The 67,940-nt window shown below is 41.1% G+C and overlaps 2 protein-coding genes across 6 annotated transcripts; both read right to left on the bottom strand.

The window, feature by feature from the left end:
- Positions 1-17,761: 17,761 nt before the first annotated feature.
- Positions 17,762-28,392, bottom strand: scn3b (sodium channel, voltage-gated, type III, beta). 5 transcript variants are annotated; one of them, XM_063016566.1, is made up of 7 exons: positions 28,151-28,392; positions 27,605-27,681; positions 25,130-25,293; positions 23,937-24,165; positions 21,141-21,279; positions 20,176-20,262; positions 17,762-18,771 (listed from the first exon to the last, which is right to left on the bottom strand). In XM_063016566.1, exons 2-6 carry the CDS (start codon positions 27,654-27,656, stop codon positions 20,199-20,201), a joined length of 648 nt encoding a protein of 215 aa, XP_062872636.1. In that variant the 5' UTR covers positions 27,657-27,681; positions 28,151-28,392; the 3' UTR covers positions 17,762-18,771; positions 20,176-20,198. The 5 variants fall into 5 exon arrangements, with proteins under 5 accessions (XP_062872636.1, XP_062872637.1, XP_062872639.1 ...); XM_063016567.1 differs by lacking the exon at positions 20,176-20,262; XM_063016569.1 differs by lacking the exon at positions 28,151-28,392 and having other exon boundaries at positions 25,130-25,288; positions 27,605-27,680.
- Positions 28,393-37,097: 8,705 nt separating this feature from the next.
- Positions 37,098-38,969, bottom strand: si:ch211-286b4.4 (uncharacterized). Its single transcript, XM_063017237.1, has 5 exons — positions 38,908-38,969; positions 38,718-38,824; positions 38,547-38,626; positions 38,399-38,433; positions 37,098-37,417 (listed from the first exon to the last, which is right to left on the bottom strand). Exons 1-5 carry the CDS (start codon positions 38,953-38,955, stop codon positions 37,172-37,174), a joined length of 516 nt encoding a protein of 171 aa, XP_062873307.1. The 5' UTR covers positions 38,956-38,969; the 3' UTR covers positions 37,098-37,171.
- Positions 38,970-67,940: the final 28,971 nt, after the last annotated feature.

A 67,940-nucleotide genomic window follows, 5' to 3' on the forward strand; every position in this document is an offset into this window, starting at 1 on the left:
CTGCTGCCCACCCAAGTGTTTTCGTACATAAATAAAAAAAATTTAAACCCTGGTTACAATAGATTCCTGTTTATATGATTATCCACCCCCCTGGATTGGTCCCTCCACTGTTCACTTCATGATTACTGCCTTGATGCACACTACAAAAGTATTTACCTTATATAACTTATACACCTTAAATGCTGGCAAAAACTGCTTTTTTTCCCCCTAAAATGCCCTAGGTGGATGAATTGCAGTTAAACCACTTTAATGTCTGCTTTAAAGTCAGCATGTCTATTCAAATCACTGCCGCTGGGCTTCAACATATGCCATATCAAAGGGTGGCACATAATAGCAGAGGACTATTATTGAAAAAAACCCTGGTACAATGGCCTCTATTAACTTTAGCTGATGAGCAAGCTTGTGTAAAAATGCAAAACAATTCCCATTCAACACAGTAAAAGCCACGGTGAAATTCAATCTCTGAACTCACATTCATTTCAGTGTTTTATAGCAGTTGCTGCAGGATAAAGAGTACATCGATACACCACATTTTTTCCCATTTGTGCTATTTTAACATTTTACTTTACAACCATCAGATCTAATATAAACCCGGTAGCTACAGCAGACTCAGGAAGTCAGGCACTGATGTTAAGTGATAAACTAGGGCTTGAGATTGTAATTTATTTCAAAGGTGTTGAGTGGATCTTCAGCTCAGAGCTCTGAGCAAGCCAGCAAACAGAAATTCTGCAACCTGTTTCAATATGGAATGCATGAAAGCATTACGATTTCTCTTTAGTGAAACTAAGGGGTTTGTCAAGCTCAGCACATCAACAGAATCAAGACAAGATGTCTTTACCCTTGGCACGACTGATGCTTGTGTTAACATTACTGTTACTAAATTCTGTGATATAGGCCATTTTAGCTGAGGCCTGGAATTGGATTCATGAAAATCCAGTCTATAAAGCTCCTGATGAACAGTTCTTGTGCTGACATTGCAACTTGGATCTCGGTATTAAGATCAGGTGCAGGTGATTTTACTGGATATGGTCCATTTATTGTTAAGAGGAAATAATACCAACTGTTGATGCTCTGAGATATTTCCTCTTAACAATAAATAAACTTTAAATTGACTGGGCCAACTTTAGAAGGGCAAAAACGGACACACTGTCAACAAACTCAAATATTCAGTGTGACCCATTCTATTTACAATGTCTGCCCATAGAGATTCCTTATGCCAGCAAGAGGTGGCCAAAATAGGTACACGCAAATTAAAATGCATGTCTATATAGGGTGGCAAATTTATCAAAAAGACAAGTTTCACTGATAATCAGGACTGATTCTGTCATGAACACACTTTGCAAGGAGAACTGCTGTTTTTCGGCTCAAAGGTGAATAAACAATGTGGTATAATAGGACATCTGGTATATAAGGGCAGAGTGGTGACAAGCTTTTAAAGCTGGCTTCATCAAAAGAGCTCAAAAGTGAAAAAACACAATGGCACAAAAGCCAGTTAATGCTTAATTGTATCCCCACAGAGTGCATTTCTGCACCTTTTATTTGTTTTGTGGAAGAAAAATCTTTCACAGAATAAATAAACCACGCAGCTGAATCTCATAACAGATTGCTATTGATCAGAGTAAACAATTACTTTTGTCTGCGTGGAGCATACACGTTTTCTGCTGTTCGGTTTTTGTGCTCAACATAATGAAGAAAAAAATGAAAATGTATTTTAAAAGTTAATTAGGGGTTAGAAAATTCTCATGGGTATTCCAGGGTGTAGGAATACAATGTTCAGACAAAGGTTCATCTTTGAATGTAGGTTTTGAATATTAGGTGGCACTGTGGCACAGCTGGTAAAGTGGTTGCTCCACAACAATGTGGGTGTATGGGGCCTCTTTTCAGGTCTCTTTTTTAAAAGATTATATATCTTCTTATATATATATATATATATACTGTATATATATAAGAGTACTTTGGGTATTATTTGGGTACTCATTTAATGTTTCTTTCATCTGTTAAAAGAAGATTTTACAGAAATTGTGTTGGGATTCTATGGGCCAAGTGGCAGCAAGTGGTCTTGGTGGCCCACAGCTCCAGTGAGCCAGGTTCTGTCCTTGAGTTACCTCTATAGCTGTGAGAGATGTATCATGCTGTGGTGTTTTGAGTAAGCAGAGAGTAGAGAGCTTTTAAAAGCTGTACCTGATGTAACTATTGACTTCTTTCATTTAGAACAGGATCTGCCTGGTCGTCTTGTACACAAAGAGCTTAACATTTCTTTGTTGAGATACTTAAGGATTTAAGCTCAGGAAGCGAGAATATGAATCTCAAAAAGCCTTAGAAATACTGGACTACATTTGCTCTAATAAACTATGCTTTGGGGCAGCTAGCATGGTAAGTATTTTTTGCTTTTGTCACAGGTACAAACAAGGGATTTTAGTATCAATGGTTTATTTGTTATATGCTCATTGATTTATTTATGCATTAGTTGGCAAATGTAGAAATATCGCAGGCATATTGCTCTGACCTCAACTCTACTAAACACTACTGGTACGAATTGGAATGTTGACTGAGAGCCAAACCTTCTCGGCCAGCATCAGTGTCTGAATTCGCAAATGCTTTAAAAAAACCAAGTGAAAAGTCTGTGAAGTGGACATCATAATATCCATGATATCAATATATAAACCCACATGTTTATTTCAAGGTCAGCTGCTGATGACTTTGCTGTAATGACCACCAGATTGAATCTCAGAATGCTGTTTAGATTAGTGCCCTAATTCTCCATTATACCAGAAGTTAATTCGAATATCAATAACCGCAATAGGATCTAATGAATAATATACGATTTAAATTTGCAAATATGTGGCATCCATTATTTAAGTTGCAGTAAAAATAGATTTATGCAAATAGAAAATAATCATAATACCCAGTACCATTACCATCTAGGACATACAGAATAAAGAACGATCTAATATTAATAAGTTATGTATTTTTTGTGTCTTACGGGCATCAAGGTCATTAAACCAAGCCTGTTTGTGGTTGGGTAGGATAGCAGGTAGGTAAATGTACACCTGATATACATTAATCATAGTAATAATGACAGGAGAAAATTGAATTCAATCAAGAAAAGCCGGACAAGTAAGAATCAGAAGACAGTGCACATATTGATTTGTGCCTTGATAGATGGCATGTTTCTGGCTTTTCTGCTTTCCCCTCATTTGGAATGATGGTAGACAGTGTGTTTTACATTTCCACTCACAAGTCGATTCCGTGACTGCTATGATATATGATACTGCTTTGAAAATCACTATGACGCTATAAAACGGCTATTAGCTCTAGAGGCTACAGATGAAAATCCAGAATTGCACATGTTCACATATCAGTCATTTTATGGTATTGTCTGTTTGCACATTAAACTGAACAATTGAAATTATTTATACAAGCAGGATTTCTACAATACCATAAATAAATAAATATGCTGAAGTTAGTGCCCCGTTTCCAAAATAACTGCATTTGTTTTTTAAAGACTGTAATCTGAGAGAAACTTCAGGCAAACTTTTAATAAGAACGCTGCTGCTCGGCCGTGCAGATCTTTCTGATCATATTTTTAACACAGAAGCTTTGGAAATCAGGCAGCCTGCACAAGTGTCAATTTATTTGCAGCTGCTTTAATGAACTGTGTTATGGAGGAGCGAATTTTCTGCTTTAAAACTATAAATTATAGTGGCAGCCCAGTGGATGCCCTCATATGCCCTTAGCTTCATCCTCTCATAACATTTTGATTAAGTATACCTGCTTCTCACAGTCTAAACTTTACATTTAGTTAAAGGTTAGAGGAAACGGGTATTTACTTGTGTGTATTTTTATTATATTTTATTCAATTTTACGCACAGTGTATTAAAAAGTATTAACGTTTGTATCAGCCAGAGTGCTGCAAAGCTGTTACAGCTTTAAGACTTCAGCTTTTTACAGCAGTATGGTTCACTTGTGACCCGTTCCTTCTGGCAAATTGTTTTTAATTCCCCAAGGTTACAAGAGTCCATTTTTTAAATTTAAAACCCATACATGTTTAATGGGATTCAAGTCAGGCAAGGGCATGCCAGCACCTTCACCTTCATTTAAGGAAATGAGTCTTGAGGTTGAGGTTGTGCTTATGATTGTTTTCTAGTTAAAATGTCCAGATTTAGTCTCCTGGCTAATAAAATTACATTTTCTAATATGTTCCAGCATATTTGCACCATTTATGTTTGTGTACTATGGATGTGTAATATCCCAATACTGTTTGAAGAGAAGGAGCACCATATCATGATGCTTCCAAATCCACAGCCCTTCGTTCTCCAAACATTATTTAGTTATGTTTTATCCGATCATTTTTCTGATTTGTCTGGGATGTAGAAACTGAGATGATTGTACTGATTAATTGCTGTTTGTTTAATGTGTGACCACTGGCTTAACAGTAGTCTCCCCATGTGAGCACTGGTTTTCTCCAGGTACAGTATAACCAAATTGTGCACATCACTATGTATAGTACAATTTTAAATTAAGCACTGCTTGGACAGTTTGGTGTACATGTTGCTTGCATGAGGCAGGTGTGTTTTTCATTTGAACCATTTGCAATATTTACTATAGAAGAATCTGTTAGTCCTGTATAACTGTCTGACATTATGGGGCATTCACAGCATTGCATCATTAAACTTAAGTTCTCTAGACTTTCACGCTCTCTGTGCTGACATTCTGTGTTACATTTCTGTTTACATTAATTCATACATATTAAATATCCACCAAAGATGTAGATGTTCAGATTGACAGCTCAAAAAAGTACTACCTAGTAACCATGGTAGTGGTTGAGGTACTGGACCTAAAAGTTGCTGGTTCAAGCACCACCACCAGCATGTTGCCACTGTTGGGCCTCTGAGCAAGGTTCTTAAATCTCAATAGCTTAACCTTAAAACCCTCGAATAATAAGACATCAGTAGCTTAGTGGGTTGAGGTGTGAGTTACCAACTAGAAGGTTGTGTACTAGAATCCCGGCTCTGCCATGCAGCCACTGTTGGGTCCTTGAGCAAGGCACTTAAGCTTATGGGCTCCAGGGGGGCAGTACAGTGGCTGATTCTGTGCTCTGATATGAGAATAAAGAATTTTATTGTACTGTACAAATGTAGATGATTATCTTTATCCCTTTACTGTATTCACTTTGGATAGGAATGTCTGCTACATGTAATAAATGTCATAGTGATATTTTATTAATATCACCCATAGTAAGTATAAATACCTTTGTTTTCCTAGTGATCCTAGATAGTTATCTACTTCTCTTGGAGACAAGAAATGCTTGCTGAGGAAGTAATTCTCTCATTAATTCTGGCTCTAGAAAAGAGTATCTGCTAAATGCTGGAAATCTAACAGATTTAAGTAACACAATCAGCATATATTTCTGTAATAATAATGTGCTATCTTGTTAATTAATTACTGCAGCTGTATATTGCAGGTTTAAATATGGATGACTATCTGTGCTCATCTTTTGACATTATTTTAAGTCGCTGACATAAGCTGCCATATTTATTATGCACTCAGGTGGCGCAGCTGTCTGTTACGCTAGTCCACCGACGCCGAGATTCGGGTTCATGTCCAGGCTGTAATCTCACCATGTGCTTAATGTTTCTGCTTCTACAGCTGATAGGACACGAGCCTTCACAAGGACAGCCACGGGTGACAGGCAAGTGTCTCCCACATGCCATATTCTTCTCATTAAATCTGACTGAATGTTCAAAAAGTGTGCCAGCTGATAACCTGGTATGGCCCTTCAACAGAGCTTTAAATGGATGGTGTCTGCCAAGAACGGCAATGATATGTCTATTAAATCTGTCCTTATGTGTACAGACCTACCCTTTTGTAATTTCTTCTACGAGCAAAACATCAGAGGGAGCCGTTAATGAAGTCTGGGTAATAATCGGAATAATAATTTAGAAGAAGGTATCTAGCCCCAGGCTCACCTGAAATACTCACATCTGCTGATGTTTCGGGCTAAAGAAGTCTAACAGGTACGTGATACGTATCAGCTGGATCATTTAGATATTAGCAGATGGTGATAATGGGGAACTTGGCACTTGGCACTGTCGCGGTGTCACACTGGCCCTATAATTGGAAGACCGATAAAGAACTGCATGCTGGGCTGACTTGTCGATTATGTGACAGTAAAGGTGAATCTAAGTTTAATGTGAACCCAGCAGATAAATGCTCAGCGGAGGGATATAGAGAGTAAAGGGCAAAGCAGTGCTTCAAGCAGTACGGTCGAGCCAAACGAAGCCGTGAAGATCTGGACGGGGTAAAAGTGTCGGATAATAATAGTAATAAAAATATAAAACATTTCAGGGTGTAAAACAGCAAAAATTTATTTAATTGTTTATCTTTATCACACTTCAGTCAGATGAGGGCCATGATGGGGATGCAGTGAAGACTAGACGAGATGCCAGTTCATCACAGGGCAGCACACAATCAGTTCATTTATGTCTAAGTCATTTATGTCTTATTCATACCACAGGTACCACAGAGAAGGATTGAACCCAAAATCTAATGTCTTATTTTGCTGTGCACCACTCACCAGTTGCACCAGTATATACAATATACAAAAAGAGCAACCCATCTGTTTATTATGTGCTCATGCAACTCATGAGAAGTGAAAAACCAGTGTGGGCTCAACAACACCTACTTAGAGATCAAGCACTGGTGCAAAGGGCAGAGCTTTAATTTATATTTAAGAGGAAATCAACACGAGATTATTAAGTCTCAATAAAACAATGCCTCAGGCTTTCGGCTCTCCAGCCATGTTCCTCTCCAGCTCAAGATCCGAAGAGCCTGTTTTAAGGAGCCTCTTACCGCTGCCTTAACAAACCACACTGGGCTCTCTAAAAAGAGGTGGGATAATCGGAATGTGAATGTAGGATGTGTGACAACAGATGTGTCTTTTTATTGTTTACAGCAATTATGTATGAAACATGTCTTAAAGTTTTTATGCACCAGGCACCTAACCATGATGACTTCATTTTACATTTTCGGCATTTAGCAGACACATTTATCTATAGAGACTTACAGTACACAGTCTGAGCAATTGAGGGTTAAGGGCCTTGCTCAAGGGCCCAACAGTGGCAACCTGGCTTCTGATTACTAGTCCAATACCTTAACCACTAGGCTACAACTGCCCTACTTCGAATAATTGCTGTACTTACAAAGCAGTTTTTGTGCTGACTATGTGTCCAGGGGCGGTTTGGAATTCGGTTAGTAGTTTGCCTGAGCTTGTATGGAGATTGTTTGTTTGTTTGTTTATTAGGATTTTAAAATCATGTTTTACACTTTGGTTATGTTCATGACAGAAATGGTAGTTATTCATTACACAAGATTCATCAGTTATCAAGGTTATATCCAACACAGTCATGGACAATTTAGTGTCTCCAATTTACCTCACTTGCATGTCTTTGGACTGTGGGAGGAAACCGGAGCACCCGGAGGAAATCCACGCAGACACGGGGAAACTTGTATGGAGTAAACTTGTACTTGTACACTTAACTGTTTAGTAGAAGCCATTCTAGTCTGTGGAGTCAAAATCTGCATAGTGAGATCCTATGGAATGCTTGATTTTATGAACTGATTAGCAATGACTACAGATTAACTTGTCCATAGTTTCCTAGCCTTTATTTCCTTTTTCTTATTCTTCCCATTCGGCATTATAATTTCCAGCAGGCTCTAAAAATATTTGGTCACCGGGTAACAGATTATACAATAAAAATACTTTCTAAAAGCAATTACAAGAGGTTCAGCCTATAACAAGTGTAACCTTTTCAAACAGTAGTGCTTTTTAAAGGCTTGTCATTTGTCCCGTTGTAGTAATAGAAAATTAGAACCAGATATAATGGTTTATTGATTTAATAAGAGGTGGCACGGTGGGTAGCGCTGTCGCCTCACAGCAAGAAAGGCCTGGGTTCGATTTCCCGGACAAGCGACCGAGGTCCTTTCTGTGTGATGGTGGGTTTCCTCCCAGACCCACCGTGACCCTCACCAGAATAAATCGGTGGTAAACCAGACAATCAATGAATAATTTGATCAGAGCAGAAATGCACATGGTTTAAATATAAACATTTAGATTAAATAACCAGAATAATTAGGTGAAAATATATTTATACAGCCATTTATATGGTAAACAGTCCATCAGTGTAAGTGCTTCGTTACTGTCTGATTGTGACAAATGGCTTTCGCATCATCTTCATTACAGTTATCAATAGAGCATTAAACAAGTATATGATGAAGATAAACATCAGCAAAAAGTTAATTACATAAGATAATTAGGTCCCAAAATATGCTATGCAAACTATTCCTTAAAAAAACCCAAATGGGCTAACAGGACAGGAGGGGGCGGACACACACGCAGAGATGTTTAACAAAACATTTAATAATAACAAAACACAATACAAGGGTACACAAGACAAGACACACAACACATAACCTAAGCTAATGCTAATCTAACCACATGAACAATGCTAAAGCTAAACACAAACCCTAAGCTAAGCTAACAGACTAACACAAAACATAAACACTAACACTAGACAAGACTTCTGAGCACAAACAGGAGCATGGACGAACTAGGCAAGAGTTCCCTAAACAAGGTGCAGCTGTGGATCAATAACCGGAGACCAATCACAAAAGGGTCGTTGGCTTTAGACCTCAAACATGTGCTCTCGGAGTGAGGGGCATGGCATATAGGAGCACTCCAGGAGCACATAGAGGATGGATTTGTGACACCTTTTTTTGGACGTGGTATTTCAGTGCCACAGTGTCCACAAAGCACAAGCTATACCTCACCATGGACTGACTTGGAAAAATAAAAAGCAATCCAAAAAGCAATCCAATCCCAAAACATCAAATGAATGTATGTAAAATTAGGATTGTCGCTGTAACCATAAATGAATCTAAAAAGTCATTAACTCATGATTTTAAACCTATTTATCCTCTTCAGTCGATTGTTGTGCTGTTGTTTTATCTTCCCATTTTAATCTATTGATATTGTTAATGACGACTCAGCAGAAACTATTTGTTACAGACAATAATGAAGTGCCTTTGAAATGTGAAAATGTGAAAACCTGAGATGCTGATTAGAATATTTACTGTCCATGTTAAATAAATACATTTACTTAGCTACAGTTACAGCAGCTCGTAATTTTATTCATGTTTTTTGAAGCTGAAAATGCCATTGTGGTTTAAATAGAAAGGCATAATAATAATAATAATAATAATAATAATAATAATAAAGAAATAGTAAAATTTACTCTTCAAATGGTATTGAGCATATTGTTTGCTCATTAATGTACAATCCAACAGTATTTCACTTCTATATTGGTTTGACATATCAAGTGTATATTAAGCTACTGGCCCCTAATAAAATTCACTCTGACCCTCAGCTTCCACACCTGTATACACAGATGAGGCATAACATTATGACCACTGACAGGTGAAGTGAATAACACTGATTATCTCTTCATCACAGCACCTGTTAGTGGGGGGGGGGGGGGGGGTATATTAGGCAGCAAGTGAACATTTTATCCTCACAGTTGATGTTAGAAGCAGGAAAATTGGGTGAGTGTGAGGATCTGAGCGAGTTTGACGAGGGCCACATTGTGATGGCTAGACGACTGGGTCAGAGCATCTCCAAAACTGCAGCTCCTGTGGGGTGTTCCCGGTGTGCAGTGGTCAGTATCTATCAAAAGTGGTCCAAGGAAGGAACTCTATATATAACAGCGATATGGGTGGCCAAAGCTCATTGATGCATGTGGGGAGCGAAGGCTGGCCCGTGTGGCAGGCTGGTTCTGATAGAAAGGTGTCAGAATACACAGTGCATCACAGTTTGTTGCGTATGGGGCTGCATAGCCGCAGACCAGTCAGTTAGGGAGGTGGTCATAATGTTATGCCTAATCGGTGTATGTTTATATGATTAAAAAATTAGGAATGTTTTTCTTCAGTCTACTAATGTGCTTTTTAGCAGGGCAGAATCTGAAGAACAGCCGTCGTTAGTTGCCAAAAACTGAAAACAGTCAGATTGTTGCCACTGGTCTGGAATATGAAGCAAGATTTGGTCAAACATGTTGTGTTTTACTGCCCGCTAAACCCACAGCAGTACTCCAAAACACTACCTTAACCTTCAGTAACAGTCTTATCTTCTCTTAGAAAAGCTGGGATGAAACAGAAGACCAAGCACTGTGAAGTATAAGAACATCCTCAATCCCAAAATCAGCAACAGTGTTGCCAGCTTTCAGACTAGTGGGTTTCAGGGGATGAATCCAGATGAGATGACTGCCAACTATAAGAAAACAGACCTGAGCTTGCAAACATCACTTGAATTTCTGTCTCTTTGGCTCAGTACGCTGTAAGAATGAAGGCGCATCCAGATGAGGAGAAGAGACAAATCCGGTGAGCCAACACAGCCCAGAAGAGATTTATAATCCCCCACAGTTCAGGCACCCGCTGGTGAAGAATAGAGTTTATAATAAATAGAAAGCTGTCATGTCCAGTCAGTGTATGTGTTAAAGCTTTGGAAAGACAGATGTAGTAATACAGACAGTAAGTATGAAACTTTTTTTCTTCCCTCGTGATATCGACTAGTGATTAATTATAATGGATGGATAAAAATATAGGACACAATATTTGAAATGCATCTCGTACATATGAATTAGATTCAAATCCTAAAATCTGGCTTTGTGCTGTCTGACATATGCAATTATGACTTTGTAATAGAGCAACATTTTTATTTCCAGCATAACGGCTGCTATCTTATTGAACTTTGATCTTACCCACCATGACCAATCAATCACAAAAGTATGCCACTTCAGCCCACAAAGCTTCATTATGGTTTCACTGCAACAACTCTGGCAACACACACTAACTCTCAGCGTTATCTTAAGATGCCACATTTAGTCAGGTTATTATGTTTTCTACCCTGCTACAGCTGTCTTAGTCAATTGGACCTGCTGTTTTATGTGATGGGGAAACATCCAATAGCAGCAGTAGCTCAGTGGTAAAGCAGTAAGCTGCATAAGCTGAAGCCGAAGACCATAAAAACAGCATTGGTTGCACTAGTCATTATAGAGTTCCAGATTGCCTCTTGAAGTAATGTGTAGCCAGACATAAACCTAGGAAAACCAACTGCATTGTCAGCCATTGTCTATTATGGTCTAAAGCACACCACCAGAAACAGTTCAAGCTTAATTATGCTATTGTGAGTGTTTACCATCTCACAATAAATGGATCTGATCTAGGTAGAAAAAAGGTACCAACTGGATATTTTGATGGTTTATGATTGTATTGGTATTGTATTGGTTTATGATATTATGATGCAGTCATCATATTAAATCGACTGTAGCAGCAAACTGGGATCAACTCCATACTGTCAGCAGTTATAAAATTGTATAATATGTACGTGTCTACAAACTTTTGGCCATCTAGTGTAGTCTCCACATGTGCTATTGCCTCATCTTCACATAAGCACATGCACACACACACGTGCGCGTACATGCCGCCGACTAGCCCGATAATTTAAGCCCCCGAATTTCCACTTGTGCTCATTTGCTCATATCGATAATCTCATTCATCTGTATTTAAAATCCAGCCGAGTGTTGATTAGAGTATGCTTTAAACAAAAAGAACATTAACACAACAGGCTTTTCAGCAGCATTGCTAATGAATGTTGAAGGAGCGGCGTGGACTGAAGCACGTGGTGACGTCTTTGCTCCATTGTTAGTGTAATGAACACCTGGGCATCAGTGAAGAGCTAAATCAGTCACAGTACTGCAGCAAGCACATCTGGACACCAGTGTGGTGACTAAACACTCTTATCTTAGATTTGGGGAAACTGGCAAGAGTTTAGTTTATATTTTACTGGAGAAATTATTGCATGAAAAAGAGTCTATGGGAAAGTGAAAAATGAATAATATGCTCATAAAACACTTATTACCATGTATGAGCTAGTGTAAAAATGTCCAAATGCCTGAATAAAGAGTGTTTATTTTTATTAAATATTAAGCTCACAATTTTTTATTCAAATAGAAAATAGAGAGAAAAACATGATTTTTTAAAAGGAAAACGAGGTTACATGTTCTACATATATTAAATTATAACTTTTTTTACACTGCACTTCTTCTTCTTATTATTAACACAGAAAGCCTCTCTTTGACCAGGTGAGTTATATAATATTGCTGATCTTAAAACCTGCTAGTCTGTATGATCTAAAGTTGGGTTACGACATGATTAAACCACTGAGAATCATAACCAGTCATAATCTGCTTCAGCTGTGATGTGATATATAAACACCACCCAGAGATTCAAGCGTTTAAGGTTGACGTTACATGTTCTACATATAATAAATTATTTGGTTTTCACATTGCACTTCTTCTTCTTATTATTATTATTATTATTAACACAGAAAACACACTCTTTGACCAGGTGAGTTACACTTGTATTGCTCTAAATTAAATCAAAATCAGTTGAATAAATACGTCCAGGTTTAAGCAATACTGTTTATTTACCCCTACATATTATTGCTGATCTTAAAACCTGCTAGTCTGTATGATCTAAAGTTGGGTTACAACATGATTAAACCATTGAGAACCATAACTACTTGTAATCTTCCTCCGCTGTGATGTAATATATAAACAACAAGAGATTTAAGCGTTTAAGGTGTGTTGTAACCGTGGTAAAAAAAAACTGATTTTGAGGGAGGAGATTGGCGAGTGGTGCATTGCGAGTGGGCAATGTGTGTAAGAAGATTTCCAAGACCTTGAGCACTCCATAAGACACCACTGGGAGTGAACCTGTCTGGTTGTATTACCCAGAGGCCTTATCAATCTTATCAGGACAGTGAAGAAAAACCTTGTGTTACTGGAAAAGACTGCAGGATGACCTGGTGAAGGCTGGGACAAATGTCAGTGGAAACAATAAGAAGATCACAACCAACCAAAGCTGCACAATAACCACAGTTCGTTGCCTTAGGTTCGAGTCTGCCACCAAATTACAGGCGTGATGTAATTCATAACACACTCCCTCTCAGGTTATATCACACTGTGCACACTAAAGGTTGATTGTATTCACAGATCTGGAACCCTGCAGGCCTACATTATCCTCATATAGTTAATAATAAATTAAATGTGTGTGTGTGTGTGTGTGTGTCTAAACTCCAGCAACAGTGTCTTCTAGTGTGAAAGTAGAATGACACAAGAAAGACTATATTTACTTTGACAGCCAGGTGACAGCGGGAGTGTAATATTCTGTAAAAATGATGTGCAGGAGCTGGTTAACGGAAGCTGTCAGGGACTGGGTGAGTACTGTAAGTGCTGCTGTGTTGTGTTAACATTTAGAGGATGAAATTTTTATTTAGACAAAGCTGTAAAAGAAATGTCTTGGATTTACAACGGCATAAAGAAATGTTTGCGAACTTGGAGATCTGATTTTCTTCTAATCTAAAACGAGACAAACTTTCAGCCTGAACTATTAACAGCCAGTGAATTGTATTTTTCATCTTTTCATTTCATCTCACATTGATTTCTTTCATTCACATTCCAGGTTTGAAGTACCTGCTGTTCTGTATTAATGACTAAAGCAAGTCAGATCTTCAGATGAATAAGCTAAGATGTGGGTTTTAATTAGTCATGCTCTATGGAAAGTCCATTTGAACATTAGTTTAGGGTCTACAAATCATTTCTCTGGAGCTTGATAAGAGCTGGATGCCGAAACATGATAATAAACCACACGAAACGCAGGTAATGCGGCAGTAAATTATGGGATTCAGCACTGAGATCCAGGGTTTGAATCCGCAGTGGTGCTATCAGCCGGTTGGGCATCCACAAACAGACATGATTGGCTTTGTCTTTTTGGGGATGACCGAGGCCCTGTGATGGATTGATGCCCTGTTCGGGGCGCGTTACTTCAGTGCGTCCTGTGATTCCGGTGGAAATCAGACCCAACTCAACCCTGAGCTTTGGTAAAAACATGAAAGTGAAATTTAAAATTTAAAATGAAAGTAGAAAAATGGTGTTCTAGAATAATCAGGTCAGAGTTTAGACCTAACCCAAGTGGAATGTTGTTGTTTGAGCTATGAATGACTGTTCATTCAGTAGAACGGTCTAGAAATTTCCCTTCAGCGTTAAACAGAATGTGTTTTTCTGTACAGAGACTTTAAACTGGTTCTGACCACAATACATGTAGAAATTCAATAAATTCAAAGGGTCTTGCAACTGAATAAATATAAAACACCTTACAGGGGAAAAAGGAAGAAGGAGAAAAAAAGCTACTGGACCAAAGACATTTTACAAACACTTGAAGAGGTTCCTGTTGAGCCAGGTCCTTTTTTATTAAGCCACAAGCTTTCCAGATAAGAGCTGTTTAAAACCACAAGCTGGAGGGAAAAACCCTTTTATATTCAATTTAAATCTCAATCTTCAGGCCACTTTAATGTTCACTATTGCACAGCATTATCCGTTTTATTGATTTTGACAAAACAAATGCTTCAATCGTTGAGAGCATGCTGCAGGCACATATGCAGCCGTCTGCGTTTTAGACCTTTTCAGTGCAAAGGTTACTGGTAATGTCTGATAACTGGAGATTTTCATCCAGCGTGTTGTGCAGTGAAAATAAAACGATACAGTTCACTTATCAGCCGCTTTGCCCCAGCCTTCACTTTCCACTGGATTAACAGGCTTGACTTTAAGAATCAAGCACTACCCAGGAACACTGAGTGCAAGGCAGGAATACAGACAACACAAGTTGAGTAGTGGGAGTGTTCCAACTTTAAGTTAGAATGTAACCACAATGCTGAAAATGTGAATTATTTCTTATCACAGGCGTCTCAAAGCTGTAAATGCAAACAGAAGTTTTCATGCTGTTACAGTGGACCTTGGCAAGCCAACTTTACTTTCTAGTTATTATAACTGTTGTTACTTTCTATTTTTGATATTTTACATTTGTGATGCAATTTAGATTTTTGAAATGGTCTGCACACCAGACTTGGTGCTGTTTCTACAGCGCTTCCTAGCACAACCCTCCAATCTTTACCCGGGTTTGGGCTGGCACTAAGAGTGCATTAACAAGTGCATCTCCCAGTGGCTATACTGTTTCGGTTATCTCCAATCACGTTTATGCAGATGCCCAATAGGCCGATAGCACTGCTGAGATTCGAACCCTGGATCCCCAGATCTCAGCAGTAGTTGGCTAGCATGATTTTGCCACTGTGCCACTTGAGCACCTTTATTAAAATAATAGTCACTCACTCACTGTTCTAACCGCTTATCCAATTAGGGTCGTGGGGGGTGCTGGAGCCTATCCCAGCTTTTTTTTTCAATGGGTGCACGGCACACAGTAACACCCTGGATGGGACGCCAGTCCATCGCAGGGCAGACCCACACACACACATACACACACCCATTCATCTATAGGGCAATTCAGTGTCTCCAATTAACCTGACTGCATGTCTTTGTACTGTGGGAGGAAACCGGAGCTCCCGGAGGAAACCCACGCAGACACGGGAGAACATGCAAACTCCACATAGAAAGGACCCGGACTGCCCCGCCTGGGGATCGAACCCAGGACCTTCTTGCTTTGAGGCGACAGTGCTACCAACTGGCCACCGTGCCGCCCAAAAATAATACTAATGATCATATTTATAAGAAATAATGTTAAAGCCATAATGCAGATTTAAACTTACTACTTAAGTGTTGATTTATACATATTTTGTTAACATTTTCACATTCATTCAACAGTCTGTTTAGCTTTCCAGTAAAGTATTAATGATGATTTGTGGTCTTTTCAGTTTCAGTTTAAAAAGAAAATCTCTTGAAAAAAAGTCAACAACGTCTATTTTAATCAGTAAAGTTTTGGGAACTACATTACTTAGCGTACAAACACTAATCAGCACTTCTTGTGTTCAGCTGTGAGGAGGTTTTAAAGGCGGACTGATACCTGAGCTCCGTGCTGAGTCTCCGTGCATGACGATGCCGTTGGTGAGTCGGCCGGTAAATGGAGATGGTATTTTCATCAATCATCGTCTGTTTTAACTCGGACTTTAGACCTTTAGGCCTTGATGAAGCGATCCCTGTTTTGGTGGATTGAATCTGTATTTATTTTGCCCCGTTATGCAGCCACTAAGTGTTTTTATTTAGTTTAGTTACTGCACCTGGGTCTAGATTACGGGTGATAAGACCACTGACTTGACTTCACACAATCTGCAACTACTGTATGTGCGTGGCACCTTCCATGGCATCCCTGTCTGAAAGAGAATGCTGCCACCCAGAGGGGAATATAGAAGTAATACTATATTTATTTGCAGTACATGTTTAATCCTGATCAAGGTCGTGTAGGGGCGGAGGGCAGGATACTGTCTGGATAGGGTGCTAGCTCGTAATATGGAGTAGCCAGTTTACCTACTGGTAGTTTCTTAGAGGTATCTGAAGGAAAGCCATGTGGGCAGGGAGAAAATATGCCAGACTCTTTACATGCATTGATTAAAATAAACAAACTCCCCAGATTCTACAGTGGCAGTTTAATTACTGCTGAACACGTGTTTACCAGCCATTTAAACGTTACCATTTCATGGGTAAAGGGACCTCAAATAACCTCCAGGATTGCAATCTAATTTGGAAATGAATATTTATTCATTTGGTATTTTTCAGTGTCTCTTCTTTTTAGTGGGCATTGATTAACTTGCCTAAACTTTGATTTGTGACCATTGATTCTCTTTATTGAAGCCATTTGGCACTGACACATCACATCACTCACATCACTTAAGACTTCTCCTCTTGAGGTATTGTGTAACAGGTTCTAATGTAATACTTTTAATATAATATTATATGCGTTTGGACATTGTGTTTTTCCACTTCACAATCAATCTAACCAATTATGAAATCTACCATAATGTTTCTTTAGGGATTTGTGCCCATTTGGTGTTTTAGCCAAAAGGCTGAAACACCTGAACTATATTGTTTGAATTGGTGTCCACATGTAATGTCTGTTTTCTAAAAAATACTAATAAATAAAATAAGCACAGCTTTTCTTGTACTTAACATGTATTGTAACCTTCCGAGCAATAGAGGGAGACAAAGCCCTCAGCATTGTTAATGGAGTTTTATCGATCATGGTGCTCGACATTATTACCTGGCTCATGTTTCCACTGCAGTCTGTTCTTATTTACATTTTCCTATTGAACTGTCTCCCAGTTTAAAAGCTGTCTCACTTTACCCACAACATCCATTATATTAGGTGTTTGACACAATTAAGGCTACATTCCAGATCCTAAAGTACCCTCCTAATAGTATGGGCACTTGGAGTGCTTTCTATTTAAGTGTGCAGTTTGGAATACAGCACCCTCCGGTTCCATGTGCTGCAAAGAAAGTGAGCAGCTTTTTATCTTTTTAAATTTTATTGTCTAAACCGAAGAAAGTACTATCATTAAATTATGCAACTGGTTTTGGAAATGGTTTTAGAAGTGCTGACATACAGCCATTTGTTACAGTATTCAGAACTCAGACTTGTTTCTACAAAAATCATCAACACCATTTTTGCATGAAATTAAATAAAAGTTCATTTTAAAGACTAAAATATATAGAATTACCTGGGACTGGGTTAAGCCACTTTCAGCAGCTCTAAATTGGAGACCAGTCTAATCGTCCTCATTCTTATTAAACAGCGTTTGTAAATGATATAATACAGTTAATGACAATATAAATGATAAACAACGAGATTTTTTATAATACACAATTTTACTTTATTAGTAGTTAATAAGCTTTCACATGAAATATAAAGTTCTTTCTGGACAGGACAGGAAAACAAGCCACTTCTGTCTTTTTCTAACAGTGTCTTATAATACAAAAGGTAATATTAACAGTTCCAGAGGAGGAAAAAGTGCAAACAAAAGTCATTAAGCAGCTGTCTGACATCAGAATAACAGTAAAAGTAGTCTAGGCCACATCCACTAGTATTACACTGTCACCTATTGGGATCCATCCAGCCAGGCTCATCTGTACTCCTGGACAGAGAATATATAAATAGTTTATAGCTTCTGAATCGCTCTGTAAACATACTGAGACTAAACTCAAGATGGAGACATAATACAGACACAACCTGACCACGATAACCAATATCTGTAATGATTTATAGAAGGAAAGGTTCCCAGAGTCGCCACAAGTGACAACATGCTTACTGTACACATCACAGCGAATACAGAGAAACTTCAAAAATCATGTAAATCACTTTTATATCAACTTCAAAAGCTAATAAAAAAGCAAGTTATTTGTAATCAACATGTAGGGAGTAAACACGGGTCGTACCATAGAAATTCATTCACACAGAAGAGCTTTAAGCCAAATGAAGTCTGTCATACTAGCCAAAGTGACTATAACTGATTATCAACATCTTCTCTAACAGCTTTATACTGGCCGCTTGGCTAGAAAGCATCACGTACAATAAATCAAGATGCTCTATCAAAACGGTAAAAAAACAAGTACAAATAATGTGAAAGGCTTTTTGGGTAAATCGAGGACCAGGCAGTCTGTTAGCTTGTTATTTCTCATTGCTGTTCTGCTTGTGTTTTCTTTAAGGCAATAATGGAGAAAACACAAATCCTGGTACAGGAATTACTTAGCGGTGAAAGGTTTGTACGACAGGGATTTCTTTTGGCAAGTTTCCTATGATGTCTCTCAGTGACAGGATCCCAGCAGAGATCGACTCTCGTCCTCGTTCAAGTCGGTCACCAAAAGGAATCATCAGTACCTGAAATAGAGAAGATCAATAATCATTCAGATCCTATGTGAAATTTTAAACTGGGCAGCATAATATGCATGTAGATCCACTTGATCATGTTAAACATACATACACAAATTACAACACTGTTATTATTGTTTAGATCATCAAATCCTGATTCTAGAAACTTGTGCATGTTTTTCATGTGCAGTCGGCTCCAAAATCATTGGCATTATTGGTAAAGACTGATGTCTGTTTTAAAATGTTCTTGTTGGGTACTTGGGTGGCACAGCATTACAGACACAACTGGTCATATCTGAGGGAGGTAGGGTGGAAAGGGACTCCTCAGTGCTGCTGCAAATGTGACCTTTGCTGTGTGTTCGAGTGGTGAAGGATCACATAGGAAATAGTGTGACTTTGAATATGCGGTACAGCTCTCTGGAAGAATCCACTGCTGGCTGGTGTAAAGAATCATCCAGTGGCAGCACACGTTTCTGAGGGGGCTGTGTGAGTCTGCGGCTGTTCTCAGCCAGCATGTGCAGGGGGCAGGGGAAATGGAAATGACTAAATTAGGAGAAAAGGGGGTGCAAATTAACACATATCTGTCCATGTGGCTATTTTACACGATAATTTGTAAATGACCCTTAAAATATGTTGATTGAAAGAAAATATGTTACAATTTATTGTAAAATCACTGTTTAATTTTGTGTTTTGGTCTCAGCCGGTCAAGCGTCTACACAGACATGATTGGCTATATCTGTTCGGGCAAATGGGTATAACAACTGTGCCAAATCAAGAATGCGGACTAGAATGATCTGCTGTCTGTTTTCTGTTCTGATTCCTTTGTCTGCAGGTTACACTGGTAATTAAATACAAAACTGTAAGGGACTGAAAAACCCCCTAATCGTTCCTCTTAGGCCAACAGATTAGCCCACACTGATTAAATGCTTTCCAGTGCTATCTGAATTTCCACTAGAACAAAAAGGAGGTTGTGTAGGCACCTTTCATAGCTGAACTGTTCCAAACATCTTCTGAACAGAACAGCAAACTCATCACGCTCTCAAGCACAAATACAGATCTGATTAAATAATAAATATTTAAAGAAATTCAATCATGCAGATTGATTTTTTAAACAACAGAGCATCACTGCTGGGACTCGTACGTTTCTTTTTCTGGAAAGCAGCTTGTGGTTTCTAGATTCAATGATTCAACTTAACTTATTTATATCCTGTAAGAAAGATTGTTAGTAAGAAGAGCTCTCTGTCAGACAAGGACAGCGGTGGGAAAAGATGGACAGCTTGTAGGTCATCAGCTTGTCAGAACAGAGCATATTAATGGAGGAAGGAAGCAGAGGTGAAGAAGGAAAAGTCAAACACGATGAGGAGGTGAGGATGAGATGAAGACATCACTGAGTGAAAGGTAGATTTAAAATACCGTATCGTGTGAGACATTTTCTTTTATTCCGTTACTGCAGGACCAGGGTTCTCTTTATTTTCAGAGGGAATGGCTAGGTAGTCAGTCCTGTAGACAAATGGGTACAAAAAGAGGCAACATCTAAGAGGGTGCAGCTGGACTGCACTGTAAATCAGACGCTTCTCCTACACAGCATCATGAGAGCAAAATAACGATCACGTCACATCACAAACATTTCATCAATCTACTCTGGGAATCTCTGATTTGTCTGCAGCATTTATGAACACAAGAACCAAAAGAAAACATAGGGCCAAGATATTAAATTTGGAATTAATTCTAGTAAGGCGTTTTTAAGGCATCTTTATTACTACGTGGCTTACAGGCTTACGAGCCTGATTGTGCTAAACTGGGTAGCAAAACTTAATTTTTGACATTTAGTCTAAAGTTGGAAACAAGTAAAGATGATCCCAATCAAGGGACCCAAAAAAAAAGGTTCTGGAACAAGAGAACCTGGTGATGGTTGGTAGGGACATCACACCCCTTTTGCATTGAGTGTTAATAAGAAGTCATTTTCGAGAGGATGGCTGCACCAACCCTTCATTAAATATTTATTTTTCATGTTTGCTCCATCCTGGTTGAAGTTGTGGTGGGTCTGATTTTCCAGAATCACTGGACGTGATGCAGCAACACATCATGGACAGGATGCCAATCCATAACGGGGCATCAGCCACCCCCCAGACACAGTCAATCATGTCTGTATACAGATGCCCGACCCTGTATCCCAGCGGTAGTGGGCTGGTGTAATTTATTGCTATGCCACCCGAGCTCCCTGAATAATCTATTATATTAAAATAATGTAATGGCAGCATCGTGAAATCATGTTACTGTGAGAATGTCGAGGTCCTTGTTGTTGACACAATATGATTATAGCATCCATCACTTAAACTCTGAAACAATGAGAGGAAAAATCTTTCTGATATACTCACGCACTGTCCTGCGCTTGCTCGTCTGACTTGGAGATTTTTCTGTAGCAGTAGATCATCTCGATCAGCAGCCAGAGGGTGAGGAACACCAGTAACAGGTACATCATGATCTCTGAATACAGTGCTGTGGAGTCTTTACTCGCTGACAAACGCACAACATACATTTACAGCCAATGAAGGTTTAAAAAATATATATATACAGTACAACTAATGACAGTGATTTTAAGCTACACTGTGTGGCCAGAATATGGACCCATTAAGCTATTTGTAATATAAGAAAAGGTTGTTTAACTCCAGGTCTTAAAATACATTATTTTTAGTGACATTACTGACTCTTTAACATGTACGTGGTGGCATTTTCTAATAATAAAAAATAGCCTAAAGCCTCTAACACGAATTGTTATCTAAAAAAAACCCAAGCAAAACAGCATCACCAAATTAACTAAACAAACCAAATAAATGGTTTCAAATAGGCTTACTGTTTGATTCAGTTCTTCCTTACATGTTTTAATGCACTGTTCTTTTTGCATTTGCATTCTTTACAAGGCATATATGGGCCCTTTAAAATTCCAACAGAATTTGGCCCCTTTATAGTAGGACTTCATTCCCACCCACATTTAAGCCTCAATTAAAGCCACCTGATTTATAGCTCATGCTCGGTTGGTATAAAGCACACCCCTACACTGATCTTTTGAGGATAAAATATAAATAAGACTTGGTCTGCAAAAAGAACACAATGGACGTGCAAAATCTCAGGTGACTTTCAAGAGTTAAAAAAAGTGTAGAACTGCTTCATCCTGGTCAGGGTTGTGGCAGACCCAGTTCCACCTGGAAACACTGGGCTGTTTCTCAATGGTGGTGGGCTTGTCCTCACTGTGGAACATGCTAATTTAATTAAAAAATAAATGCAATCATTTATACTATATACACTAATTAATCAAATGTATAACTTGCACAATAAATAGCTTATCAGACTTGAATGAAGGCAGTTGGTGAAATCGTACAATTTACGCTTCCGATTTTTAAATCACACACATGGTATTATGTTAAAAACGGATGTCAGCTACATCTCATCTGTCCAGAAGCCAAAGACTATTTCAAATAGCATCAATAAGAACATATAAATACCACTAACCATAATTTGCTTAAATAAAAGCAGTTGTTTGGTCAAAACTGTTGGCTATTGCTAGCCTGATAAGTATTTTCCCATGACATGAATGCAAAGTGTGTGATTCACATGCAAACACACTGACAATCCATGCGCCAAAATGCTTAAGAACCTCTCCAAGTGATCAATGACGTGGCAAACTCAGCTTCGTAAAAAACGGTGAATGAAATATGACACAGAGCTTCCCAGCTTTATCGTCTTCAGCACAACAGCAATGTTGATACACATTAAATTACATCTTTAATAAAGTGCAGGTTTAGCTGGAAGACGGGAAAGTTGAGAAATGCTGTTTTTATGATGCATCACAAGCAGTGCAGCGCATGTAAATATAATCAGATTCACACCGGTGGCCAAAATACTGATCCAATCCTGATTTAGTCACAATGATTCATATCTTGCACTTACTGGCATATCCCACGCATGAAATGTAAAAGCGTTATGTGTTAAGCTTGTGTTTCACTGATGAGTAATTCCAAACAATTCACGGCTTAAATAATCGTGTGTTTCTATCTGTGCATCTTGGGGTGGAGACACAGATAGAGATGATGCACTGTGGTTGTATGAGGAAGTCGGAGCAAATATACAGTACGTTGTGTTCGGTATATTCGAATGCATTCAGCAGTCTCAAGGCAGGCATCCACAGAACAATACACAAGCCGCAGTCTGTACGTTACCCCTCACAATAGAAACAGTTGTAACAGGTTGGTTAGATAAAACTCATCCCCTGAAACCAACTGCCTTCCAATAAGCAGTGAGCAGTAAATAATAATAAAAACAGAACAAGGCATACTATTAATCAAACAAACACTAATAACACAAGGATCCAAAAGGTACAATCATTTATTAAGAAAATGTCTGAACCCATATAGAAACACATCTGACATCATCTATCTGCATTAAAGGACATGTGGGCCTTTATGTGGTGTTAACATCAAACACACACAGTCAAACAAAATATTTCATTTCAATTTTATTCACCGGGTTGTGATAGGTCTGGTTCACCAGGAAACACTGAGCTTAAGACAGGGCGCCAATCTATTTCAGGGCTTCAACCACTTCCCTGATCTCAGATGTAGCCAATCCATGTTTGTTTAGATTCAGAGTCAAACCCGGATCTAAAACATACTGGGTCTGTACTCTTTGTTTTACAAGGGTCTGTGTATCTGTGCTTGTCTTTGTAATGTATTGTCCTGTTCTGGGTCAATTCAAAATGAAGGAACAGAAGACATGATTCGATTCAGTTCATTTTGACCAACCACTTTATCCTGGTCTGGATTGTGGTGGGTTTGGTTCACCGGGGAACTCTGGGCACAAGGCAGGAGCTTTCTGCCAAAAGCAGGGCTTTGTCTGTGTAAATGCCCGGCTAGTTGATGGCGCTGCTGAGATTCAAATCCTGGATTTCAGCAGTGGTGGGCTTGCTTGTTAAACAAACAAACTGAAAAACACAGACAAACTATCAGCAATGTAATAAAATACTATACATAAATAGATTTTTTTGGTATCTACACCACATTAAGGCCTCGATGTCAGGTGGAAATCTAACAATGGCACACAATAGACAGTACAACACAGCCAACACAGTACAGACAGCACATAGTAAGGTCAGCACATGGTTACATGGTTTTTCTTACCTTTTTCCCGAACCACCAGGTCGATAAATGTTGCGTTCTTACTAATAGAAGCGGTGTGTAAGTTGAAGGAAAATTGACGATGTACCACGCATTCATACCGGCCTTTGTCATTCAGCGTGACATTGGTAATGCTGATAGAGAGATCCTGTAAGTCTTTGCTGCCGTTCCACAGAAGGCGGCCCATCCATGGCCCCTCCACCCCCTGTGGTTTGCCATCGTAGATGAAGATCTGTTTGAGAGAACTCACTTAAGTCACGCAAAAAGCTCTAGATTTCATACATCTACTAACTAGGCTCATGTTTTGAATAGTTTTTCTGCTGCAGGACTAAACCCACATTTTGTTTTTCTCAGCTGAAACATATTCTGTAGTTTAATTGTTCAACAGATTCACAATATCCTTTTTACATTGACAAACTACCACTGGGATCCAGGCTTTGAATCTCCACCAGTGCTATATAAAGGATGGCCGTTGTTGCCTGATACTACATACAGAGTAATATTAGTATTTGCACGCTTATCTCTCTCCAGAGAAATCAGCCAATGGATCGCTGTTCCGACGGAGGCTCCACCTGGAGGACAGCGAATAGATCGTAGCGCTTTGGCAGCGGCGTCGTCAATCACTGCGACAAAGCTGGGACTGTCAATCATTTGGCGGGTTCAGCTCATTCTAACAATAGCTCTGCTTTCTGTGTGGTTCCTGTCAGTGATAGTTGTGTTGTGTGTCGGTTGTGCTTGTTGTATTCCTAGTGTTGCTGCTTTTGTTAGTGTGCGAGAGCCTGTCCTGTCATCTGTCTGTTGTTAGTTATATGTTGTATATAGCAAGTGTAAATAGTCATCCTCTATCCCGTCTCTCCACCTGATGTAAATATCTGCACTTATTATTATAAACCTGGTCATACGCATTCGGTGTTGTCCGTCTCATTTTTTACCTTCTGGTAATAGTTCCAACACCCCTCCACATTTAAGTGTTACGGTCTGTTCCCCTAGACTGGGTCGTAACACTGTCGACATAAAGACATGATTAGCTATTTTTGGGAAGGGGGGGTGTACGAATCCCCACAGAGGATTGACATCCTGTCCTCACTGTTATTGCATTGCGCTTGTGGTTCTGGTGAAACCAGAACCTCTGTGACCCTGACCATGTTAAAACGGCGACATTAGAGCTTAGAAATCTTAAATCAGAAGAATCTTACGAGCTGGGGCTCAGCCGTCCGATTGGTCCTGTAATACCAGTTCACTCTGGTCTCGGCATTGATTTCTCTCTTTATGCATGAAACGCAGGTGAGCTTCATGGGGTTCCCCACCACTGCCTCGGTGTCCGGGACTGCGTCCACACACACTGGTTCACATTCCTGTACTGCAAGTGAGACCACAGAGTGAGAAGTACAGGCTTAGTGAGCTAAAAAAAAATCCAGTCAGCTTCATTCTAACAACAGGCCAAAAGTATGTGGACAGCTAATGCTGCTTTTTTGGACATTTACTTGCAAAACAATAGTCATTTATATAGAGTCATTTATATAGAGTCATTTATATAGGTATATCAGAGTCCAGCCATTTATTTCTGAAAATATTGTCTGTATTTAAAAAGTTGCTGTCTTTAGGTTTATTCTATTACATTATTTCTTGCATGTAATCATCTAATTGTCCCCATTTTCATTTTCCTTGTCAAATTTTAAGCCTCAATCTTAATCTCAATCGCTAAGCAGGTCAGTTAAATCTGAATTAGTCAGCTGTCAAGGGAGAAGAGAAGCGTAACATCATTATCCTTTTTTTTTATCCTGGGTCTGTATGAGAGTGAAACCTGTTTTTGCTAATTATCTGACTCCAGTCCAGACACATACATATTTCACACCAGCACTATAGCGCCATGCAAAGCAGGACTTGAAGGGGTGTGGGTGTTGGGGCAGGAAGATAAAAGCTGAAGACATTTTAAAGACACTTGACAGGGGTCTATAATGTTTAGTTTCCTGTTTTAGTTTGCTATTTGTTTTAGTTATTTTATCATAAGTTAAATTCTCTTTGCATTTTGCCAGTGTCCAGTGAGCAGTAATGATTCCCACACTGTGATGTGGAGAATAAAACATACTCTGGTGCATATTGAATTCAGCCGCACAGCACACAGTACACAGCTTGAAATACAGGCCATGTTACATAACCCACAGCTCCAAGCTCATGCTGTCAACACTGCTGATGTCTTTTTAATGTGAAAGGTCAGCCAACCAGATAACAACACCACATATAATGTGGAACACTCTAGCTTAAGTATAGCACAAAGTTAATTTAATTTACAGCAAGAAATATGATATACAATTATAATATACAAACCTTGTAAATGCTATTTGACTAAAGGGACTCAAATTCCCACAGACACAATTCAAAATTGTACGCTTAAACTTAGCAGAAAATTGGGGCTAATATATCCATGAAGGGGGCAGCTCTGTTTAAATGCTCAAGGTTTTGGAGTAGAATGTCCAACTAGCTTAATGCTCAATTGTCCACATATTCTGGCCATATAAAGAATGTTCCATAAGTTTTAAATATAAGGCAGATCATTATTTTATGTTGGTGCTTGGTCATGAATTACATCTGGTCTTCCAGAAAAAACGTCTGGGTTTTCTTACAAAACTTGCCCAAGGGTCAAACTAACCCTGTTCATACGGGCACAGAAAAGTCCCCAACTATACTCAATCAGAATATGAATTAGAATGAGAGGATCATGCAATTAACTACCGTGACCTTATAAACCTTTATATTCCTTTTTAAACCAAACAGTGGGCATACCCAGCAGACCAATCCTCGGTATGCCAAAACATTAGGACCACCCCACAAAAACAGCAACGGATGCTCAGACAGCCACGGTGACAGCAACAAACCACTGACAGGTTGTTGGGCAGCCAAAACTCATTGACCCAGGACATAAAGGCTATGGCATCTGGTATAGACCAAGAGAAGAGCTACTGAGGATAATTTCAATCCCGGTGATGACGTGAATGTATCTCTCAACAGAGTGCATCAAACCCTTCTGTGTAAGGGGCTGCGTACTCGCAGACCAGTCAAACCCCCAAAGCTGTTGAAGCACCACTGTCTAAAGCACCTATGATGGGCACAAAGCATCGGAACCGGAAATTTGAGCAATGGAAGAAGAATCAGTCCTGGTTTTTTTACATTATCATGTGGACGGCCGGACACTTGTGCAAAGAGATGCCACAGAGACGTATGGAAACGTGATCCAGCTCGCAATTGTGAAGCTGAAGGACCGGCTGGTAATATCAGATATCACAGGACTCATTTAAATGGCTTGTGGCGTCCATGTGTCGTTAGGTTAGAGCTGTTTTGCCAGCATATTTGCATTTATATTTTTGACATTTAGCAGACACTTTAATCCAAAGCTACTAACAGTACTGTGACAGTATATTGTCTAAGCAATTAAGGGTTAAGGATCTTGCTTAAGGACCCAACAGTGGCAACCTTTCCATTACGCGTCCAGTACCTTAACCACTAGGCTACAACTGCCCCTATTAGGTGGATGGTCCTAATGTTTAATTGTGAAACACCTGATTACAAGTCATATTTCTTTATGAACTGAAGTCTGGTTATTTTGAGAAAAAGATAGACAGTAAATCCAGGTAGAAAACAAAGTGGATTTTAATCACAGTGCAGTTACTTACCAGCAGATATCAGCAGGAAGAGAAAAGTCCACAGAAGCCTCTGAGTGGTCATGATGTTAATGACAGGGCGGCGTCCACTGTTTACAACAAACAGAAACACAAACAACAAACTGGGATGAAATAAAAGCACTAAAAGGGCAAAAAACAGCTTTTAATGGTTCATTTTTAACATAAATACGGGACGTTTGGTTTGGTCGGAACCACGGACAGCGACTAACGGTCGTTTCCAAATGCGTAAAAGCGCCCGTTAGATACCAGCCGAAACACCGTGATTACTTAATATGCGTTATTTATTAATTTATCTACACATAAAAACTAAATCTGCAGCATAAATATCGACTATTTGTACCATAAAGTCAAACACGAACTCCAGAAAATGGTTTAATGTGACACTTCCTTGAATAAATCCTAAACACACCAACATGTCCCAATGGACTCTAACGCCTATAATAAAGAACAAGTTTTTAAGCTTAACAGATTGAAAATAGCTTGACGTGCTCATTTTAAATAAGTCTATTTAAACTGAAAGTTTAATTTTATATTTACCTCACACATTACATCCACACCCTCCTGACCAGCCCGTTTACTCTACACTGAGAACCGACGCTCCGTCTCTCCGCCGAGCTTCCTCATTGTACCGATTCACAAAAGCAAAACATGACAACAAAGAACCCCGTATTTCAGATAATTCCGCCTAATAAAGACTGCCAAGGCGTCACGAAGAGAAAGCAAACTAATGAGGTTCTCCCAGCGCACCCATTAGTGAAGTACAGCCGAGCTCCTGCCGACCTGAGGCTGTGGAGGAGAAGTGCCGCCTGGCTTTGTTTTTAACCTCGCTGTAGCTCGGTGCGCATGCGCACACTCAGTCACAACCTGACCTTTCCGGTTTCTTTCCTCAAATTTACCTGCACGACGTGTGTTCAATAATCAGCAAAAAGTGAAAATATTGTTTAAAAAAACAAAATGCAAATAGGAAAATAATTCAGCTACTGGTTTAAAAATGCATGTAAATTATATAGCCAAACGTACTATGTGCATAGCCCTTCTAATAATTAGGCCTGAGTGTTTCAGCCACACTCGTTATGTATAATACCAATGATTAAAAATAAGTGGAATGCTTGCAGCTTTGTGTCAGGGCAGTTGTAGCCTGGCAGCTAGGTACTGGACTAGTAATCAAAAGGCTAACGGTCCAAGCCCTACCACTGCCAGGTTGCCACTGTTTGGTCCTTGAGCAAGGCCCTTAACCCTCACTTGTTTAGATTATATACTGTCACCGCTGTAAGTTGCTTTGGATAAAAGCGTCTGCTAAATGCCGAAAATGTAAATGTCAATGATTTCAGTAAGGCTCTTTCCTGTTCCAGCATGACTGCCCCTCCTTGTGTACTAAGCAAGGTCTATAAGGCATGACTTGAGGTTGGTGTGAAGGTCTTTCAATATCTACCCCACAAAAGTTATGTTTCACATTCCCACAGACACACCCCAAAGTCTTGTGAAGGTTGTTGTAGTTCTTATGGGGGTGAGGCACTCCATAGGTATGAAGATGGTTTTTAAATACATCCTGAACACACAGCAGTTCTCCTTCGCAAAAATTATTATTATGAAGTAACTGAAAAAGCTGATCCACCAATTTCCCAATTGTATACTATTAACAGACTAGGCTCGCTCCACATGTGCATCCGGCTCATCCTTGGTGTCTCAATATATGAGAAACATGCAACAGGAAACAGAAGGATTGCTTAGTCAGAGCAGACAGATTTTATAACCACAGGTTTGTTAAGCACATGTGGACGTTCAATCTTTTGCATATTGATTTGCATATTCTGCATCATCACTCCTGCCATTCCTACTGAAAAGAAATAGCACAGACTAGCATTAAATGGTCAAAACTAGTCAAAGCTAGTTTATGCTTAGTAGTGAGCTACTGCTGGTTTAAGCATGCCATGTGCTGGTCAGTTACTAGTAAAATCAGCATGAATGTGCCTAATAGACAACATGCAGGTCAATGGCTGGCAAAAATAAGCATAAATCAGTGTGATTATAATTGACTGGCTGGTGACCAGTTTCTGTCAATCTAAATAGAATTAGTTTGACTGAACACATTACATTTTAAAAGTGAATTAAACAGTGTATTCTGGCCAAGGCCTGAAAGAAAACCCAAGCTGTCACTTATGTTGAGAGGAAATTTGAATGGCTACAAAACAAATGTTTGCCATTTATTAGAAGCTGCTAACAATTTGACCACACTGTCTACAATCAAGGCAATCACACTACTAAAGAGCGTACACACTATTACCAAAGTCTGTTGCTTGTTACATGGACAGAATAAGGACAAAAGAACAAGTTTGTTGCATGGCAGCCTCCAAAACCCAAAACTCCAATGCTGCTCAGCTTTAACCAGCAATAGATTAGCAGTTGGCAGTACAAACCACTCCACTTTCTCTAGAACTAGGCTTTTTTTTTCTACACTACTCAAACCCACACATAAACGCTTTTAGGCCAGTAGAGGCTGAGCAAAGCAGCTTCACTGCAATTACAGCAATTATGAGTCACACTGAGCGCAAACAATGTGTCTGGAATTAGAACCCAGTGCTGCTCAAAAGTGGCAATCATAAAAAGTGCACTTTTGTTCTCTTATGTCTGTACTTATACTTGTAATACTATTATTGATTAATGAGTATTATAATTGTGTGTTGTATTGAAATCCCTATCCTAATAATAATAAAAGGTCAGTATTTTATTATTTAACATGCAGCAAGGTATGCATAAGTCGCCACAGATCTGTCCGCATACCAGACATGGCACAGTTTTTATGTTGGATGCCCTTCCTGATGTATTTTCATCCGGGCTTGGGACTTGTACTGAGATTGCACTGACAAGTGCACCGATGCCTTGAAGTTTGGAGAAAAAAAAGTTGGAGATGAAAGCACCATAATTGAGGCTTCACACTTAATAGAATAAACCATGAATTCAACCTTTTGCATATTGATTTGCATATTCTGCAACATCATTTCTACCGTCCCTACTGAAAAGAAACAGCAGACTAGCATTAAATGGTTGCTAGTCAAAGCTAGTTCATGCGTAGTAGTGAGCTACTGCTGGTTTAAGCTTGCCATTGCCGATTTTGTGTTCAAAACACAACATATGCTGGTCAGTTATTAGTAAAATCAGCATGAATGTACCTACAAGACAGCCATCATAATAGCATAATAGCAAGACAAGCATCATAATATTGGACTGCTTGTAACTGAGGCTTCTATAGAATAAAACATGAATGGAATGACATAATGGGACAGTTTATGGAGCAGAGTGAAATTGAGAGTCTGCCGTGAGGAAACTTGTATCCTCGAGGAGAAAAGTACTGAGTGAACATTGTACCTACATGCTGCAGTGAAGCTTTATTTTTCTAATACTTATCAATTTATGTTTTTAAAGATTTTTCTGTAATGTTATATAAGCCCAAGAGATGTGTGTGTGTGTGAGTTTGAAGTGGATGTGCATATGCACTCAATACTGTATATATTAAATAAAAACAATAGTGGTTGATTATTAATTTTTCTTCATGTTATATGTGTTTTTATTAAAAGTGGCACATACACTCTTACAGATTTGTGAAAGACATTATTGTGTTGTATAATGCAGGCTGTCCTGATGTAAACATTATTAAACTGTGATTGCAGTAGTAGCAGCAGCAGCAGCGATGTACTACTGAGGGAGTGAAACAGCGGCAGCCACCTGAGACTCGGCTCATACTAAAAATGGCAGGCCCAGTGGTTGCCATATCCACGAGACTGGAAAACCATAGCAACAGTGATGCAAAATGACAGCCTGGGCTGGGCAGCCTAGACTAGTGCGTTCACCCAGGAGAAAAGCACGGAGCCCTGCTAATCTATTCATCAGCCGAAACGAACAAATCTATTTATTTTAAAGAAATCTATTATTATACTATTAACTGGTCTGAACAAAAAAACTCATTTTTATCTATCAGAAATAAAATAATAATTGTGAATGTGATTTTCTATTTAAATGTAATTGACTATAGTACTGTAAAAGTATTTGCTCTCTTTCTAATTATTTCATTTCTTTAATTTTCTTCGGGATCAATTAAGTATCTATCTGTCTGTCTGTCTGTCTGTCCGTCCGTCCGTCCATCCGTCCATCCATCTATTTTATTTTCATGTTTTACCGCCACTTTATCCTGGTCAGGTAGGTCAAGGGTCACTGTGGGTCCTGCTTTCCCAGAATCACTGGGCGCAATGTATTAAGACCCAACAGACAGGACACCAATCAATCGCAGTACCTCGGCCATCCCAGACATGAGAATTAGTACATTTGAAATTCTTGTTTTCATTGCATTTTGAAAAAAAGTCAAAATTTTTCTGGATATGGGGTTTGTAAATCATGTTGTCAGTGAATTGGTCCACTCAGTTTAATTTGTTTAATTTATACCAATATCTATAGTAAAGAAAATCATTTTAAGCATTGGGGGAAAATATTACCTTTGTGACCCCACTGAACAGTTTTTGGGATGACACTGAACACTGATTGCAAGCCTTCTTGTCCAGTAACAATACATCACAAATACTCTTTTGACTGAATAGGGACAATTTCACACAGACAGACTAAAATCTGGAGCCTGGCATACTGGCAAAGGGGGTGGGGTGGGGGGGGGGGGGGGGGTGGGGGGTTACATTAATGCCCATTTTTAATGCATTGTTATAGCCAAATGTTTCACAATTGTGTAGATATGTGCATGGTTGACATATGCAACAGTGGCATTATCAGCTTATTACTGATTTGTTTAACACTTATGTAGGTATGAAACATTTTCCAGACCACTTTCCATATTATGCATTATGCATGTTTTTAGAATTTGTCTCAGGTAGGAAGCACAGCAGAGACTGTAATATGATCCAAAGGGAATTAGCGTCTGAGGTTTAGCATACCCCTATCTCCCTAATGGAAAGCAGTCAGGTGAGTAAGCATGCACACAGGCTCTCTCTGCCTCTTTACAGAACCTGTACTTTGGAGTTTTACTTATTAAATCAGTCTGCACTCCGGTTTCATCGAGGACACTACGAATGTTTATTACAGTACTGCATGGAGGTAAGATCCATATCGCATTCATGTTTGAATAACTGTAAAGTATAATAAAATAATGTTTGATTAATAACAATGTACAGTGTTTTATCTACAGCCAACCAGAGGAGTCTGTTCAACATTCATTGTAAAATAATAGCCCTTCTGGAGTGTATTAAAGGGAAGTGTGGCTGTGAACGTGAAGGTAAGATCCTTTGGAATCTCCTAAACATCTGAATTCATTACTCATGAAATGCACCCTGATCACGCTGGCCAACCTTACAACACAAACAATTCTACTTTTTATTTCTTAATTACAAGCACTTGGCTGGCACACTACTGTTGGGATCTGGGTGCTATCACCCAGTCAGGTGTCTGCGTGGACGTGATTGGCGAATGTGGGGGGAGGAATGGCCAGAACAGCCAAGCCATTGGGAGGTGCTCTGGTTAGTGCACTTTAAGTACTGGTCCCAAGCCTTAATAAAAAATAGCAGTTAGCAAAGTAGTGAATCCAAAAGGGTATCTGGTGTAAAATCTGTGCCAAGTTCTGGTATGCAGACCAAATACAGGAGTAGCTGAAGGAAAAAATATCTTTATTGAATATTTTGATTATTTATTTACAAAACACATAAAAAAGTATGTGAACCTCTGGGGTAAAGGGCAATTTAGTTAAAGATGAGATTCACCAGGTGTTCTGCTCCATAAAAATGACAAAGAAAGCAGAAAACATCCGAGTCAATTCAAGTCAGGTTTATTTATAAAGCGCCTTCATGGACCTCAAGTGTCCAAGGCGCTGTATAATAACATCAGAACAATAATAAAACAAATCAATGACATAAGATAAATAAGGAAAAGACAAAAAATCAATGTAAATAAACAGTTGGCACAGAAAAAGCCATGCTAAAACCCAAAAGCCTGTGAAAATAAATAGGTCTTCAGTTCGGATTTAAATTGTGATCAATTGTAGGGGACGCCTTAATAAAAAAGTGGCAAGCTGTTTTCTCTTAAGTCTTCTCAAAACTTATATAGATATATGTTAAAGGACTACACCAAAATACATTGAGCTGAAAAGGCCTCAAAAATTTAAAGTTTACAGGTAAAACAAATTGAAAACATTTAATTTAATGTGGGTAATATGGTTAGGTTCTTGTACTCTAGGTGTAATTTTTCAGGAGTTGCAGTGAAACAGTTTTAGACATGTAACTATAAATAAAAAACACTGTAAAAATGTGTGTCTGTATGGGTTTCCTGAATTGTTTCTAATCATTCCAGATGAAATAGACCTGGCAGATTTGAATGGTCAGGCAATGTGTTTACCACGTCACAGATCTGAAGTTGCATCAGATTTCCTCAACCAGAGAGAAAAATATATTCTCATCAGTGTGACCTGTAAGAAACCTTTTCATATACACATCTCCATAAAGTTCATCTAGATTCACTTCTGGTCTTTTGCTAACTGTGTGTAGTTAATGTATATATAACTTTGCTCCCTTCACAGTGACCAGTGATGTGTTAAATCCTGTGTATAATTCATTACTTCTCAACTATGACCTACATGATCCGCTGTGTCTTAGTATGTTAACTTCTTCTAAATAAAGTAAATCAATTCTTCTGTGGTAAAGGTTTCTGTGTTAAGAATGTTTTGTGTCTGTAGCTAAATTACGAGGTGAAGAAACTGAGAAGAAACTACGAGCATCAGCTGAATCAAACAGTTCAACCTCGTCACTATCCAGTCAGAGTAAGCGTCTTAGTGTAATACTATTAACATCCAAGGTTTGGTGTACTGATTCTTTTGGGTGAAATTGGATTTGCTGGTTGAGCTCTATTAAAAACCTTATGTGTGATGTAAGATGCCGGGGTACAAGCCTAAACATGCAGCTCACAGATTAAAGAGAGGAATAAGGGAACATCTTGCAAATCCTCATGTCATTTGGTAATCAGTTCTGTGAGATGTCCTGGGATGTACAACTTTTGATGAGTAATTTCTAATTTAGGGATTGCCTTTTGCACTCTGACCTAGATAATATTAATTAAAATTTGACAGTAATTTGAATGGTATCATGTTGAATTACTTATCACACACTTGTTCTTACTCATTATCATTATATTATTATTATTAGTGTGTGTATATAAATAAGGATTTAAACACACTTTGTAAATCCTCATTGGCAGATACAGCTTTAGTTCACTTGTTTTCCTCTGTTTCAGGTCAGCAAAGATCCTTCAAACGTATTCGCTTCTTGAGCGGATCTCACCAGAAAAACTATTAAATATTGTAGCCAACTGCAGTTTTTTCTAAAGCATAAATATAACAGTTAGAACAAAAATGTATTTGTACTTGAAAAATAAAAATGATTTATGTACAATTATTAGTGGTTTATATGGTTTTAGATTCAAAGCATCTCATGGCTCGTTAGCAGGTAGAAGTTTCTCCTCTAGGGGACACTATTGGCACTGTATTCACTATGGTGCTCTGCACTACTGACCCTGTGTTCTTAATTATTTAATTATAATTAACACACTACAAAATGGCAGGTTGATTTTTATTGAATATAACAGGACTTCATAAATGTTTGGAACAGCTCCTTGGCTTTGACCAACTAATGTTAACAGGAAACATAACTAGGTTAGACCACACTGATCATATATGGACATTAATTAAAGCCATCTATTCTGTTAAGAGCTTTAAAATAAACTCACAAACAAACATGGTAAAGATATGGTAAAATATCATGACCAGTCTAAAATACTATGTAGTGAATGTTTGATTCCATTATTTTTTTCATTTATTTGAAAAATAATTTGTGTGTCTAAGGGAAATTGGTACCCATTTAGTCATTATAGCCTTTGTGAGGTTCTAATTCATCTCAAATGTGTTCACTTGGGTAAAGGTCAGGGCTTTTACAAGCCACTGGAGCTGCTCCGCAACAAACTTTATGGACTTCGCTTTGTGGACAGGGGCATAGAAATGCACAATTTCAAAAGCATATAATTTATTACTTTTAGTTGGTTTTCATTCAGCTGTTAGCAATTTATGTGTCTGAGACACCTGAAGTAAATAATTAGGAGATAGTTTTGGCCATATAGTGCAAGTTGCTGATTATTTACCAGTGGATACAAATTCCTCACATGTATGTGTAAACGTTTTACTTTACCCAAACCTGAATAGTAATATTACTATAGTAATGATAATAATACCATAACAATGATTATAATAGAATAAACGAGAACACTCACTTCAGCAAAAATGATTTGGGAAATATTAAATACACCTAAGCACAAAACCAGACAAACAATTCCCATCCACAGCAAACAGAGTCTGTTATTTAAACCCACTGGTCTCAGGTATTGCAGCTGTCCATGTGTAATGGAGAAAGCCAGAACAGAAATTGGTATATAAACAGCCCCTCTGCTCCCCTCCCCCTTTAAGTAATACAGCATGACAACAAATGAATTCATGTTGACAAAAACATAAACGACTCACACACTCCACAGTGAGAACAAAAGGCCTGACATTAAGCATGGCATTCAGTGTGGCATTCACTGCACCAGTATCAGCAGATGAAAGCTATGTTAAGTGACATGGTTCCACTTTGCACCCAATCTTAATCTTAATGACGGGCGCGAGATGGAACGCAGGCAGCAAAACTATCAGTGATGGTTAGGGATGGACGGCACCCTCGAAGCAACCCTCCCCAATCAGTTTAGTCTGTGTTGCTGAGCAATACTTGCTTTACAGCATTGAGTCCAGCACAGATGTCGAGTTTTCATGCCAAAGTTAAGAAAAAACAACCAGACTGTTATCAGTAAAAAATTCAATGGTGCTTATGAAATGGGTGACCTGGATGTGTAAAGGAACCACCGATGCTGAGACACATATTGACATTTTAGAAATACTCAGCAACAAGGCCAGGCCTCATAGACATGCTATAACAGCATGGCTGCATAGACAGAGCGCATGTGCTTGACTGGCCTGCCTGCAATCCAGATCTGTGTCCTGCTGAAAATGTATGGCGCATCATGTCTTGCATTGATTTCCCAGCCAGGCGGCTGGGGTCCTTTCTGTATGGAGTTGGAATGTTCTCCCGTGTCTGTGTGTTTCCTCCAGGTGCTCCGGTTTCCTCCAACAAGTCCAAAGACATGCAGTCAGGCCAATTAGAGATACTAAATAGCCAGAAGTGTAAGTGTGTGTGTGTGTTTGCCCCGTGATAAACTGGTGACCTGTCTGGGGTGTTTCCTGCGATTCGCCCAATGGATCAGACCCACCGCAACCCTGACCAGGATAAAGCAGTGGTGAAACAGACAATGAATGAATAAATAAAGTTGATCAATCGGATGTTTCTATTTTTTGCATTTTATCAAATGTCCCAACTGGTGTTTGTAAATATGTTTTTACTGCTTAAGAAATTTAGGACAGTGGAAATAACATGATATAAAACAATATAGAATGCAACACATTACATTATTAATCCATGCAAGAACACAAACACATTAGGGAAGTTCCTCCTCTTCCTGTCGTCTCTTGCTGGCAGTGTTCTCACTCATCTCTCCTTGCAGATCCGTTTGTTCATGCGCGTGTTCGCTGGCAGTTCGATCGTCTCGTCTTCGCTCTGTAGCTGCTGATGTCCTGTCATCATGACGTCCAGCCGTCTGTGCAGCAGTGAATTTAAACTGACAGTCCTTCATCTCGTTCAGGCTCTGCTCTAATGGATGCTGCTTAGGCTTCGACTCCTGCTCCTGTTTCATAATACAGAAATGTTAATGTGTGTGCAAACAGAGAAAAGCTAGAATGGAAACAATGAATTAACAGGAATCAATAAAAAGGTGGTAAATCTTTATGTTTTTGATTATAACATTAAAAAAGAATGATTGTACGCAGACATAAGCACACATTAATCTACGCATAGTTTTGTGCCACCTTGAAACACTTTACACAAGGCAGAAATACAGGCTGGTTAAAACCCTGGTTTACAGCACCAGTTCCAGTTCCGAAACATTCAGAGAGTGAGAGAGAACACAAGCAAGCGTCAAATCAATTATAAACACACCAACATATGTATGTCTTTCAATCATCAATGATATTGGATAGTGGATACTAACATCCTAAAATAAACTCATCTGAACATAGCAGCGTAAAGAAAAAAAAATTCATGCCACGAAATTTAATTCCATGCCAGCCCAGCCCATCCCAGCTGATCCCACCTAAACACACTACACACACACACAGAACCTAATACAGAGTCATTTAGGACGTCTTGGGGACTGGCTCCACCGGTTGTGTGATTGTTTTTCTGTAAATTCAATTAAAATCTATTTGCTGATGCACACAGATGATCTAAATCAAATAAAGCGTCCACAGTGAAGTGAAGGAGGAGCCGCAGGCTGCATCAGTACACAATAACATGATCCGTGTGGATGGCAGATCACAGGAGGCACGTCTGAGTGCCTACATGAGGTGTGGGCATGTCATAAAGCCAGCTAATGGAAATGAAAATGGCTTTATGTAAGCATCTCCGTAATAGATGGGGGATGTGGGTCTTGCTTTATTTCCATATGGAATTCTTTAAATGTATAGACAGGTTGTGTTTTGAACACAAATCCAGCTATTATATAACAGTAATAGCTCGATATCTGGCAGCAGAAACTAGCTTGTAATAGCAACCCCCTGATGCTTGTCTAATGTTCTTTTTTAGCAAGGCAAGTTTAAAAAAAACTGACCTGCACTGGGACTCCATGGATCGTTTGGGCAGGACCTAAAAGAATAAAAACTATCAAGAGCGAGTAGGAAACCATCTTTAGGTTCATATATGTAACCACAGCTAGTTAAGAAACGTCCTATTATCTGTAATTAGCTCTAAGATCTTACTCAGTGTTGGTCTGTTTGCTGGAGAAGGTTCCAGTTCCTGCAGCAGCTGCTCCAACTTAAAGTATTTATACTTCTGGAGTCTAAAATCAAAAAGAAAAATGTATGTGAGTATTAAAATGTTTATGTAACTCTAGCAGACGCTGTACTAATATAATATGATCAGGAACGAACCGTTCGGCCAGTAAAGTCTTGGAGAACTGAGTTTCAGGTGGGATTTTAACACGGAGGAAATCTTCCACTAATGACCCGAACGAAACCTGTGAGCTCTGCTCATCTGCCTGAAGATAAAAACCATTTAATTCATCTGTAGCAAGATAAACAGCAGATATTTGAATGTGCTCCCCTCTGTCAGTGATGTTACCTCACACTCCTGCTGCTCCTCACTAAAGGAGAGCTGGAACAGCTTCATACTCAGAGCAGAAATGGCCGAGTGTAGAGACTTAAGAAAGTCTTCAGGAGACGAGCCTGGAAAAATAAAAAATAAAGTGTCTTAAAGCAATGCTACAATAATTTTATTTATTTATTATATTCATACACATGTGCTATATATACTACTGTATGTACTGGATATTTGTATTGAATATATATACTGAATATACACTGATCAGCCATAACATTAAAACCACCTCCTTGTTTCTGCACTCACTGTCCATTTTATCAGCTCCACTTACCATATAGAAGCACTTTGTAGTTCTACAATTACTGACTGTAGTCCATCTGTTTTTCTACATACCCTTTTTAGCCTGCTTTCACCCTGTTCTCAAATGGTCAGGACCCCCACAGGACCACCACAGAGCAGGAATTATTTAGGTGGATCATTCTCAGCACTGCAGTGACACTGACATGGTGGTGGTGTGTTAGTGTGTGTTGTGCTGGTATGAGTGGATCAGACACAGCAGCGCTGCTGGATTTTTTAAACACCGTTGGTCCACCTTGTAGATGTAAAGTCAGAGACGATCGCTCATCTATTGCTGCTGTTTGAGTTGGTCATCTTCTAGACGTTCATCAGTGGACACTGGACGCTGCCCACGAGGTGCTGTTGGCTGGATATTGTTGGTTGGTGGACTATTCTGAGTCCAGCACTGACAGTGAGGTGTTTAAGAACTCCAGCAGTGCTGCTGTGTCTGATCCACTCATACCAGCACAACACACACTAACACACCAGCACCATGACAGTGTGTCACTGAAGTGCTGAGAATGATCCACCACCTAAATAATACCTGCTCTGTGGGGGTCCTGACCATGAAAGAACAGCATAAAAGGGGGCTAACAAAGCATGTAGAGAAACAGATGGACTACAGTCAGTAATTGTAGAACTACAAAGTGCTTCTATATGATAAGTGGAGCTGATAAAATGGACAGTGAGTGTAGAAACAAGGAGGTGGTTTTAATGTTATGGCTGATCAGTGTGTATACTTAATATTTCTATTGAATATATGTAATGAATGTAAGCACTGAATATTTGTACTTAATATTTGTATTCTCATGGGCAGTGTCAGCTCAGCAGTTAAGGTTATGGACTAGTAATAAGGAAGTTGTTGTTTCAAGCCCCACTGCCACCCTGAGCAAAGCCTTGCTCGAATGTTTTCAGTCATAACTGTAAGTCGTGTTGGATAAAAGCATCCTCTAAATGCAGCAAATGTAAATGTAAATAATTGAACAGCACCCGTGTACCTGAGCTAATGTAGGCCATAGCGTGTAGGAGGACGGAAATGAAGTGACCCGCGTGATGAAGCTTGCTCTCGTGGACGTACAGGATCTGGTTGGACGTGTCGTAATAAAAGTCTCGTCTGCAGAAAGCCAGCATGAAGTCTGTGTGTGTGACTGGCAGCGCTTTAGCCAGCAGCAGTATGACGGAGGGAAAGGATAAAGCACGACTGAGCAGTCGCACCACACGGCAGCCAAACAAAAATACTGTCAAGCACCCCGGAGTCAGGTTGTCAAGGGCAACGGGAATGAGCTGTGCTGATGACCTTTCTGCTTCGTCATCAGGACTCGCTGGAAGAAAGTCGCACACACAGATCAGCTGTGATTTACCAGAACATTTTTAGAGCTTTATAATCCTTATGTATAAACCTATATACAGAGCTTTTAATGTGATAAATGTAAAGGTGTTACTTGTAGCTTGGTGAGCTTTGGGCCTGTCATGCCCAAGTTTGTGTAGTGACCTCTGTATGTCCTGCAGAGTTTCGGTGAGAGGTGTAAGGGCCACCAGCTTGAGCAGGTCCTCTTCGCTCACACAGGCTGTCGTGCTGGAAGGCGGCACTAGGACGGAACACAAACACTAAGATGATTACATGATGAACGGAGCGGGCTGTGAGCAATTGTAAATCTGTCATGTTTCCCCCACCTGGGTCTGAAGAAGCGGCGTCATTATCTGACCTTGGTTTCAGAATCTGTGGTGGGTGACAGACACGGTGATTAATATTTCATTGTTTAATTTCCACAACAATGTGCACAAAGTGCACAGAACAAAAACATTGTGGATTGGTGGACTGTAGATGTAATGGGCCCAGCTGTTATAAGATCAGCAGTGGGCTCAGATTACAGAATCATGTTCATCTTCCCTGCCGCTAGTGTCTCGTTAATCATGTTCTCTGCTTCTCATCAGCAATAATGTGTTGTACATGGGAATCATTTTAAAAGCCCTTCTCATTGGGCTTTTGTCTCACTAATTTAATCACAGAGCAACCGCCCTGGACAAGCAAGCTGGCCCAGAAGTTGTGTGAAAGCCTGTTTCCAAACCAGACGCCATATTTTGACCAATGATGGGCATGTGCTGTGCCAGTTGGTGGGGTGAGTTGGGGTTCATTCATTGCCGCCCCCAGCTTGTATTGATTATCTTACAGCTACCCTAAAGATTTAGGCTATACAGTTACTTACTATACACTTTGTCCCATCAACACAAACAATGCATCAAAACGACACACAAAAGACAAATAAACTTCATTAATAAAAATAATAGCAATCTGGTACCACTGTGGTTTACAAGATGTAATCTAAAGCCTCCACAACGGGGCGTTCGTGTAGAACGTTCTTTTTGTGTTTATGTGCCTGTTAAAATTTGTATATTTATTAATAATTACTTTTCTCTGTGACCCATTTTTGTTTAAAAAAAACCCTGCTCTAGAGGCTACAGTCAGTAATCTTATATCCGCAAACCTTATGTAGTTGTAGCTCATAAAGTAATCAATGAATGGACCTAGATACTAGATAGGTGTACCTAATAAAGTGCTCAGTGAGGCTATATTAAAGGAAGGTTGGCTGTCATGGGTAACCTGGGTGTGGATTTCTCTCCCTCTGGCATCTCTCTGGCTGTTGACCACTGTCTCGTGCTGCTGTCGTCCAGCTTCTCCATTCAGCCTCCCCAACACCTCCTCTAAAGACTTCAGCACAGCCTCCATCAAGCCCAACCACGGCTCAACTATAACACACATACATACACAACCAATCAATCTCTGAGCTCCTTCTAGCTCCCATAATTCACCAGTTTACCCAGATTAAAAAAACATACCACACATTGATCCCTTCTTGGTCTGTGCATTACTTTCTATCATCTTTCTCCACTGGATCAGCTTTGAGGGCTCCATGTGCTCCAAAGTGTCCTAAACAAGCAAGCATTGCACTGCAAATTAATAATCTACCATGGACGACAATGAATGGAGGAACGAAACCCAGCCTCACCCGCAGAGCGTCGGTCTGCTCGCAGATGTTCCTGTAGAACTCCTGTGTATCTTTGCGATGCTTAGCCAGCTGTGACGCCAGGTGTAAGTTCTGATCCTCTAATTTGTCGTACAGTGTTTTCACATTGAACTCCTGCAGATTCGTTTGTCCAGTCTTGGATCCTGTAGTGTCGTTTGGTTTGTGAGAAGATATCGGACAGAAGAAAATGCTTTTTATCAGACTTGCAAAAGTGGAAGGTTTATATATATATATATATATATATTATACCCCCCCTCCCCCCAATTATTCAGATTTGCTCAAAATACCCCCTAAATACACTGATGTACATTTTTTAATAACTGTTCAACTCACTAGCTTTGGTAAGGATCCATCAGTGTTCCACCAGTGTTCAAGGGCAGTAATGTTTTAGAATTTAGGACACCCCCCCCCCTCCCTTTCCCGGTAGATTTGTCAATTCATGGCTACGGCCTTGACTTAAAAAGTGCAGAGCTAAACAGCATTGATTCCACATGAACTAATAAAATCATGCAACTGTGGTTTTGAAGTGTTTACCTCTGCATACAGCTGGTTCCTCTTCTGCACCCTCACCCACTCCCCTGAACCTCAGTACATCACTATCCATGCTGTAGAGCAAAGAAAAAACGATCATTCCTCACAAAATCAGAGTTACACCCCCAACTGCATTTACTCTGGCATCTGACTCACCAGTCTCCATTGTAAATGTATGCCATGGGAACAGTGGGTTCCCCCAAGCTGCGCCATTTGGGCTTCGGTCGGCCTTTAGCAATGACGTTTGCCGGCCTCAGTAGAAGAGCAGCAACAGTCAGCACAACTACTAGCAACACCAGCAGGACCAACACTCCTGCAGATAAGAGCATCCAACACAATCCAATCAGAATATCATTAGGTTAAAGGTAGATTATACAGCCAAAAGTATGTGGACACTTGACCATGAGCTTATTGGACATCCGACTTCTAAATGTTAGGCATTAAAATGGACTCATTATCATCCACATATAGGCTAAACAGCTCCAGTTCTCTATTTTTTTACACTGGAAGGACACATTTTTTATGGAGGACACAAAGGCCTGGTTTACAAACATGGCTGAGGTCAGGGCTCTGTGCAAACCACTGGAGATTCTAGACATTAAACTCGTCAAACAGGGGCACATTCATGCTAGAACTGAAATGTGCCTTCCCCAAATTGTAAGTAAGTAAGGCAGAATATAATATACCTGATTTCAATTCATCAGAAGGGTGTGTATACTTTTGACCATGTAGTGCACGTCAATAATGAGACACTTTGACAATGTGTTTATGTGTTTACGCTTTGATAATGAACTCATTAATGTATTAATGAAGCAATCGTGTACCTATGATGATGCCCCAGTCAGGCAGCAGGTTGAGGCGCTTTTGTTTGATGACCCCGTGTCGCACCAGCTGAGCTGGAGAGGTGGGCTGGAAGGCGGGTGCAACAGGGTCACACTCCATGCCCTCACCTCTCACCACCACTATCAGACTCCAGTCTGGCACGGCGTTATCCAGAAACACATAACTCCCCGGCTCCATGAACACATGGGCAAATCTGGGAAAGGCAGAGAGTGACCTTTACTTTATTCACTCCAGCTGAGCAGTTTGAGGTGGATTATTTAGGAAATAAAATTAAATGCTGATATAATTTTATTCTGCCTGATCTACAGTTCAATTCCGGATTTAGTGTTTTTACATTTGTAAGATACATTTATGTCAAAGCAGGGATTTTAAGGTACAAACAATAAGGCTGTTCTGAGAGCTGAGGAGGTTGATAGATACTTTATTAATCCCTTGAATCCCCTTTTGCTCCCGATTTTTAGCATAGTCAATCTGTCTTCCACTGCTGGGGATCCCTGATTGCATTCGAGGTGGGTATATTTTCTGCTCACGCCTCCTCCGACTCGTGCGCAGTCCTTAGCGGACCCTTTCTTTTCGCCCATGCTTTCGGCACAGACGCCTCTATCTGCTAACCAGGTTTGAAGACACCACCCACACAGTCTGGCCATCCCACCCAGCAGACACGGTGGCCGATTATTGTCTGCTGCAGGCACTGCCAGTTGCCCGCCAGATGGCGCCCTGCCGACTGGTGGCAGAGCCTAAATTTGAAGTTCTGATCAGAAAAGGTTTCATATATATTTATTTATTCATCAATTCTGGTGATCAGAGCTGCATTTTGTTACCCATTCATATAAAGTTCATTAATATTAAAATTCATAATTCCACCCACCTTGTGGAATTAAAGTGGGAACGTTTGACGAGACGCTCCAGACGTCTGAACGCACCAAAGTCCCAGTTGGAATTGCTGCTGAACAAATGGTTGTTCTGATAGACTGGAAAGTGGCTGAGCAGACGGTCTAGATGCATAATTAATAGAGTAACGTTAAACACTGCACATTTATTCCCTGTAGTACAAGTACTCAAGATTGTTTTGCAAATATCCTACCAGTCATGTTGATTGTGAGCTGAAAGAGGAGCATGTCTCTGGAGGAGAGACATACTATGGGATTAGGAATACGTGGCAGAGACTCCGAATTTGGTAATTCTGCCGGACCAACGTGTCTCCGCTTTCTCTGCTGTTGATCCAGAATTTCAAACGGTTCTAAAAGGAAATCGGACCATTACAGACCATTGCAGGTACTGAAAATACTACACTTTACCAGTGCTTAAATAGTAGTGTCCTTTTTTTATATGATAACAAAAACATGCATGAAAATATAACAGAACAGAATACAGATACAGAATGAAAAGATTCGTAAATGTTCCGTAAAAGAAGGTACCAGACAAAAAGACGTCTATGAGTGCAGCATCCTTTAAAATCCACCCAAACACTCCATCAGGAGAAAACTGGACAAAGTGGATCTTCCCGATGTTCCTAATATGACTGTCAGGACCCAAAATGTTTATCATATTCTGAAAACAGGATAAAAAAAATTAAAGTCAGTTTGAAGTTACACTGGGGGCCAAAAGTATTAGGTCACTAGAGAAAAGGCATTTTTCTTATTTAAATTGAATTGAATACAATAGATTTCATTACAAATAATATATAATCAGGGCGCTTGGTTGGCACAGCAGTACATTATGCCAGCCCACTACCTTTGAGAACCGGATCAAATCCCCAGTGTGTCGCTATTGGCAAGTTGGGCATCTACACACATACATGATTGGCTGTATTTAGAGCTCATGATTAGATTAAATCTACCTGAATTAAGTCACCTGAGCATGTGACAGAGCTACCAAACTGGCCGGGCGTCCACATAAACACAGTTGGCTGAGGTAGTGTTTGAGAGAGAAAAGGTCAGACAAGGTCTCTCCCGACTGTTACTGTTGCTTGGAACTTGCTATGGGCTGGGGGGGGGGGGGGGGGGGGGGGGGGGTCATACAGAGAGAGCTTAGCGTGGCTCTCCGTAAGTGATCCAGCTCTGTGTTGGAAGCCAAGACTGGCAAGTGATATGAAGTGGCTATAGACTGGACACGTCAGAGGGAGCATGTGGTGATCTGGCTCTCCTTGGTCAGATCGGGGGTTGTGCAAGCGGCAGCAGATTCACAATTGGGAATGGGAAATGACTAAATTGTAAAATCTGACCTTTTGTACCAAGGAATTAACATGGCCAGTTTTAATAATGTGCTCCAGTGTGGTCCAATAAAGTGAGTGGAGGATTATTATTATTATAATTATTGTTATTAATACAATAATAAAAATGTCTAATATTTCAATCCCTTACATAAATGAGTTACTGATTAAATCTAAGCATAAACTCACTCTGCTCCAGATCCTGCTGTCACTGGCTTGGATCCTGAGTACCAGCTGTCCATCTGGAGCCTGTCTGGCAGATAGCACGGGCAGTGCAGACGCACAGGAGGAGTTACAAAGCTCCTCCACTGACACGTACTTCTCACAATGACAACTGCCAAAAAACACAGATTTATCTCAGATATAGCGCAGTGAAAATGTGTTTGCCCCTTTATTAGCTGCATCTGTTGTTGCAGATTTGTCTGACTGAATAATTTCAGATCATTAAACGAAAGAAAGTTGAGTAAAACTACATTTTGTAAAATCCTTGAGATAATGGCCATCACAGTGGTTTGCTGGAGTCCTATAAACATGGCTTTCTAACACCTTCTACATTCCGGCTTCTTAATTTCCGTACATAATAGGCATAGTGTTATTGTACAAACCTTACGGTTTACCTAAGGTGTAATATTGTGTAATTGGAACTGGAAAGACTGAGAAAATGATTCATCTTCAGTATGACGGGAGTGAACTCACATGCCTAATCCTACATCCAGACGACCACCATGAGCTCCACAAGTCACGTTGCATGAGTGTTGGGAGGGACGGACACATTCCCGTGATGAGGCCAGTCTCACCTCTCCTGCTCTGCAGCGTTTATTTACCTACATAAAGCACAAACGTTCATTAAAGTTGATTTCATTTTCAGTGATAAATGCGCTCATTGGGTTTAAGTTACCTCAGGTTGACAGTCCATGTAACTGTCAGCACTGGAACTCTTGAAGTCCAGTTCATTGTAGAAGACGTAACCAGCTTTACACACACATGACCCGTCTGAATGCTGGAATGCTCGATTTCTGCCTAAACATGTGCATGAAGGCGCCCCTAAAATAAATAAAAATATCACAATATTTATTTCTGTATTGCCGACCAACAGCAGTGGAGTCAGTCTGGTTCACTGTGTTCTAGTGTGTAACTGTTAATGAGAAGACCTTGTTCTGATATGGAAGAGCTACCACAGGGAAAACAGGCTCTCTGGGCATACAGGTGGTTAAATGTGCCTGAAGGGCAAGGCTGGCATTCTTCATGGAGTTCTGCCTTGGTGCGGTTGCCATAGGTGCCAGGCGGGCACGGTACAGGATTTGATGAGCCCCGTGGACATATGTATCCCAGTGGACACGGCTGACTGCTGAAGTTCTCTGTGCCTGAGGAAGAGGTCACACAGTGTTTTATTAGAAAATATTACAGGCATGTCAAATGCTGCATTCACCCCATCAGGGAGACTAACCTGGTGGGCAGTGGTAGCCTGGTGGGCACACGAGGCAGAGCTGGTGAGGAGAGCCACCAGGCCGATAAGTCCCCGCCTCACACAAAACGCAGGTGCTTTCCTTAGAAAGTCTGAGGCCACTGACGTTACGAGGCATAAAGCCGCCATCACAGGGCAGCATGGTAGAGCTGTTAGGCGGGCAGTAATATGGGTATGTGCATCTACCAAAACAAACAATCATTATTCTGCCCATCAGATTTTTATATTTTTTTTTATTGGAATCAACATTTTCAGTGTACATACACTTGCTTGGCTGTGTTATAGGTGTGTGAGCCTTCAGGACAGTAGTAGCCTGCAGGGCACAGTGTGGGTTCTCCAGTTTGTGGCCTACAGTATGATCCTGCTCTGCACAAGGTCTCCACCACTGATCCTGATGACCATGCAAAATAAAATGTGATCATATGCTTCTTTGTGATATAAGCATATACTGTAAGTAACAAACAAAGTCAGAACTTGCCTGTAGGGCACTGGTAAGAAGATCTGCATGGATTTCCTGCAGTGTTAGGTTGACCTGTATGGCGAGGGTCAGGGCAGTACGTACCTGCAGCACAGGGCTGGCACTGGCTGACAGAAGCTGCCCCTGGTTGTGGCCTCATTGTACCTGCTGGGCAGGGGACAGGCGGACCTGCACCACTGCACCAGTAACCAGGGGGGCAGGGAAAGCCAGAGAAATCAGTGAGACCTGAAATAAAAATCGTGTAAATCGAGTCGCTTTTACCACTTTGTATCAAACAGTTCGTCTCATTGGAGGCGCTGTGAAATGGTCGGCGGCAAATCAGGTGAACTGAGAGTGCCACTCTTATTTTGCTAACCTGTAGCATTGCAAAATGTTCCAGCTGGACACGAGACGCAGTCTCCTTTACTGCCCGCACCATCAGTTGGTCTGTAGGTGAACACAGGACACTTTCTTGGTCCAGGCCTACCTTCAGACTCATAGTCATTAATGCCATCACAGTAATGCCCCTCCGGACACAGGTATGGCACAGGATCACCTGCAAAAGGGTGTTTAAGATAAGTCCATTACTTATTTCTATAGATTCCAATTTAATGTAATTATGTACTATACAGTTTGAGGAGTGGTTTATGTTACCCTCTTTGCACCAGTGCTTGGCTGGACAGGATAGACAGTCCTGTACTCCGCTACCTCCAGGGGTTTCCTTCACAGTATTAGCAGGGCAGGCATGAGGTTGAGTGGTGCCCTCTGGGCAGTAGAAACCTGCCAACACCGATAATAAAAGATTTTTACTCACATATAAATCACTTCACCCATGTCTAGTGCAAAGTACCCCGAGTGACCTACCAGCAGGACAGGGTCCGGCACACTGCATGCCCCAGTCGCACTGGCTTACGTTGGTCATGACTGTGCCCTTCGGGGTGAACTCAGAGCTGCCAGAAATACACAGGTACCCAGCGGCACACAGCCCCCTGATCTGACCCGCGCTTTAAACAGAACAGGAACTCGGTCATTATTTTAAAATGAACCTGCATGCACAGAGATCGATGTTGCTCAGGTGCTCAGATTACCTGCAGAATCTTCCTGGTGGGCAAGGCAGGCACTCTCTGTCATCCTGCAGACCCCCTACCATAGGAGGAGTGTACGTGCCATTGGGGCACGGCTGAGGAATCATAGTGGCTGCAGATATAAATATGAAAGACAAAGGACAGACCTTGAACATGACTAGACACAAAGTATATTCAATAAACACTTTATATATAGTATTATACATACTGTATATCTGCTATTCAATACCTGCAGGGCAGTAGGAGTGAGGTGGGCACGGTAAGGGGTCTCCTGCTATAGCTTCCTCACAGTAGAATCCCGGACGACACGGGATACAGCTCTCAGAGCCTGGGTTTGGCTGATATTGTCCTGTGGGACATGCCAAGGCCAAAGGAGAGCCCAGGGGACAGTAGTGGCCCTGAACGGAAACAGCCTGTAAGTATACGTGTGATTCATGTGAGAGAGAATGATTGAGGAGACAGGCCTCACCCTGGGACAGAGGAAGGCGTGGGGGGTAGTGGAGGAGAATTCAGTGGGGCAGTAGAAACCTGCAGCACAGGGACCACTAGGAGAATTTTGACCCTCATTGGCGCAGTAGTGCCCCGCTGGACATGACAGGCAGTTGTCTATGGAAGAACCACCTGTGGATTTCATTTGTAAGCATGTTAAAATCAAGTTCAAATCAAAAGTTAATGCCATGGTTTGCTCAAGATGTGAATTATTCCTGCTACTATTCTTCTTCTGTGACTGAACAATTGCACATCATACGTTTTTGCTGAAAACCTTTATGATTAAGTGTTTCACAGGTTTGTGGGGTTTTTCCTCTCCTGGGTCAAAGTACATCCCGGACCAGGATGAAACTGTAAGTGAAATATAGTGAAAGGATCCAAAACTAATAGATGAGGACTGGTTGGCACATATAACTATCTAATACAAAGTTAATATGCATGCGTATACATTATTAAATTGATGTATAAAATTACATACGTTATTAAATGACACATATTAGTGCAATGCTTTGCACTGCTAGAAACGGCAGTGCCTGAGTTCTGGGGGTTCGAATCCCAGTAGGCACATGCCATTAGGAGAACCTAGTCATTGGGGAACACCGGGGTATCAGGGCACCCTTATTGCTCGTGCCCTTTCAGTCTCATGCTACTCATTCAGATTATTCTCCAGGCCACCCAAGGAGGATGGAAGTCCCTGCTTTGGCTGGTTCCTCACCACTGTTGCCCTTGGTTTGCTCAACAAGGGTTTTGGTCTGTCAGTGATGGATTCTGTAAAGTTGAGACAATTTGAGACAATGTCTAATGTAAAAAGCGCTATACAAATAAATCTGACATGACTTGATTTAGTGCCAAGCCTAAAAAAAATAGGAGAGCTGTGCCAAAACAAATATGCGGATGAATGATCTAATCCCTAAAAGGGGTAACTCAGAGGAATCATCAGTACAAACCTTTGCAAAACAAAAGAAACACCCTCATTCGTTATGTAATACATTTATTCTTAATCAAAATGTCAAACCTTTTCTCTCTAATATTTTAAAACTCACCAGTGAGGTTGCGAATGGTGCCTGCAGGGCAGGGCAGAGGCGTGAGAGTACCCCAAGGACAAAAGTGCCCCTGTGGACAGGGACCGTTTCTTAGGAAGGTTGAGCTCAGAGGGGCCGGATCTGAAGAACCACTGTGGCAGAAATATCCTGCCTGACACTGACCTAAAGCAAGAAAAAACATTTGAGTGGCATAACATTATTAACAATACAGATTGTAAATAATGTACCAGTTATATAATGCTTTTATATGTTATAATTTGTGAAATAGGTCTGTACAGTCAACCATGCATATCCAAACCATGGATAAAAAAATGACACGGTTCTTCCGACACTTATGTTTCTGTCATACAGAAACAAACAACACAGTATAACAAATATTAATATCGCATTTTTATTAAATGAAGTATTCTAAGTGATCTAAAGATGATATACAGGAGAATATACAGTATGTAGGTTAAATGCAAATCCTCAGCTATTCCATGGAGGACAGACTTGCCAAAGAAGTAGTCCCTGTGTTTGAAAGGTTTGAATCTGGGTCTAGACTCACTAATACAGAGGGCACATGGCAATACATGAATCTAGCCATTAGGAGAACACATATCAGTGCACCCTTAGTACTGGTCCCAAGCCCGGATAGATAGGAGGGTTGCGTCTTGAAGGGCAGTGTGGTTGAATGATCCCCTGTAGCAACCCCTAACAGGAACATTTACTAGAAAAATGAAGAGAGGCCAACACCTTATTGATCATAATCTGACAAACTGTTATTTGTTGGAGATTGGGATCATCGTTGATCAATCTATATGTTTTCTCTATGCTGTGCTGCACTGATTTGTTAGAAAAATGCTTATGCTTGTGGGGAAAAAATCATGTAAGGAAGCATTTGTATGGAAACAGCCTGGCACCATACAACCCATTGCTTAGTACTGGTCTGTGGAGTGGTGCGGCAAACTTCGATTTGACGTACGTTTCTTAACAGAGAACATACTCTGTATGTAAGTTTTACAAGCATGAGCAAACCTTGTGGATGTGAGGCTCCAGGTACATTACAGTAAAAACCAGCTGGACATGGCATGCAGGTGGACTCAGTCTGAGCCCCGGTAACCTCTCCCACGGTGCCTGCACGGCATGGTAGGGCTGTAGCAGTGCCAGCCGGACAGAAATGACCTGATGTTAAGACAAACATAATAAATCCAAATGCCACATGGGTTATATTCAATAGTATAGGATTAAAGAGATAGTACCAAACCTTTAGGACATGAAACGGGCTCTTGAGTGGCTGAGTACGGGCACGAGGTACCGGCAGGGCAGGGGACACAATGAGCAGCTCCAGGGGCACTGCTAAAAGTCCCAGGCTCACACGGAATCTCAAGTGAGGTGCCGATAGGGCAACTGTGCCTTCTGGGACACGGATAGCCCTCCAGTCCATCTACAGGACGAGCACTGCGACTGCCACCAAGACAGACGAACCTAAAAAAAAAAAACCTTTTAATCTATGTTGGCATTTTCAGTCTTGATTTGCAGCTTTCATTTCTTCTGCATTTCAGCTGCTCAAATGGTTTCCATTTGCCGCGGAGCAGATTAATGGACGCAGCACTAATACATGACCTCAGAAATCCATTAGCAGCATAAACGGGTACCGAGAATGTCAGACTCAAATGGATGTGGGCGTGTTGTGGTCAGAGACGTATTTAGTGCTCTTATGAGAAATATATGTAATTACCCAGCATCACAAAGCAATGCGTCGGATGGGTCGGCAGTGGCGGGCTTCTCACAGAAGTAGCCTGGTGGGCAAGGCTGGCACTGCTCAGCTTCGCTTAGGCCAGGAGAGCTGGAGAATGTACCTGGAGGGCACGGGAGAGGGTAGCCAGTGCCAGCTGGGCAGTAGTAACCAGGTGGACACATGTTATTACCAGTGGACTCTCTCTGCAAATCACACACCCACAGCATGTAAGGTTACATCTTAGATAGGCACCTTTTTATTGGTATTATTGTTCATGGAATGTACCCAGTGTCCAGTGGCATTGGGGCTGGTGGCACCTGAGGGGCAGTAATACCCATCCTGGCAGCGTCCCGTGGGTTCAGATATCCCAGAGAAGGCGCAGAACATACCTACAGAGCATCATTTATACATACATGTTACTATAACATATTAAACATGTCCACAGCCTGAAAAATGAATTTAGCTTTAACCTTTCACCAAGAGGAACAGTGGCACAGCTGGCAGAGTGGGCGCCACTCAGCAACGTGAGCCAGTAAACGATACAAGGCATTAACATTTGATCTCTTAGCTACATGATGTATTGTAAGGCAACACAAATTTTATTTACAGGTCAACCAGGGTTGTACTTCAGGTTGTCTTAAAATTTAATTTGGGGGCAGTGAATTGTGTGTCACCCTGTGATGGTCAGGTACCCTATTCATAGTGTCTTCCCACCTTGGGTGGCACAGAAACTACTGCAACCCTGACCAGGATAAATCAATTAGTAAATATTAATAAATAAACAAAAAAAATATTGGTACCACCTGGGATTTGTATCACTGTGATTATAAAGTACAATTTTTACCATAACACATCCACCATCATAATTCACAGTTCAAGTGTTAAATTATTGGGCTTGGCTGAATATCTTCTCAAGGCCCTTTATTAGAACATATCAGGTAACAGTTTAACCTGGGGGGCATGGTACACAGTTCTCAGCACTAGTAGCTCCTTTCAGATTCTGTATTGTTCCTTGAGGGCAGGGGAACTGTTTGTCGAGCGCTGTGCCCATGGGGCAGTAAAACCCTTGGGGACAAGCAACAGGTTCCACCACTCCAATTCCTAAATATAAAAGAAATGTTTAAAATACCATTAAAATAAGGTCAAGGTTTGAAGTTTAACACACATGGTCACGTCATGGTTTCCCACCTTGACAGTAGTAGCCTGCTGGGCACGTCTCACAGTTTTCTATTCCGCTGTTTCCCATTACTGAACTGAATGTCCCTGATCTGCAGGCAATGGGTTTGCTTGTGCCTGCCGGGCAATAGAAGCCTGCTGGGCAGAGTGCTTGCTCTGAACTGCTCGATCCCCAGTCACAGAAGTAGCCAGGAGAGCAGTCGCCTGTAAGGCACAGGAATTACATCAGATTACGTTTCAAATTCCACACATTCAAGAATCATTTGTGATGTGACACAATCTGAAAGAAGTGAACCGTACCCATTCTGACTCCCAGCTGGCAGAATGCCCCCTGAGAACAGATAGCTCCTGTGATGTTGTCAGTGGGGTTGGGAACTCTGGCCCGCATAAAACAGAGGAATCCAGGGGCACAGCGGCCAGAGGGTTGGACGAGTGCATGTGCACTACAGAAATAGCCCAGCAGACAATCCAGACACTCGTCTGACCACAGAGAAGAGACAAACAATCTAATCAGTGTGTCAATACTTCACATGGAGGTCAGTACTGTCGAACATTAAAGTAAGAATAAGCGATGTAATCTCGACTGAGAAGGCTTTTCACAAGATTTAGGAGCATGTCTGTTAAATTTTGCTTAAAATGCTTAAAATATATAATTTATTGAGCAGTAAGTGTAAATAAAATATCTGAATTTAATAATTACATGTTTGGCAATGAAGTGAATAAATGATCCTTTCGTCTGCTTCCGTTAGGGGGCGCCAAAGCAAATATTTCGTTAAAACGTTTTAAATCGTTTTAACTCCAGAAGCCCTTTCTGACATAACACCCCTATTTATCGTGGCCTGCAGTGTCCCCCTATGGTTAGGTACTTGTATTTGTAAGCCCAGTCCGAGATTTAAACCCCAAGACCCCTAGTCACTGCTATTACCAGCAGCATGGCTCCTCCCATTATGCCACACAAGCTTACATAGCTTACAAAGTAATGCCCATTATTTTGAAATTAGGTGTTTAACAGACACATATGTAATGTTTACATTTACATTTTTGGCATTTAGCAGACACTTTTATCCAAAATGACTTACAGTACTGTAACAGTATATTGTCTAAGCAAGTGAGGGCTCAAGCCCCTGCTCAAGGAACCCAGGCAACCTGGCAGTGATGATTAAACCAGCAACCTCTTGATTACTAGTCCAGTACTCTTAACCACAAGGCTACAACTGTTCTACATGTTGGGGCAGTTGTACATGTAGGTCAGTCACATTTTTTTGTGGTTGAATTCAAAAACTGCCCTAAAGCTTGTAATATAATTAAGTTTTAAGTTTTAAGTCAGGTAAATTTGTTGCATGCATTTTTCTGACATTGCAATTAAGCCCAATTAAAATCAATTTGAAATTCAGTTCCCATTACTTGACAAACCCACCTGCTGACGTAAGGCCTGAAGTGTTACTGTATGTGCCTCTGGGGCACGGTACAGGCCTGCCCTGTGTTTCATCAGGACAGAAATAGCCCTCCGGACAGATGAGAGGAGTGTCACCAGTGTTAGAGGGGCAGTGGAATCCAGGAGGACATGGTTTACACTCCTGTTTGCCTCGCTGATCCTGAAACGTCCCTGTGGCGCAATCACAGACTTTAATAAAGCAGAAACTCAGATACACAATACTAGTGTTCAGACGGGTCAATGTGCGAGTCTCAACAGTCCTACCTTCTGCACACCGCATGCAGTCCTCCGCAGCCTTCCCACCGCTCTCAGGACGGTGGGTACCCGCTGGGCAGGGGGTCGGCACTGCGCTGCCACTCATACAGAAGTGACCAGGAGGACAAATGTCGCCAAACGCAGCTGACACAGGGGCTGCAGTTGGTGAGCCGTCACTGCAATAAAAGCCTGTCGGAATGAACAAGGTCATATTTAGAGTGTGTTACTGAACCACAGGTTAAAGAGGGTAAAATGGACCCTACAAACCTAACCTGGAAGGCAGGGGCCACTCACTGCAGTCAGACCTGCTTCTGAACAATAGAACCCAGGAGAGCAGCTCCTGCACTGCCCTCGTTCTGTCAGTCCATGCAGCTCACTGCAGACAAAATCAGATAATTAAGGTTATAGATAATTCATCTTCTTTTGTTCTTGAGATTGTTTAAAGGAATACAAGTTGAGTGTGTGAAGGGACAAGAACTAAACCACTTTTTTTGTTTTACTACATCGATATTTTTGATGTTTACTTTGCACCTAAAAATTTTAGAAATTAGGCTGATTTACACTTTCAGGCATGTCTGTGGGAATTTGTGCCTGTTCAGTCAAAATAGCATTTGTATAGCTGGGCACTAAAAGCCCTGATTGATGTTTCAGTTATTTCCAAAGCACATTAATGCTGGAACTGAAACAGGAAAGCGCCTGCCCTAAACTATTGCTGCAAAGTTGGATGCATATCATTTCCTTTATATAACTGATTTATTATTATTCATTCATTACATTTCTAGGACTGCTGTCTATATACGCACTGTTACAGTAACAGTTTTGTCTTCTTTGATGCTTAAGTGAATGTTTTCATCTCTCTGTGTACATGTACACTGACGCAATAACAAATCCATATACCTGTACCTACAATACCAGATTATGATTTACACCCCATTACCTGAATGTCCCTGTTGGGCAGGGTGTCGCCGTAAAGCTCCCAGTGACACAGTAGAAGCCAGGCGGGCACCGTGTCCCCGTCACATTGTCTGTCGGAGCCGGCGAGGAAGCGCCTTCAAAACACAAGAATCCAGCCGTGCATGGGCCAGAGGGTGAAGTGTTACCTAAACACACACACAAATGTGTCAACCAGACACTGGGATTTATAGACTGGCTTTCGAAGGATTGCAATTTACTACCTGATCCTGCACAGTGTGCGCCAGGGTCACAAGGAGTGCATTTGGATGGATCAATCAAACCGGACCGGTTTGCGTAGGTTCCTGCAGGACAGGGCTGTTCAGTGACTGTGTGTGCGGGACAGTAGAATCCAGGCCTGCACACGACAGGGTGTGTCATACCTACCACAATAAACATCATGAGGATTAAACCTGACTAAACAGTTTTTAATAAAGAATATGCACTACTAAGGGAACTATTTTACCTTCATTAGGGCAAGAGAAGCCAGCAGGGCATAGCTCACATCTTGACTGGCCCTTCACTGGCTGGTAGCTACCCATAGGGCAGAATCTTTCACTGATGCTTCCCTATAGAATCAATCATTAGATACTAATTAAATTAAATGAGGCAAAACCCGCCTAATATGCTCTCAATACAGCTCTGACCTGATAAGACATGCACTCCACAAGACATCTGACTGGCACCAGGAGTTAGTATGGGCAATTTGACCAGTCTTTGACTATAGATTATCCACATGCACTAAATAATTTGATGCACAATTTGATGCACAATTTAAACCCCAGTAGATCTTCTGCTGGTCCGTACCAGACACCATAGCTTTTATGTCTTGGCTGTCCAAAAAACTGTCTGTAGTCCCTCCTCAGACCACTGTCAGTGGGTACTCACAAAAGCAGGCTGTGAATACACTTTACTGTTTCAAAGATACTTCAACCCAGTCATCATTTGGCCCTTATCATGCAGGTTCTTATGCAGGTCACGCAGGTCTTTATGCAGATCGCATCTGCTGCATTTTACATGTAAACTATGTTGGGCCATGTAACCATCAGTCCAGTGTTTAATAGCTCTCTGACTGTCACATGCACAAATGTTATAAAATGGGTATGTCATAAAAGATATATGAATTTAATGACTTAATTTTATGTCTTAAGGGTACGCTGGCTAGGTGGGTAGCACTGTCACCTCACAGCAAGAAGGTCCTGGGTTCAATTCCCAGGTGGAGCGGTTCGGGTCCTTTCTGTGTGGAGTTTGCATGTTCTCCCTGTGTCTGTATGGGTTTTCTCCCACAGTCCAAAGACATGCAGTCAGATTAACTGGAGATATTAAAGTACCCCTAGGTGTGTGTGTGTGTGTGTTTGCCCTGTGGACTAGCAACCTGTCCCGAGTGTTTCCTTGGCCTTTCGCCCAGTGAATGGGACTTACTGAAACCCTGAATTGAATAAAGCGGTGAATGAATGGATGGATGAATGAATTACACTAATTGTTTAAATGCATATAAAGTCTGGTTGGTCACACTACCTTACATTATTGTACTTGAAAGAAAATCTTAAAGGAATATTATTTTAAATCACATCATTTATTTTAAGGGGGAAACAGTGAAACTGAAGGCAAAAATACATAACAACACCTCATTAACGATTCTGTTTACTGCTGTATGGGTACAGAATGCAAAATGTTCTCACCTCTTTGCAATAGTGACCTGCTCTACATATATAATCAGGAGGTTGAGATGAATTCTGGCCTTGAGGACAATAATAACCCTCAGAACACAAACCACCAGGCTCGGTTTGGCCACTCCAGTCACAAAAATATCCAGCTGGACATCTGATGCAGTCATCTGAGCCAAATCCACCAGGTTTACCTGAGACATAAAACAGGATTTATGAAGTATAAAAAAATAAGGTCTATTTTAGTAGAAGTGCAGTGAGAGTTTTTTTAAGGGCAAAGACACTTAAATTAAACTTAAATTTAACTAAAATTCAGCAAATATATAAATCAACATGTTACAATCAGGAGTAATTAACTACAGTAATATTTAATTACTGTTTAATACATGGTGGGCAACATGTACCAGAGTGGTTGAAGTGAAGCTAAATTCTGTCTCTGGTTCCCTCTAGTGGCTGCAGTACAAAATAGATTCATTTCACAGCCATAAATATAAAAAGCAATAAAATAAAAACATGGTTTTAAGTGGTTACATTTTGGGCAGCTGTCAAACTGGCCATTACAGTAGAATACATTTTTAATTTAAACAAACCTTGAGTACTTTAAAATCCACCACTTTGTACCCATTACATTTGATATTTAATAATTAGAGACAACTGAAATCAAATCCATGTCGCCCACCATATAAACGTGTAGCTAAGAATGTACTTATAAAGATTATTAGATTAGAATATTAAGATATAATTATTATTATTAGAGTTCAGTATTCTCTTACTCCTCAGTGTGCCTGGCGGGCAGGGCAGGGGGAAAGGTGTGCCTCTGGGGCAGTAATGACCAGGAGGACATGGTGTTGCGTGAGGACTTGAGGAGCCTTTAGGACAGTAGAATCCAGCAGCACACAAACCCACAGGAGCATGAAGACCAGTCTGATTACAATAAGAGCCTTCATTACAGGGCTGAGGAAGCCAGGACCCGACAGGGCAATAAAAACCTGCACACAAAATGCATCATGATGGTTTTAAAATTTAGTTATAACAACAGCCATTTTTCTGAGAAGGCCTCTCACAAGACTTTGAAGTATGTCTGTGGAAATTTGTGCTGATATATAATACACACATGATGTCTTTTGACTTTGTATGTTAAAATATGAATATCGCTGGTATTTATGAATATAAAAAGTTTATTTAAACAATGATAAGTCAGTTTGTTGATAGACATTTGGTAAACAGTTTACCAGTGGGGCAGATGTCCCCTGTAAAATCGGTGCATTCAGCTCCTCGGATCTCCAAACTTCCTCCAGGATGACGTCTGGTCAGTGTTAAATCTGAGGAAGGCCTGAGGTTTGTGCCAGTGCACTCGGAGCAGGATGTGTTGTATCTTTGAGTACAAAGTAAATACTCTAAGAGGCTGGACGCCGGAACGAGGACACAAAAGCATAAGAACTGGGTGGGTTTAGCCTGTACGGCTGCGGTTCCGGCACCGCTGATGCAGTAGTGTCCAGGAGAGCAAAAACCTACAAACAAAACCCAAAGTGATACCCTTCAACTCAGAAAAACTATATTGTCTTGCCATTTATAGTATTGTGTGCACTGCTTGTGCTTGTTGGACATCCTATGTTCCATTCAAAGTAAAATGTGTCCAGTTGCTTGTCAAAAGCAGTAACAGGAAGCTGGATGCCTACCTGATGGCTGAGAGGCTCCCACTGTATGGCAGTACCTGCCCGGGGGGCAAGATAGGCACAGAGAATGAGAAGACGCTCCTCTATCTGGAAGGAAGTGCCCGACGGGACATGGCAACGGAGAACTGCTTTGTTCGGGGCAGAAATAACCGGCGGGGCAGATGTCTCCATACAGCTGAGAGACAGGACCAGGCTCAGTAGCACCAGATGAACAGAAGTGACCTTTCAGACAAGCAGATCAGATATAATTTACAGCAACCACGACTAAGAAAAGTAGTTAAGTGAATGGAAAGAGACGCTAACCAGCAATACAAGGTCCTGATGGACTGGTGAGTGCACTGGTGTTGCAGTAGAAGCCTGGAGGGCAGGGAGAGCAGTCCATCCTTGATTGCAAACCCTTTGTCTCACTTACAGTGCCTGCTGGGCAGGGCATGGGAGAAGATGTGCCCTCCAGACAGTAAAAGCCTGGCACATAAATAAGGACAAGATTCAAGTCAGGATATTTTAAGTGGGTTAAAAACTGCATTTATTTCTGATATGACCTGCACTTACCTGGTGGGCATGTCAGGCAAGAAGGCTGTGCAGGTTTAGACTGATGGGTACCAGGGGGACAGATTATGGGCTCAACACTACCATAAGGACAAGCATGACCAGGCGGGCACTGCTGACCTGACCACACAACACAGTAAATATAGTAATTTGTGGTTAATTAAAGTTTGTATTGACATGTACTGTATGTCTCTGTTACAGGATTCTGTGATTTCTGTAACTGTATCTGGACAAATTTCCATTTCCAATTAGTTTGAGGACTGTGGCCAGTATTCACTGCCTACCAGGATCATGTCCAGTTATGGAGCCTTCAGGGCAGAACCAACCCCCTGGACAAAGAAATTTTAAAGAACTCTGACCCCAATCAAGGCAGTAAAATCCAGGCAGACAGGGGTCACAGTCGGACTCGGACGCAGCACTATACCGATCCAGAAATGTTCCTGTAAGAAACAAATACACAAATAGTGCCACAGTTACTGGTTTGAGTTCAATTCACTCCAGTGGTGTTCAATGGGTGGAGGTCAGAGGAAAGGGGCTTCCAGAAACCATTGCCAAAAGCATATATGTTTCATACTATTGATATTGTCCACAAACTTTTGGCCGTATAGTGTAGCTATAGTTTATAATTAATTATAATATTGAAGAATCCTTGCACAACATATTCCATGATAGGAAGCCAGTCAGATAAAAGTGGAGGGTTCAAACTCTACCTGGTGGGCAGGGTATTGGTTGAGAACTCCCGATGGGGCAGTAGTGCCCTCGAGGACAGAGATCACCACTGATCTGGGCTGAAGTAAAGAGCTCATCTCCTGTATTACATCCCCGGTTTGTATTCTCTACAGTAAAGAAACATCAGTGCTGATTTCCTTCATATTCATGCTGGATAACATTTTATACCATGCAGTTCATTACCAGAGCTTCTGTTCTGATGAGGTGTAGACGAGACTGATCGGAGAGGGCAGTAATAGCCTGGGCTGCAGGGGCCCGACGGTGCACTTAACCCATATTCTGCACAGTACTGTCCTGGCGGGCATGTCTGGCACTCGTCTACAGATGCCGCCCCTGTTAAAACACATTATATAACGTAGTTTAAACATAATATATGGACAATATTAAGTATTGGGACACCTGACCATGATCTTGCTGGACATCCTATTTCAAAAACAAATTTAATTCTATGTTTCAGGCACAACAGTTGTTAACAAGTGTAAGAAGTCGAGTATATACAGGGAATTATAGGCTTCTATTATATGCAGCAACAGGTTAAGGAAGGCTCTTTCCTGTTCCAGCATGACTGTGCCCCTGCGCACAAAGCAAGAGGAATGAAGACATGACAAAAAGCTCAGAAACTCCAGTATTCTGCACAGAGCCCTGACCTCAGCCCCACTGAACAGCTCTGGAATGAGCAGCATCAGTGCTCAATGGGCACAAATTCCCACAGACATGATTCATAGTCTTGTGAGAAAGCTAGCATTTGTTTTTGAAATGTGATGCCCAAACTCATAGTTGGGTGTCCAAATACTTTTGGCATGACATAATGTATGTCATGTATCGCCAACGATGCTATCCACCTGTCGGGCATCTACATACAGACATGAATGTAAACCCACTGAGGCCCTGACCATAATTCAATCCAATATACCCATAACAATTATTGCTAAGCAAATTGCTAAACATTTATTGCTAAGAATGTGAATGAAACATAACAAAAACACACAAGAGACCTTCTAATAAACCGAATGTGCCTGGTGGGCATGGCTGCACATGACGAGTGCCTGCAGGGCAGTAGAAGCCTGATGGGCATTTCTGTCCTGTTTCATCTCCGACTGGCCGTGACCGGAGGGAACCCTGGAAACACACATACCTACCAGAAATAGGAAAGGCAGGTTGGTTGTCATTCTACACAACAAAGTGCTGCGCTTAAGCTTGGTAAAGAGGGTCTCTTACCCAGGAGAGCAGTCTCCAGTGGGTGCAGACAGACCAGAAGAGCCACAGTACTGTCCAGCTGGACAGGAAACGCACTGCCCAACACTGGCCAGACCCAGCTCTCTGCTGTATGTACCAGCCGGACAGGGAAACTGCCTGCCAGACTTAGAACCTGTTCAAAATAATACAGATTTATGATTTTAAAAAAGTGGATTGTTTATAGTTGGATATCTAATGCAATGTAGAGCTTACCATCTGGGCAGTAATGCCCAACAGGACACAGGACAGGCGTGCTGGTCCCTCCTGTAACAGCAGCATCAGTATCGACTAAACCTACACAGAAAAAGCCAGACGAACAGAGAAAACACTCCGCCTGGCATTCAAATATATTAACCATATGGTCACTTTTCTTCACCAGGTTTGATTTCCTGCATGCCAGGGGTTCTTAACTAAAGTCCTGGGCATCTACCAACATGCCAATTTCACCCAGCTAACACATCTGGACTGTAGTTGAGAAGCCCTACCACATAGAAAGCTTAACTTTTTTGCAGACCTTTGTGTGGTGGCTTTGATAGGTTCCCGGATCACAGGGGATTTGGTTTGCACTGCCTGGGGGGCACATATGCCCCGGGGTACAGGTATACTGAGCAGGCTGACTGGAGTTCTGGCCTTGTGGGCAGTAGTAGCCCGCAGAGCAGACCTCAGACGGAGCAGAGAGCCCCCTGCTGGAGCAAGCAAATCCTAGAAGAAAGCAAATATCAATATTTTTTAAACAATAATCTTTTCATGCAGTTCCCCCCGGATATGATATCATAAGAAGAGGTGTCTACATATTTATGACCAGGTTGTGAATATATTTTGTCTCTGGTGAATATTAAAGACTCATTTACGTGATTTGCTCTACATCCAGCTCTGTGTAAACCTGTACTCTCACCAGCAGGGCAGGGCTGGCAGTCGGACAGTTCCGTGTTCTTGCTCCTGTTGCTGTAGCTGCCCAGTGGACAGGGCAGAGGGGATGAAGAGCCTAGAGGACAGTAATGACCAGGAGGGCATCTATCTCCAGTCAGCCCGTCATCAGGTGTCGGAGACGCTGCCCCAACGACACAGAAGTGTCCTGCTGCACATGGTCCAGTTTCAGTATTCTGGCCTGAGGCCTCACAAAAGAATCCTGCAAATGTTTCGTGAGCATTTCACATTATTATTGTCAAATTGTTATTATTATTATTATTATTATGAATTTTTTATGCTATTTTTAATGTTTGTACCTGGTGTGCAGGGTGCACAGTCCTCTACACTGCCCATTCCTGTATATGGATTCATTGTTCCCGCAGGGCAGGGGTATTGATCTTTTCGGGACGTTCCTGCTGGACAGTAATGACCCACTGGACAGGCGGTACCTTCACTGATAGAACCGTTGGCAGAACAGTAGTGACTAGATTAGGGAAAAGGAACATTTAATTATTAAAAGCAAGAAAGTAGAAGATTCTATCACTTGATTCAAGACCAGCTAATAAATCAGTCAACAAATACACTATATGGCCAAAAGTATGTGGAAGCCTATTTTGTTTAGGTATTTAAGCAGCACCAATGTTATTTTAGGAGGGGTCAGCACAGCAGATCACTTTGGTCTGCATAACTGATTTGGTTTAACAGTTTTACACCAAATACCTTTTCTGACAGGACCCTCCTTATTTCATTTAGGCTTGGGACCTGCACTAAGAGTGCACTGACAAGTGCACATCCCAATGGTTAGGCTGTTTGGTCACCCCACCCCACATACATAACCGATCATGCCTGTGTAGACCCCAAACCGTCTAGTGCAAGTGCATTCCACCATTGCCTTCTCAAGAAATACAGTGTATCACAAAAGTGAGTACACCCCTCACATTTCTGCAGATATTTAAGTATATCTTTTCATGGGACAACACTGACAGAATGACACTTTGACACAATGAAAAGTAGTCTGTGTGCAGCTTATATAACAGTGTAAATTTATTCTTCCCTCAAAATAACTCAATATACAGCCATTAATGTCTAAACCACCGGCAACAAAAGTGAGTACACCCCTAAGTGAAAGTTCCTGAAGTGTCAATATTTTGTGTGGCCACCATTATTTCCCAGAACTGCCTTAACTCTCCTGGGCATGGAGTTTACCAGAGCTTCACAGGTTGCCACTGGAATGCTTTTCCACTCCTCCATGACGACATCACGAAGCTGGCGGATATTCGAGACTTTGCGCTCCTCCACCTTCCGCTTGAGGATGCCCCAAAGATGTTCTATTGGGTTTAGGTCTGGAGACATGCTTGGCCAGTCCATCACCTTTACCCTCAGCCTCTTCAATAAAGCAGTGGTCGTCTTAGAGGTGTGTTTGGGGTCATTATCATGCTGGAACACTGCCCTGCGACCCAGTTTCCGGAGGGAGGGGATCATGCTCTGCTCAGTATTTCACAGTACATATTGGAGTTCATGTGTCCCTCAATGAAATGTAACTCCCCAACACCTGCTGCACTCATGCAGCCTCAGACCATGGCATTCCCACCACCATGCTTGACTGTAGGCATGACACACTTATCTTTGTACTCCTCACCTGATTGCCGCCACACATGCTTGAGACCATCTGAACCAAACAAATTAATCTTGGTCTCATCAGACCATAGGACATGGTTCCAGTAATCCATGTCCTTTGTTGACATGTCTTCAGCAAACTGTTTGCGGGCTTTCTTGTGTAGAGACTTCAGAAGAGGCTTCCTTCTGGGGTGACAGCCATGCAGACCAATTTGATGTAGTGTGCGGCGTATGGTCTGAGCACTGACAGGCTGACCCCCCACCTTTTCAATCTCTGCAGCAATGCTGACAGCACTCCTGCGCCTATCTTTCAAAGACAGCAGTTGGATGTGATGCTGAGCACGTGCACTCAGCTTCTTTGGACGACCAACGCGAGGTCTGTTCTGAGTGGACCCTGCTCTTTTAAAACGCTGGATGATCTTGGCCACTGTGCTGCAGCTCACTTTCAGGGTGTTGGCAATCTTCTTGTAGTCTTGGCCATCTTCATGTAGCGCAACAATTCGTCTTTTAAGATCCTCAGAGAGTTCTTTGCCATGAGGTGCCATGTTGGAACTTTCAGTGACCAGTATGAGAGAGTGTGAGAGCTGTACCACTAAATTGAACACACCTGCTCCCTATGCACACCCGAGACCTAGTAACACTAGCGAGTCACATGACATTTTGGAGGGAAAATGACAAGCAGTGCTCAATTTGGACATTTAGGGGTGTAGTCTCTTAGGGGTGTACTCACTTTTGTTGCCGGTGGTTTAGACATTAATGGCTGTATATTGAGTTATTTTGAGGGAAGAATAAATTTACACTGTTATATAAGCTGCACACAGACTACTTTTCATTGTGTCAAAGTGTCTTTTTGTCAGTGTTGTCCCATGAAAAGATATACTTAAATATCTGCAGAAATGTGAGGGGTGTACTCACTTTTGTGATACACTGTACATAATGGACCAGTGTTCGAGTTTAAAAAGCTTATGAATTCCATCATTTATGTTCACTGATGATAATTGTTGTTAAAATCTTCCCAGCCAATGACAACATATTTTATATTTATAATGAACGGTACCCTCGGGGACAGAGGCTGCAGCTGGACTGGCCCTCACTGCTACTGATGGTTCCTTGTGGACAGACCTGAGGAGCAGCAGAACCTCGAGGACAAAAATAACCTGTGTATGAGAACAGAGAGAAAATCATGTGAGGAGGTTTGATAGGAGCTTGGATGGATCCTATTAAGCGTTGATAAGGTGTTCTGGAGTTACCTGCAGGACATGGACCTCCTCTGTGGTCTGTAAAATGTGGATCAGGAACTGTAGCTCCTCGACTGCAGTAGAGACCCTCCCAGCATTCCCCTTTCGGAGCAATCAGCCCAGATGTGTCACAGTAATGTCCAGGGGAGCAGAGAACGCACTCGTCCTGCATCAGAGAGACGTTCAGTTATTCCACGTCTCCATGAGCTTACAAGATCGAGAGGTGACAAGATGATTTAAACCGTTTTCAGAAATGTTGGGACATTCCTGGATCTTTATTTAACTGACAAAATTACTAAAAAAGACTTTTAATGTTTTGACTTACCAGCATGATTGTATTTTGTAAATATAAACAAATTTTGACTTTGATGCCTGCCTGTAGGGGGATCATGACTGGGTGTAAATAAAGGATCCCACAAAAACTATGAAGACCCCAAAGATCCAAATTCACTGCAAAGATGGTCATTTCAGCAAGGCAATTCAAGGCTTCATTCTGCATGCGCTACAAACAGTGTGGCTCCATAGACACAGAGTGCGTGTGCTTGAGTTGCCTGCCTGCAGTCCTTCTATCAAAAATGTATGGCACATTCGCATCATGAAGACGAGAATCAGAAAACAGCGGCCACAGACTGTTTAGCAGCTGAAGCCTTGTTGTGAAAAAATCTCACTTTTTCCTCTGTCCCAAGTATTTTTGTTTTCAGCATTTTATAAAATGTCCCAACTTTTCAAAAAATTTTTATTAAAAAAACAAATATACTGTATATGATGCCAGCAGAGTTCTTTCTTACCTCTGAAGTTAATCTGGTCCTGTTACTAAACGTTCCCTCTGGACAAGGCTGTGGATCCATCGTGCCTTCTGGACAATAATGACCTGCAGGACAGGGTCCACTGTCCCCTAAGAAAACAAATACTTACTTGTGGTTGTCACGTCAGTTACTTCACTAACTGGCCACAGCAGCCTGCACGTTGTTGTGTTTGACGTCGTACCTGCAGACAGCGTGAGTGGCTGGGGTGAGATGTTTCCTCTGGAGCAGAAATATCCAGCTGAACATCTTCCTGAGACAGATGTGGCATTTTGGTGGGAGCAGTAGTGTCCCCCATCACACTCCCTGCACTGGAGGACTGCACTGAGGCCAGACTCAAGGCTGTAGGTGCCCGGTGGGCAAGGTTTCCACTCGTATCCAGTTCCCTCCGGACAGTAGAAACCTGGTGGTAGATCAGCAGGATCAGTGGTGTTAAATATGTGATGCAGGTTTTAAATTCACAGGTATTTGGACCATGACTACGAGCTTGTTGGTCATTATGGTCCAAAACCATGGTCATTAATTTGGGGTAAGCTTCCCACCTTTGAGGCTATAACAGCCCTCACTTTCTGGAAACAATTTCCACATGATTTTGAATAGTTTCTGTGGGAATTTGATCTCATTAAAAAAAAAACAGCACAAGTGTAGACAGTCAAGATGTTGAATGAGAAGGCCTGGCTCACAATTAATGTTCCAATTCATCCTAAGGTGTAGAGATCTTGTTCCACACCAAACTCATCAAGCCATGCCTTTATGGACCTGGCTTTTATGCACAGGGACACAGTCAAGAAACAGGCCTTCTCCAGACTGTTGTCACAAAGATTGATGCATATGATATGTTATTTAATGTAATTGATTTAGCAACCCTGTTAGCAGTGGGTGAAGTATATTATTTAAATCCACAGAAATAAATATTTGGATTTGTAGAATTATTGTATATTGGTCCTGGAGAGTCTAATAAACTGTTGTTTGAGGTCCATGATGCATTGAATAGCTCTTACCTCGTGGGCACAGTAACCGAACCCCGTCCACACAGTACCAGCCGGCGCTGCAGGTCCAGCACTGGGAGGCCTGAGTGGCAGTCATGAACATCCCTGGATCACACGGCACAGGTCGAGTGGTTCCGCTAGGACAGTAATGACCCTTCGGGCACGCGTTGCCAGTGGCCCCATCAGTAGGCATGGCGGTCATCGCCTTCTCAACACAGTAAAACCTTTGTGGAGGGAAAATACAATTAAAATAGATTCAATACAATTCAATAAAACAGCACTAGGTGTTTTAATGTGGCACTCACCCCTCAGAGCAGGGCCCAGTGGGCCCAGTAAGGCCGGCAGCAGCACAGAAGGATCCTCCAGTGCACGGCTGACAGTCATTCTCACTTATCTGGCCTGTGCTGTTAGACCACGTGCCTACAGGACAGGGCACAGGGCTGGTAGCTCCTAAAATATCCAAATATATCAGATTCAAATGATTCTTACATCAGGTTCCGAATGTGGCCCATTTATTACTGACATATAGAGTTAAACAAAAGTAAAAATGCATTCTGCCCGTAACATAAAATGTTGTGGCACCTTTAGGGCAGTAGTGTCCAGCTGGACAAGGTGAA

This window comes from Trichomycterus rosablanca, chromosome 20 (assembly GCF_030014385.1).
Source record: "Trichomycterus rosablanca isolate fTriRos1 chromosome 20, fTriRos1.hap1, whole genome shotgun sequence".
In the NCBI taxonomy this organism is placed as follows: Eukaryota; Metazoa; Chordata; class Actinopteri; order Siluriformes; family Trichomycteridae; genus Trichomycterus; species Trichomycterus rosablanca.

Excerpts from the sequence above, each read along its gene's own strand:
- scn3b (XM_063016566.1), bottom strand. The coding sequence starts at position 27,656 with ATGACCACTCAGAGGCTTCTGTGGACTTTTCTCTTCCTGCTGATATCT. Across the intron at positions 25,294-27,604 it reads CTTCCTGCTGATATCTGCTG|TACAGGAATGTGAACCAGTG; the intron begins GTAAGTAACTGC and ends TCTCACTTGCAG. Across the intron at positions 21,280-23,936 it reads CCTGGTGGTTCGGGAAAAAG|CGAGTAAAGACTCCACAGCA; the intron begins GTAAGAAAAACC and ends TGCGTTTGTCAG.
- si:ch211-286b4.4 (XM_063017237.1), bottom strand. The coding sequence starts at position 38,955 with ATGAAGCTGTTCCAGCTCTCCTTTAGTGAGGAGCAGCAGGAGTGTGAG. Across the intron at positions 38,627-38,717 it reads AAGACTTTACTGGCCGAACG|ACTCCAGAAGTATAAATACT; the intron begins GTTCGTTCCTGA and ends TTTTGATTTTAG. Across the intron at positions 37,418-38,398 it reads TCCATGGAGTCCCAGTGCAG|GAGCAGGAGTCGAAGCCTAA; the intron begins GTCAGTTTTTTT and ends ATTATGAAACAG.